Source organism: Nycticebus coucang, chromosome 11 (assembly GCF_027406575.1).
Source record: "Nycticebus coucang isolate mNycCou1 chromosome 11, mNycCou1.pri, whole genome shotgun sequence".
NCBI lineage: Eukaryota > Metazoa > Chordata > Mammalia > Primates > Lorisidae > Nycticebus > Nycticebus coucang.
Genome location: NC_069790.1, coordinates 53,333,618 through 53,405,706, shown reverse-complemented (window position 1 = coordinate 53,405,706; position 72,089 = coordinate 53,333,618). Strand labels below are relative to the sequence as shown.

The 72,089-nt window shown below is 39.9% G+C and overlaps 1 protein-coding gene across 4 annotated transcripts; it reads right to left on the bottom strand.

The window, feature by feature from the left end:
- Positions 1-30,512: 30,512 nt before the first annotated feature.
- Positions 30,513-51,427, bottom strand: ASNS (asparagine synthetase (glutamine-hydrolyzing)). 4 transcript variants are annotated; one of them, XM_053553640.1, is made up of 13 exons: positions 51,301-51,375; positions 50,240-50,979; positions 47,784-48,053; positions 42,763-43,000; positions 38,548-38,733; positions 38,199-38,300; positions 37,505-37,632; positions 36,251-36,377; positions 34,925-35,031; positions 34,312-34,412; positions 32,180-32,261; positions 31,935-32,090; positions 30,513-30,851 (listed from the first exon to the last, which is right to left on the bottom strand). In XM_053553640.1, the coding sequence occupies exons 3-13, from the start codon at positions 48,030-48,032 to the stop codon at positions 30,642-30,644; spliced, it is 1,686 nt and encodes a 561-aa protein (XP_053409615.1). In that variant the 5' UTR covers positions 48,033-48,053; positions 50,240-50,979; positions 51,301-51,375; the 3' UTR covers positions 30,513-30,641. The 4 variants fall into 4 exon arrangements, with proteins under 4 accessions (XP_053409615.1, XP_053409614.1, XP_053409617.1 ...); XM_053553639.1 differs by lacking the exon at positions 50,240-50,979 and having other exon boundaries at positions 51,301-51,427; XM_053553642.1 differs by lacking the exons at positions 50,240-50,979; positions 51,301-51,375 and adding an exon at positions 51,019-51,188.
- Between the last annotated feature and the right edge of the window lie 20,662 nt (positions 51,428-72,089).

Genomic DNA, 72,089 nt, shown 5'->3' with positions numbered 1-72,089 from the left:
ATAGCTGAAGATGTTAACAAATGGAAAAATATACCATGCTCATGGCTGGGAAGAATCAACATTGTTAAAATGTCTATACTACGTAAAACAATCTTCAGCTTTAATGCCATCCTTATTAAAGCACCTCTGTCATACTTTAAAGACCTGGAAAAATTAGTACTTTATTTTATATGGAAACAGAAAAAACCTCAAATAGCCAAGACATTACTCAGAAATAAAAACAATTCAGGAAGAATCACACTTCCAGACATTAGACCATACTATAAATCAATAGTGAACAAAACAGCATGGTACTGGCACAAAAATAGAGAGGTAGATTAGATGTATGAAACAGAATTGAAGACAAAGAGGTGAAACCAGACACTTATCATCATTTGATCTTTGATAAGCCTATCAAAAATATAAATTGGGGTAAAGATTTCAAATTTAACAAATTGGCTGGCAACCTATAGAAGACTGAAACTGGACCCACACCTTTCTCCTCTAACAAAAATTGACTCTCACTGGTTAAAGGACTTAAACTTAAGACAAGAAACAATAAAAATTCTTGGAGACAGTGCAGGGGAAACTGGAAATAATTGGCCTGGGAGAATACTTTGTGAGGAGGACACCCTGGGCAATTGAAGCAACATCAAAAATACATTACTGGGATCTGATCAAATTAGTAAACTTCTGCATTGCCAAGCAGACACTAAGTAAAGCAAATAGACAGCCTGAAGAATGGGAGAGGATTTTTGCAAGTTATATTTCCAACAAAGGTCTAATAACCAGAATCCACAAGGAACCCAAACTTATTAATAAGAAAAAAACTAGTGATCCCATTTCATTGTGGGCAAAAGACATGAACAGAAGCTTCTCTGAAGAAGACAGGTGCATGATCTACAGACACATGAAAAAATGCTCATCATCTTTAACCATCAGAGAAATGCAACCAAAACACTCTGAGATATCATCTAATTCCAGTAAGAGTTGCCCACATCACAAAATCCCAAAACAACAGATGTTGACATGGATGTGGAGAAAAGGGAATACTTCTGCACTTTCTGGTGAGAATGTAAGCTAGTGCATCCCTTTGGGAAGGAAGGGATTGAAACATAGACCTACCATTTGATCCTGCAATTCCTCTTCTAGATGTATATCCAAATGACCAAAAATCATTTGGCAACAAAGATATTTGCACCAGATTGTTCGCTGCAGCTCAATTCATAATTGACAAGTCATGGAAGAAGCCCGAGTGCCCACTGACCCATGAATGGATAAATAAATTGTGGTATATGTATACCATGGAATACTATGCCACATTAAAAAAATGGAGACTTTACCTCTTTTATGTTTACATGGATGGAGCTGCAAAATATTCTTCTTAGTAAAGTATCTCAGGAATGGAAAAAAAAATATCCAATGTGCTCAGTACTACTATGAAACCAATTTATAATCACTCACATTTTCATATGAAAGATGAATCACAACTATAGCCTAGGATGAAGGAGGGAAGGGAAGGGGAAGGAGGTGGGTCACTAGAGGGAGTGAGAATATTACAAGTACAATTGGATCTATCAGGTGTAGAACACAAATGTCTTAACACTGTAATTGGGTAAATGAGGTGAAGGCTATGTTAATTAGTAGGATGTAAGTACTCCAATTTGTACAAATAATCAACACATTGAATCCCATAATGGCATAAATGTAGGCATGATTTATGTACAAATGACTTAATAAAAAAATCAAAAAGGCAATCCCATTTACAATAGCTATAAAAAATCTGGGAATAAATTTAAAGAAAGTAAAACACTTCTACAAAGAAAACTACATAAAATTGATGAAAGAAATTGAAGAGAGTATAAACCAATGGAAAGAACACCCATGCTTCATGGATCAGAAGAATTAACATTGTTAAAATGACAATGCTACTCAAAGCAATTTATAGTTTCAATCCTATTTCCATCAAAATACCAATGATATTCTTCACAGAAATAAAAAAATCCTAAAATTTGTATAAAACCAAAAAAGAGCCTTAATAGCTAAAGCAATCTCGACTAAAAACAAATAAGCTGGAGGCATTATATTACCTCTTCAAAATATACTACAAAGCTTTAGCAACCAAACCAGTATGGTTTTAGTATAAAAACAGACACATAAACCAGTGGAACAAAATCCCATGCATTCATCATGAAGACCAAAATGGAAGCTGAAAAATATCAAGGCAAGAGCAATAATGATGACAAATAAAAGATTTTTGACCAGTGCAATGAAAATGTCAACTAGCTAGCCAAGAATCAGGCTGCTAAGAAGGAACATGTGTTTCCAAAAACTGAGTAGGAAGGCCAGGTGCAGTGCTCACACCTGTAATCCTAGCATCTGGGAGCTTCAAGAGCAGCCTAAGCAAGAGTTAGACCCTCATCTCTACTAAAAATAGAAGAATTAGCCACATGTTTGGGGGGGTGCCTATAGTCCCAGCTACTCAGGAGGCTGAGGCAAGAGGATGGCACTCAGCCCAGGAGTTTGAGGTTTCTGGGAGCTATAATGATGCCATGGCATTCTATCCTGGGGCAACAGAGTGAGGCTGTGCCTCAAAAATTAAAAAAAGAGAGAGAGAGAGTAGGAGAGGGTCTAAAGCCCCATCTTTCTCAATTGTACTAGACTATAATCAGCCTACCAGAAGGAGTGTCTGGAAGTATCTTCAGAGTAGAGCTTTTCATCTATACAGTGAGTAGAGATCCCACTTTGCCCTAGACACTCTTGGTATACACCTGTTATCCTGAACTAAATATTAACAGTGTCTCTTTCACTTTAAGAGTCCCATTTGGAGGATAATTTACATGATCGCTCAATTCATCTTGACCCTACACTGAAGAGGGTATCCAGACCAGAGAGTAGAGTGTAAATTCTATTTAATCACAAAAATTTCAATTTTTAATAAGAAAGTGGTGGTCATTCCTCAAAAAAATATGTATGTGAACTTCAACATAAATACATGAGTGGGCACTGTGAATACTAAAATATGGGAGAACAGAAAAACTGAATACATTGCACTTAATGGCCCTGAAAACAAGTGGAAAATGCAATTTATGTCCTGAAGAACAATGCTCTTTTTAAACAAAGCAGCATATAAAATAAAAATGTTTCATAACAAATGTTTTTTTTAAAGAACAGAAAAACAACTACATGAAATACAATATAACACCAATAGTTGTCCTTGGAATTGAGAATTATTTCTTCTTTATACTTTCTGCAGTTCCCAGTTGTTTTACAGTGAGCACATATTACTTTTATCATCAAAAACCTACCTTTTTAAATATTCAGACTGACTCACAAAACAGCAAACTATAACTGCAGAATATAAGACATACTTAAAGTGACTCAGAAAGGCTGACAATAAAGAAATAAAGATATGCTAGAAAGGTACAAACAAATCCTGGAAATCAGGCAGTGTAGAATTCAGACCAAAAAGCATTAAACAAAATGAAAATTCTTAATGTTACGGCTGCAATTTACAAAAAGTCCTAATATCTTATGCAACCAAATAACATAACAACAACCTTCAAAACTCAGAAGCTACAAGAGAATCAAGAACAGACAAAAACTTAGATAATATTACTTTGTTTTTCAAGTAAACCTGGCATGCTAATAAAAACTGGCCTTATATTGACTCATACAAAATCTTCATAAATCTCATCAATGTAAAGATAAGCAAAAATATTCTCTAATCACAGTGTAACAAACTAGAAGTTCATAATAGAAATTTTGAAGACCCTTCTATGTGGAACTTTAAAAACACAATTCTTGGGTCAGACAAAAATCATACAAACAGAAATTTCAGAATTTCTAAAAAATACATTGATATAAATACGACATATCAGAGTCTTGAAGGCATAATTTAATCAGTTATCAGAGGAAAATGAATAACATTAAAAATATCAATAAAATGAATAATGAGAATCAATTAATTAAACATTCAGTCAGGGGTGTCCAACCGTTTTTCTTTTCTGCTTCATATTGGAAAATAAGAGTTGTCTTGGGCCACACATTAAATACGCAAACACTAACAAAAGCTGATAAGCAAAAGAAAAGGTCCATGCATACTTTTCACAATATTCAACATCACAGATAAGCAAAACGATCCTCAAGTAATCTGCATGTGACCCACAGACTGCAAGTTGGACACCCCTGAAAGTAGTTGCCTAAAAAAAGCAAAAAGAATAAATTATTAAAAGCCTAACTTAGTAAGAATAATTTTTTTTTTTTTGGCCAGGGCTGGTGCCACCTCCAGCATATGGGGCTGGTGTCCTACTCCTCTGAGCCACAGGCACCACCCTAGTAAGAATAATTTTAAGTTGAAGAAGTTATTTTAAGGGATTAAAAAAAAAGACAAACCAATAGCTGACCTCATCAAGAGAAAAAAAAAGACTCTAAGCACAGGCACCCAGAGTAAAATGAGGAAGTAACCATCAAATAGGGAAAACTAAAAAGCATAACAGATTCCTTGCAGGCATGCCAAAAAATGAACAAGCACATTCAAAACCCCAATGAAAGGGGTAATTTTCTAGCAAAGTTTAATACACCTAAACTAACCTCAACACAAAAATTTTTAAGATATGTTTAAACATATATCACTCCTTGGAGAAGAAATAGCAAAAATAATTAGGGCTACTCCTACCACCATGAAAGCACTAGGCCTACAAACCATTATCAAGGAAATACACCAACCTTCAAAACATGAAAATAACCAAATGCAAGCAGTGTAGCCTGGTTCTTTGTATCCTCAATGCATCCCCAACAATAAACAAAAAAATGGATAATATCAAGCAGGTGGGTCCAACCTGCAGCCTGCAGGCCACATGCAGATTATTGGAGGACTGTTTTGCTTATTTGTGGTGTCAGATGTCCTGAAAAGTCTGCACAGATCTTTTTTTCTGCTCATCAGCTTTCTTTAGTGTTTGTATATTTAACATGTAGCCTAAGACAACTCTTATTCTTCCAATATGAGGCAAAAAAGAAAAAAGTTGGACACTCCTGTGGGAAAAAATAAACTCCAAGAGTTTAAGTGAGCATAACATTTGTTATTAAACATTTCTATTTCATATGCTGCTTTGTTTAAAATGAGCATTATTCGTCAGGATATGAACTGCATTTTCCACCTGTTTTCAGAGCCATCAAGTGCAATGTATTCAGTTTTTCTGTCCTCCCATATTTTAGTATTCCGAATGCCCACCCACGTATTTATATTGAAGTTCACATACATACTTTTTAAGAAATGACCATCGCTTTCTTACTAAAAATTGAGTACTACAAATTTTGTAATTAAGTAGAATTTACTCTCTATTCTCTGGTCTGGATACCCTCTTTAGTGATGGGTCAAGATGAGTTGAACGATTATATAACTTATGCTCCAAACTGGGACTCTTTTAAAGTGAAAGAGACACTGTTAATATCTAGCTCAGGATAACAGGTATACGCTTTTGCCCCAGGCTAAAGTGCCATTGCATCATAGCTCATAGCAACCTCAAACTCCTGGGCTCAAGCAAGCCATCCTCTTGCCTCAACCTCCTGAGTAGCTGGGACTACTACTATTAGGTGTCAACCCAAACCTAATAAATATTGCACACCTGCACACACATGAGAACACAGAGAGAAGAAAACTGTGGACCACCCACCTATAACGATGAAAAAATCTTCAATAGAATAGTAGCAAGTAAATTCCAGCATTAATCTTCTAAAAATATATCATGACCAAGTGGGGTTTATTCAAGAAATTAAAGTAAAGGTTAATACTGAAAAATCCATCTAATAGAACATTCATTACATTAAAAGGTCAGAGGAGGAAAATCACTTAATCTTCTCCATAGATGCTAAAATTTATTCAACAAAACATCAAACCCTCTTTTAATGCTAGAATGTGAAACATGCTTCCTTAACATGAATTTGTGTTTTTATGTATAAATATATAACTTTGTATTTTACATACCCATAGACCCCAAATAAAGTGCATGTTTCCTACCCTGTTTCCCCAAAAATAAGACATCCTCCGAAAATAAGACCTACTTACGGGAAAGATAAGACGTCCCCTGAAAATAAGACCTAGCACATCTTTGGGAGCACACCTTAAAATAAGACACTGTCTTATTTTCAGGGAAACAGGGTAGTTAAATATGCCTTGAATAAAAGGGAGCTATAAAATCAGTCTGGAAATAATATTTAAATTTGAATATGTATAAGATATCAGTAGAGAACAGGAAAGTATTGCTCGTTTTCTTAGTTCTGAAAATAATACTGTAGTTATTTAGGAGACTGTCCTTATTCTTAGGATATTTAGGGACTGAATATTATACCTGAAACTTAGTTCCAAATTGTCATACAGATTAAAATTATATAAAAAATATTTAAATTGTTGAATTTAGGTGGTAGATACAGTGATATCCATTGTACTATTCTTCCAACTTTTCCATCTGTTTGAAGGTTTTCATAATAAATTGTTGGAAATTTAACAAAATTTATAAAAATAGAAATTTTCAATATAGTTTCTCTAAATACTCTACTAAGACTCTTTTAGTTCTAAGGATCAGGACCTTACTCAAGTTACCTCAAGAAAATTTTATTTTTTAAGGATACAGGTAGACTGGACCTCGATACTCACAGGGCACTTAGGTGGCTCTAGGATCCACGTGCTTTCTCTGGGGCCCTCTGAGGGACCACTTCATTGCCCTCTTTGTGTCTCCACTCTGGTGTTTCTATTGCCTTCTCAGCTCTCCCAACAGACTTCAATTTCAGCTGACCACACACGTAGCAGAGATACATATGCATGGACATCTTCACCCATCAACCTCATCTTGGAAATCTAGTTCTGACATGCTGGCAAAACCCCAAATCATTTCAGCATCATTTGTATAAGCACAAAGCTGAAGACAGCCAGATTCCATCAATAGAGAACTGATTGAATAGTTTAAAAAGCAATGTATAATATAGTACTTATAATATTTTACATTTTGTGAAAATAAATAACAAATAGGAATATATAAATATATACATATTTACATTTTCATAATGAAACAATAAAAGGATAAATCAAAAATTAATAACAAAAAAAAAAGACTTCACAACAAAGGAAGGGAGAAAACAGGATGGAAGAGCCAGAGACCAAGTGAGATTATTCAAGTGGGATTTAGCAAGACTCCCTAAATGTAGATTTGGCCAGGTTTCCAGGAGTCTGGGCTGGAACTGGCAGCGTACCATTCTACTGGCCAAGCAGGGCACAATAGTTAAGCAAGATTGGTGTGGGAGAACTGAGCTCCCACACTGTGGGAGGTGCAATAATCAGTATGTGGCCAGCTTTCATCTGCTACTACATTTCTGAAAACAGGACAATCAGATATTATATACTTCATAAATTACTATGTACTAAAAAGTATACAATAGCAGCCATAAATACTCTCGCCTAAAAAATTATACCCAAATATAAATAAAGCCTCTAACTCTCTGTTTCTAAGCATTATAAAGGTTAGGGGGACACTTTTAACCTTCCCAATATGAAGGAAGAAGTCAGCCAAACCTAGAAATTCTACAGGGCAAACAACCATAGTAGACTGTTGGCAGAATAACTAAATGCAATATAAAGCTTTTGCTTGGACTCTGACTCTAACTATAAAAAAGACATTTTTGAGACAACTGGGGTATCAGACAATATTTAAAAATTACTATCACTTCTGCAAAATTATTTTTTTAAAGCTTTATGTGTTAGAAGTACATAATGAAGTATTTAGAAATGAAATAACATGATATCTGGATTTAAAAAAAAAACACAAGAGAAGAAGGTAGAGGAAGTGGTTGAAAGAAAATGAGTAAAATATTGATGAAGTTGAACTTTAAAATATTATCTTTTTTCTCCTTGTTTTTCTTTTCTTTGCAACCTTCAGCAACTACCACTTATTGGCTAGGCCTCATGATTGACTCAGCCAACTTGTAGCCCACTGGCTCGGGTCTGTGGGTTTTTGCGGCAACCAATTGTTCTGTGAGTTGGTGTTACCATCTGCTATGAACTGAATGTTTATTTTCCTCCAAAATGTGTACGTTGAAACCTAATCCTTGATGTGATGGCATTCATTAATTGGGACTTTTGTGGGTGATTAGATTATGCAGTTAGAGCCATCAGAAATGGAATTAATGCCCTTATTAGGGGCTGCAAACACCAGAGTTGTTGCCTTCCTTCTACCATGTGAGAACGTAGCTATCAGGATGATGAACCAGAAAGCAGCCCCAGATCAGACACCAAAATCTGATGACACCTTGATCTTGAACTTCCAGCTTCCAGAATTGTGAGAAATAAATTTCCGTTGTTTATAAGCCACTCAGTCAATGGTATTTTGTTATAGCAGCCTAAATAAACTAAGATACACTGCCCAGTCATGGTAGATCCAAAGAAGTTATAAAGTAAAAAAATATTATCACCTGAGCCTGCCCCTTCAGCCAGGGTTGAAGACTGGGGCACTTCCATAGAGTAGAAAAAGCTGGGGGGCAGAGATGTTCTAATTAGCATCTCTAGGGTTGTCTTCCTGAGGGTGAGAAGAGCTGATTCTTTAATGAATCAGCTTTGCATGCATTGCAAAAACAGCAAGAACAGATTTTTGATTCATAATCTTGATATGAGCCTCACATCTATTTGTCTGCCATGTCTGTTGATTGTTCACTGTTACAAAGAATAACTGGGGGTCAGGAGTTAATTACAATCATTCCCTTATGCTTAGTTGAGGCAAGTGATTTACTCAAGTCATGGAATGATTGATTCTAGGGAAAACAAATGAATTTTATTTTTTCAAATCAACTAGACTGCATCTTCAGGGAATTGTGCTACATCAAAAGGAACTTTCAAGATAACTAATAATCACCTTTAAGCACCACTGCTCCCTTTTCAAAATTTCCTTTCAAGGCATTCCTATAGGCTCAGTGCAGTAGCTCACTGGTTAGGGCACCGGCCACATACACCAAGGCAGGCAGGTTGGAACCCGGCCAGGGTCCGCTAAATGACAATGACAACTGCAACAACAACAACAAAATAGCTGGTGTTGTGGAGGGTGCCAGTAGTCCCAGCTACTGGGGAGGCTGAGGCAAAAGAATCACTTAGGCCCAAGAGTTGGAGATTGCTGTGAGCTGTGATGCCACAGCATTCTACTAAGGGGGACAATGTGAGACTCTGTCTCAAGAAAAAAATAAAAAAAAGACATTCCCATAGAAATGTCTATTTTGCCAGCATAGGTGGCTGTTGGAATATCAGGAAATAAGTTGAAGAGTCAGAGAAGATCCTGAAAGGTTTCAAGAAGCAGGCCCAGGAGTTTGGAATTTGTGGCATTGCTGAAAGTATTAGAAGTATTATGAAGGTAAAAATTCATAGAAAAGCAGGGTTAATTAAAAAGAGAGAGACTGATAAAGGCTGGGATGCCAGCGAGGAAGTTCAGTAATAAAGGTTTACTCTACAAAAAGTGGCAGTTGAAACGTAGAGGATATGAAACATCTGAAAGATATTCCGAAGTGAGAAACAATTTATTTTGGTAGCTCTGGAGTTTGGGGATGGAGCAGAATAAAAAGTCAAAGATGACTTGAAAGTTTTGGATGGAAAAGACTGGAATGCATTGATACTCCAGACAGATATGGAATGATACAAGTGGAAACAGTAGAAAGAAGGCAATCACTCAACCAGATCCCTGTTAGTGGGAGTTAGAAGGAGTAGGGGTAAGAAAGACTTCTTGAAGCCAATAGTCTGTACACTTCACATACATAGAAAATCCCCCAATTCCTTTATAAATATCTATTGGGTTGTGGAGAAGGTAGAATTCAGATACTTTTCACTGTTTTGGGATGATAACTCTGAGCCCAGAGAATTAATGTTAAAATTAATTTATTAAGACCTTATAAAATTATACACTAGGTGGGCTGAGAGTTTAGAACATGTGTAAAGTTATTTTAATCACTTTTGCATTTCCTTCAACTCACTGATTCAAAAAGCTTTACCAGCAGTCCAATAATCTCAGCCATGAAAAATTTAGTAAAATTTCCTTTACTTTAAATTATATTTATTGTGAAATGCTTTAATTACTCCTAGGTAAAATTCAAGTGATGGGGGAGCCATTTCCAAGTTTGAAACATACAAATTTGATAGCCGAACTATTACCATGGTTGATGCTATTACTTGTGACAAAAATATAGCAATCTAATTCCACTTCCATGTGGAAGCCAATACAACATATCCCAGTGTCAGCATCTATAAACAATGGTAATCCAAGAGAATTGCAGGCTATTTCCCAAGAGAAATGGTTGTAAAAGTATACCTACCTCTATATTTTTGAAAACACATGCATCTTGTTGCAATTTAACCATAATCTAAAAGTTAACTTCTTTAAATTGAGGTTGGATTGCTCACTAATCTAGTAGCTTTCAATCTTGGCTGCACATTGGAATCATATGAAAAACTTTCAAAAACATATTGATATCTAGCTCCTATCCCTCCCTCATTCTAATCTAATTGGTCTGTTGTGTGGGCTGACAATCAAGATTTTTAGAAGCTCCCATGATGATCCTAATATGTGCACAATGTTGAGAGTGTGTGCTCTATTTTCCTAATGATTCTTTGAAAGCTTAGATTTCCTTCAGTTTTCAAATAATTTCCTAAAGTTATACAGGCTTATTAGAATATACCATTAGTGTAAGGAGAAAAAAATGTCCCAAGGAATAAAAAAAAACGAATAAATACAGTGGAAAAAGTAGTTCTTCTAAGAAGCAAGATTGTGTTATAGGGAGAAAACTGTTATTTGAGGAAATTCCTTTTTAGGTAGACAAAATGGGGACAAAAGACTACTTTGCAAGGGAAATACTGAGTCTTAAATTGAAATTTTCAGCAGAATTAGGTAAAAGATGTTTCCCTTTGGTAGAAAATCTCTTTCCTATAAATTTTGTTGTTTGGTTGGTTGGTTGGCGAAAAGGTTTCTGTTTTTCTAAGCGAGCATTTTGCTGATTTCTTAAGGCAGCTAACAGATTTTTTGTTGTTGTTGTTTAGGGACGGGCTCTGGGAAAAGATAAAGTAGAAATTAAGCAATGCAGGATGCCTTAAAATGGAATCCAAATTTATGCCAACAGGTCAGATTGTAAGATCTAGAAAGAAACACCCAGTGAGAAGCTTCTATGCTAGGGTTTGGTTGCAGGAACTTTGAAACAGCAATGTCAATTTTCTTTTCTTTCCACGTTGGACTTGCCCCCTTGATTGGCCTTTTGGAGTTTTGATGATAATCATTTCTGCTCATTATCTATCGTGTTTAAGTGTGTTCTTGATGAAAGAGAGCTGTTCATGTCTATAGTGAATGGGACAAACTGAAGTAGCAGGCACGAGACATCAAAAACCAGGAAAAGAGACTGGGTGGCAGGTGATGAGCAGCAGACCTCTAAGAACTTCACTGCAATTTTCTGCAGTGTTACAGGAAGAAAGTGCAAGAGGTTTTATTTAGAGAAGAAAGTAACCAATAATTTCAGAAAGTTTTTTTAAAAAATCAAGAAATATGTCTTTATCTAACAGCCTTGCTCTAGATAATTCTAGACTTGCAACAGCTGAGAATGCCGGGAGTCCTCAATATCCATCTTTATCTTCTGTTCCTGAGAACTCCTGAAATACTTTCTGCATATCTAAGCATGAGATTGGGCCCAGCTAATGGAAAGTGAGCAGAAGTGATTTAAATCACTCTAAGAACTGACTCCTAGAACTGACATCATCTCTTCCCGGTTCTTTCTCTTCACTCATTAGGCAGCTAAATGAAAAGTTTCCAGTGTAGAAATGTGAAGAGAATGTAGTGGATGATGGAGTCACTAAATGAATCAGCTTGATAACCTAGAAAAAGTTGCTACCACTAAAATACTGGGTTCAGCATTGAGATTTGTGGGTTGTTGCAGGAGCTAGCAGCTAGTTTTACTAAACCTGATGATATACTAAGTGACAACCCAAATCCAAACAGTCCCATCTGTAATCATTTAAAAACACACACAATAAATTTAAAAGGATCCAAATCATAAAAAGTATGCTTTCTCACCATAAAAGAATTAAAATAAGAAATCAAACACAGAAAGAAATTCTGGAAAAATCCCCCAATACTTGAAACTAAATACTACATAGCACACTTTTAAGAAACCCATGGTTCAAAAAAGTAATCAAGAAAATTAGCAAGTATTTTGAGCAGATAAAAATGAAAGAATAGCATTTCAAAATTTGTAGGTGGTGTTTAAATAGTACTTAGGAAATGTATGGCACATTATATTATGGTTAATTCTTTAGTAGAACTATATCCCATCTTTTCAACTCTGTTCCTCTCCTCCTCATTACTTTCTTTCTGCTCAAATGGGGAGGGAAACTATGGTTTGATCTTCCTTGTCTTACGACTAATTATCATAATTTTCCCACTAACTTAACATGTATTGAGCGACTACTATTGGCCTATCATGCTTGCTCAGAATAGGACCTTGGAGCTTGATAATATCTACTGAATGAGGGAACATTAAATTGGAAAGAGGGAAATAAAGGAAATGAGGAAAGTTGGCAGCTTCATTGTCTATTGCCAGATCATAGCATTTTATATTGAGGTTCATCCCATCTATAATCTTGATCCTCATTTTCCTCTCTTACCAGCCATTTCAAAAAATAAATCATAGAATCACAAATTGAATCTGGCTACATCTAATGCATAAATCTCCTCTTCCATTTCCAGCAAGATCTGTCCAGCCTCCTCTGGCCCCCCTCTAATAAGACTAGCCAATATACCTGTGAATTGTCTATATTCATGGTAGTACAATGCTTTGGATTTACCTTTCCAAACTAATTTGTAATTCTGATAAAAATAGGAACATAACCATTAGTACCAAGTTTGTCTTCAAGTCCTTCCAGCTCAAGTGCTCTGTCTCTATAATGCAGGGTGGTTTGTGGAAAGGCAGAGCTGTCTTCACTCTGTTACTTCAGCCTCAGAAGACCAGGGATGCATCTCTAAAACTTTCCAATTTACTCTATTTGAAAATTATTAGAAAACACCATACTTAGGTGCATCACTTCCAACATATTTGTGTTTTTGTCTCCTACACACTCTTGATTCAGTGAAAGAATACATCTGAATAAAGCAACAACCATGAAAAAATGATTCTGATCCCATTCCTACGCCCCCTTTCTTGTTTTGATGAAGACTCTTTTTGAGTCTGCCCTCAAGTAATTCCTGTTCTTTTCCCTTGAGCATTTCAGTGTATTCCTCCCAGACTTCTTCAGTGCCACTCTGTCTTCCTGGTGACTTCAGAATTGTATACATTATCCAAGCGCTTGCACAAGAGGAAGATGGTGTTTGTAGTTCGATTTCCAACACCTTTCTGACGACTCCTTCCATTTGAACTGTCGTCCACATTCCAGAGTGTATCTTGCCAGTGTCTTTGGGGGAACAATCAACCATTATTGTGACATCCTGTTCTGAAGCTAAAACTTAGAAAACAAAGTTTTTGTACCCTAAGTGTATCTTGGAATCTAATTTTCCTAAGACACATTATTTGAGTTTGACCACAATGATCAAATCCTGTTCTTAAACTCTTTTATCCCTATTCAATATTTTACATAATCAGGTAAAATGTTTAATTTAATAAGCCTTTTGTGTGCCATTTCTAGCTAACTAATACCTTAAATGACATCATAATAAGCACACATATTCAGCTCTCTCCTGTGAAGATGGTGTGTGAATCTCACTAACTTTTATTAGAACACAATAAACCATGCTATTAATATAGCACTTTACAATTCCTGGGTGAAACCAACACCTTCCATTTAGAATGACAAGTTAATAATCACTGACACCTACAGGCAACAATAAAACCTCTGGTTTATACCAATTTGTTGTTTGATTAAAGGCAATTTCATGTGAACAAAATAATTATATTTCCAAGGGACAAAGCACTGACAGAAAAAAACAGACCCCGTTATTTCCTGCCCTCCACATTTGCATTGGAACAAGCAGCACCCTGAGAAATCAGAAGAGGAACGCTGAGCAAAGCAGTTGCAGCAGCAACCCCAAGGTCACAAGCTTTACTAGAGAACATGGAAAGGAAAGCATCTTGAAATAGGAAATAGATGTGTCCCTGGTAGAATTTTTTGGAAGCATCAATAAGACTATAACTATTCTCAATCGACAAATCCAATTAATTTAATCTAACTCATTCTGCAACTTTTTCTGAGCAAATCAGAAATTTAGCTTACCCAATAAGTCAAATTGAAACCAGTCACAGGCTTAGTATCTGTCTAGAGTCTTTATTCAACTCAAACCTATGTTATGTTATTAAAGCAAAGAAGGTTCGACATGTTCCAATCCATTAAGTTTGCATATATCAAAATACAGTGTGGAAAAAAATATGACCATATATCAACTCAGAAAGTGTTTTGACATAATGTTTTTAAGAAATGGTATTTTCTAAGGTGTCTTTGGATGATAGCCTAACAGTGTTTCTCATTGGGAGCTGCTATTGCATTTAGAAGAAATAATTCCCTTAAATGTACCTTATGGTACACTGAGGGATCTTTAGCTTTCCTGGACTCCACCTACTAAGTAGATTGTCCCAGTGGTATGACAATCAAAAACATTCCTATATATTTCAAAGTGGTTCCTAGGGGAAAAGGGCTTCTCTCTTTCTCAATTAAGAGCCTTTGGTAAGGTTTCCCAGTACGAGTTGAAGGATTTAGTAAGCAATTTCCTTAGAGTATGGTCAAGGATTCTTTAGAAAAATTCTAAACCAAAGATACAAAGGAGAGTTAATTCTAGAGAATAATTTATAATGAACCATAATAAATGCTCATTCTTTCTTCTACCTCTTGCTAAATGATGCCTAACAAAGGATCTAAATGTAGAAAACTTAAAGAAAAAAAGCTTTGATTGCATTATATGTTGAATTCTATATGACCAAACAAATATACCCAATAAAAACTAAGGCAAGTAACAAACTATAAACATAATTGCAGCAGTTAATACTTTAAACATATAGCAAATTCCTACATATCTATAAGAAAAAATCTAATGTCTAATAAAAAACTGGACTGAGGCAATCAGCAAGCCATTCCAAAAACAAAAAAAATGGTTAATAACTTAGGAAAATATATTTATCTTCAATAGTAATTAAATAGAAATAGTATAGATTTGAACAATGAAATGTCAATATATTTGTATATAGTTTACCTAAAGTAAAAGTATATTTAAATGAAAATACTATTGGTGAGTATTCAAAGAAGTGAGAGAATAGACACAAAAAATGAATGTAGCTCTTGTGGAGGAAACCTAGCTATGGCTATCAAAACCTAAAAATCTTGCAACTTATTTAATCCATTAACCCACTTTTGAGAATTTAAACTAGGAATATAATTATGGTCATGATCAAAGAATTGGCTACAACATTGTTCATTGAATCTTCATTTTTTGTAGTGAAAAAGTAGACATAATTTACATTTTTAAGAATCAGAAAATTATATGTATTCATGGCATATCTAGAAAATAAAATATCCTGAATTTAAAATGATGCTTTTGACAATATTTAATGACGTGGGGAAATATTAGTACTGTATCACTCGGGGAGGGAGGGGGGAAGCAAGATACAAAGCAGGCTACAAAACAGTACTCATTTTGTGTCCACCAGGGTTGGTTCCAGGACTCCAGAGGATACCAAAATCCCAGATGCTCAAGTCCCTAATGTAAAATGATGTAGTATTTGCATATAACCTAAACATATCCAACCATGTACTTTAAATCATCCCTGGATTATGCATACTACCTAATAAAATGCAAATGCTATGCAAACAGTTGTTACACTGTAGTATTTTCATTTGTATTCTTTTCTACTGTATGAGGGTTTTTTTAATATTTTCCAAATATTTTTCATCTACAATTGGTTGAAACTGCTGATGCAGAACTTTCTGGCCCCAAGCTATCCTCCTGCCTCAGCCTTTCAGGTAGCTGATACTACAGGTAGATGAGACTAGAGGCGAACACCACCACCGCACCCAGCTAGACCAATGTTACATTTCAAATTTGAGGGAGCGTTCAGTAGCTTTAAGAGTTGTAACATTTCCAGCTCCTTTACACTTGGTCCCCTTGATAGAAGCAAGCCGTGGTCCACTGTGATAAACGAGCGAGGGCACCACCTCGTGGCAGTTTACTTACTGCGCACATGGTTCCTGGGCACTGGAAGGAACCTAAGACTTGATACCATAGACATTCGCCCAGGGGCCTAACATGCCTCAACAGTTTCACTGCCCTGAATTGCAAAAATTCCCTCCTACTAGGACTTTGTGATAGTCTCACTTTGTCACCCCAGGTAGAGTGCCATGGCGTCATCATAGTTCACAGCAACCTCAAACTCCTGGGCTCAAGTCATCCTTCTGCGTTAGCCTCCCAAGTAACTGGGACTACAGGCACCTACCATAGTGCCTGGCTGGTTTTTCTATTTTTAGCAGAGACCAGGTCGCTGCTCTTGCTCAGGGTGGTCTAGAACTTCTGAACTCAAGCAAGCCCCCCACCTTGGCCTCCCAGAGTGCTAGGATTACAGACATAAGCCACCATACCCGGCCTACCTAGGACTTTAGACTTCAGAAACACGACAGTTTGGGTGAGCATGAGAAAGATATCATACTGAATTACCATCATCTTTACCATAAATTACCATCTACAAGCACCTTCCAGAGATTAACAGGCAATCTCTGATAACATCATTTATCACATAATCAAAATTACCTGTCCTCTCCTTATTCACTTATTCAGTCTTTTTTTTTTTTTTTTTTTTTTTTTTTGAGACAAGAGTCTCATTCTTTTGCCCAGGTTTGAGTGTTCTGTTTTCATAGCTCACAGTAACCTTGAATACTGAACTCAAGAGATCCTCTTTCCTCAGCCTCCCAAGTAGCTGGGACTATAGGTATGTGTCACCACACCCTGCTAATTTTTCTTTTCTTCTTTTAGTAGATTTGGGGTCTCACTCTTGCTCAGGGTGGTCTTGAACTCCTGAGCTCAAGCAATTCGCCCTGTCTTGACCTCCCAGAGTGCTAGGATTATAGGCATGAGGCACCGCACCCAGCCTGTTCAGTCATTTGATGAACATTAGTGAGCACCTCTATTTCCCAGGAACTTCACTTGACACTGGGAACATAAAAGGTGAATGAAATACATTTTCTCACTGGTGAAAAGCCCATAATCTATGTTAAATAAAATTTATAGGAGGCAATTTTTTGGACTCAACACCTGACATAGAACCAAACCAAAATGAAGTCAACTCGTGCTAAAGTTTGACATCACCTTATCAAAACTCCGTAGTTTATCTGGCCTTCTGAGGTATCAGGAGAGAGAGATGAATAGCGAAATCCCTGAACAGGCACGTTTTAGCCAATATGATCAGGAAGTCCCCTCTGCTTTAACTCTATGGAAAGCAACCTGAAGTAACCTGATGTTAACCTATCTGCTTTTTGTATTATGCTGTTTTCCCTTTCTTGCTCAAACTACCTTCTAAAAACCTACCGTCTCATCATGCCTGAAGGCATACTTTCTCTATTTTTAGATCAGATGCTACCTAACATGTGAATCACAAAAGCCAATTCATGGATTTAAATTTGTGGAAGTTGTGCCTTTTGATATCTATCATGCTGTGGTCTGCTTTTCTTTTCCTCTGGTTATCCCTCAGAATCTGAAAAAGACAAGGTATCCTGACCCAGACTTCTCTTGGGTCACACACATTCTCAGAGGCTCCCACTCCATTTGTGAATCTATCCCAGCCATCCTCACTCCTCTGCTCATTTCTTCCACTAAGCAGAGGGGTGTGGGAAGCCTTTGGGCCTCAGAGGAAGCAGAGAGGATGGGTAAGGAAAAGGATTTTTTAGTTCCCTACAAGTACCTTTATTCTCTACTGAGTAATGCAATGATTGGCACAAGAAGGCATTTGACACAGGCTTGTTGAAGGGATGACTGAGAATGAGTGAAATGAAATCACATAAAAAATCCTTCTTATAGTTAACAATATACTGGCTGTATAGTAAGAAGTCAGGAAAGGCTACTGATATTTGTGTTGAGTTACTTTATATTGATTATATGGAGATTAATGTTAGCACATGGGACATGTTGTGTTTGGTCTGAAAATTCTTAAACATTTTAGCCAATTTTTAAAAATCAAAAGACTTTTTAATAAAAACCTGGATTTCTGGCTTCTCTTACAAAGAACACCTACATTGACACTCAGCATCAAAGAGCTGGATCTGAGGAGCAGACTGTGCCAGGGCTTGCTTTGCCACTGGCACAGCTCCCCACCCTTCCCAGGGAGGCCTCACCATGTACCCCTCTGCGTGGCCCCGCTCAGCAACTGAGTGTGCAATGCCTGGTTGGGTGACAATATATGACATTACATATCACATGGTCCACATGAATCCCAAAGCAGTACTCACCTTCCCCTATCCCTCTTCCTCCTACTCCCATCTTAGTTGGAGAGACCCCCTTCCCCCACCCCACAAGCCAAGGTAAGTCACAGAGAGGAAGGAGCACCAGGTGTGGTGATAGAAGAAAGCTGGCTTTGAAATACAGTCCAAGGTCTGTGGTACAAAAAATTGCATGATACAGTATGATAAGATGTTTGCAAGGTCATTACCTGGGGTTTTAGTGTAATCTATGACCACAAACATGAACATGCACAAGATTCAGATGTTAAAATAGAGAGAAAAATTTTCCCCAAAAATCTTTTGGAACGTAGTTGAATATCATCTTGCCCCACCTTGTGGTCATTTGAGAGCTACACACCCTATCCCTGGTGCCAATACAGCAGGCTGTGGCTTGGTCAGGGGTTAATGTAATAGGATGGATGAAATGCGGAAGTGGGTGTGTTTTCACAAAGATCCCAAGTTCATAGGATTTGGTCTGGTCCACTGATGCTTAGCTCCAGAAATGCTGCCACTTTATCCAGTAATAAATCATTTTTTTCAACTGTTTTTCTCACTCCCTGAAATACACTAACACACACACTCAGTTATTCCCTGCCCCTCCACTTTCAAACCTCCTGCTTCATAAATTCAGCATTTCCACTGAAACTACGGCCTGTGAGTTCAACCCTGTAAAATGTAAAGTTAATAGACGTTATGGCTTCGTTGGTAGGAACAACAGACTTGCACAGAATGATGTCATTGCCACGAGGCTCACCAAGGTTCTCGGATCATCTGTCCACAAGGGAAAATCACCTTGCTGACACAGAAGTCTTTCCTGTGGTATCCATAACAATGCAGGGACAATGCTATTGGCCACAAGTTAACCATCTTCTCTTTCAATGCTGGGGCTGCCTGCACATTCCTTTTCTTCAACCATAAAATGGGGACAGCACCAATAATGGGGCACCTCCCAGGACTGTCCTAGAGACCGAGTGTGGCCTTAGACCAGTGTCAAGTGCACAGTGAGTCCCCAGAACATCTTCACTGGTATTATGTGTAAACATGGTGCTCAGTGCAAATTTTATCTTTTAGCTACATTGGAATAAACTAAGATAAGTCAGGGTTAGGTAGAGTGTATGATTGTGAGAGTTCACAGAGATTACTTTGCTATAGTCAAAAAGCAAATAAAAACAGATTTGAGGTTGTATCTTTTCTTACCTTCCAGAGTAAAAAGGATCTAACCTTTTGTTTTGAAACAGAGTCTCACTCTTTTGGCCCAGGCTTGAGTGTCATAGCCTCAGCCTAGCTCATAGCAACCTCAAACTCCTGAGTTCAAGCAATCCACCTGCTTCAGCCTTCTGAGTAGCTGGAAGGATCTTACTTTTATGTGTATAAGGAACACATTGTACAGGTATGTTTAAGGTGGTGGACCAAAGGAAAGGGAGATAAGATGTTCAGAAAGCAGTTCACACTGTACAACAGTCACATGATGTTAGCAGGTCAAAACTATGTTCTAATTATCAATAGCAAACTTCTATTCCACAGAACTTAGAACTTCTGTGCTGGGATTTATATTATGAAATGAACATGGCCTCTCTTCAATTAGCATAAAATAGTTTCTCCAACCTTGGAGAAAGGCATAGAATTGCCTGAAGAGAAAAACGTGTTGTGGCTGCCACCTTGTGGTTTGATATTAAATATTACTAGCCCTCTGATTAAAATAAATGTTTTATACTGCTTGCTATGTAGGGCTTTTTTGTCTTATTATTAAAAATCCTCCAAGTTGCAAAAATAACTATGAATTAATTTCTAGGCATCCATTTACTGGCTAGGTAGGGCCTGAAATTGGGTAAAAACACACAGAGATCTAAATCATACAAGGTCTAAATCCTGTGTGTATGTGTATTCATTACAAAAATCATAAAATTAAAAATAATGCTTAAATTTGTAGATTTGCTAAATGAGCTACCTTTAAAATATACACTCTCACTAACAACACAGAATTAAAGAAAAATTATATTTTTCCATGGAAAAAGATTTCAAAGCAATCTATCCCTTTGAAAGGTAACATGGAGTAGGGGTTAAGCATAAAGTCTCTAAAACCCTGAAACCTGAAACCAACCATCCCACACCTATTAGCTATGTGACCCTGGGCATACAACAAAATACCTCTGTACAGCAACTTTCCCATCCACAAAATGACCTCATAGGACATACCTCACAGGGCTCTTGTGAAGACTGAGTATAGCTTTCAGAGCAGTCCTTGGCACTCAGGAAGGGTGATCAAGTCTTGTTAACACTTATTCTGGGTACCAAAATTACGATGGCATGAGCCAAGGTAGCTTTATTGATAGACATTAGCTCTCTCCCTGTTCAAAGTGTTCCCTCCTCAATCCTCCACTGTGCTCAGGACCAGCTTCCCCAGTTCTTTCACTCCTGCCTCCTCCTGCGGACAGTAACCCTTGAAGGACAATTTTCTGCTGGAGATGGAGGCCCTCAAATGTTTGAATATCAAATTTGCTATCAGCAAAGGCTTGCTGTATATGCCCTGATTTCCTCTTCTGAAATGTGTTTTGATGTTGTTGCTGCAGTTATTCTGTTCCTGCTGAATTACATATTGGGCAGGTGGGGAGCAGGTAATTTTTTCTGTTAAATCATGAAGGGCTGAAACAGACTGTTCCAGCCCTGAAACGGACTTCCATGTAAGTGTGTCACCCAGAGATCTGAATCCTGGGTTTGAGGCCATGGCAGAATGGAATTCTTCATTTGTAACCCTAGAGTTAGACAAATATGTTTCTTTTTTCTTTTCTTTCTTTTTTTTTTTTTGAGATTGAGTCTCACACTGCCATCCTGGGAAGGGTGCTGTGGCATCATCACAGCTCACAGCAACCTCAAACTCTTAGGTTCAAGTGATCCTCTTGCCTCAGCTTCCCAAGTAGCTGGAACTACATGTCCTCTCCACCTCCACAATGCCCAGCTAGTTTTTCTATTTGTAGTAGAGATGGGGTATTGCTCTTGTTCAGGCTGATCTCGAACTCCTAAGGTCAAGCAATCCACCTGTCGTGGCCTTCCACAGTGCTAGGATTGCAGATATGAGCCACTGCACCCGGAAAGAGTGGGGAGAACATATTCCTCAGTGTAGGAAAGAGTGAACTGAGTATTTGGTGACTGAAGAGTGGATTTGGGGAGTTGTCAGTGCACTCTCCAAGTGTTTCATTTTCCTTTCTGGTGCATGCCCCCTTGAAGTCAGGCATGGCCACATTACTTGAATGGAATATGAAGAAACGTGACATATCCTTGCTGAGTGCAAGCTTTAGGTTTCAGTGAATGATTCATCGTTTTCTCAACCCCTGCCTTGCTGATGATGGAACTATGGTTCCAGATCGTGTCTTCATCAGCCTGGGTCTTAGGGTATTCAGGACCCTTTCAGCAATTATCAGAGACCCCCTAGACATGAAGTTTGAGCAAAAAATATCTGTTGTGGTGGTAATACACTAAAATTTCTCAACATCACCTAGCCTGTGCCATCAACATCACTGTGATCCTTGGGAGACACCTGCCCACACCCAAACCTCTTGCTTTCAACAAAAACTGCAGGGAGTCCCTGACCCTTAGTCTTTCAAGTCACGGCAGAGACCAAGGCTATCGTTTCATGCTGAACTCCAAGAACAGTCAGGAAAGAACAATCTAAAGGCTCTGGGTGTTGCAGGAAGACAAGACCCAACGGAGAGAAAGAACACCCAAACACCATGTTTATAAGAGCAAGGCTTTATTCACCAGCCGGGAGCTTACAGCATAGAAGAATTCCAAATAGCTGCCCTCCCCAACAGTCTTGGTCTTTCCCTTTTTATTGATAGTCAAAAGTTCCACCCCACAGCTACCCTTCTCATTGGCCAGTTTGAATCAAGCAGGAGATGCTGATCCTGCCCCTATAGGAATAGCGACAGGATTTCACAGAACTTGGAAATTTCCAAGTTTCAGGAAGTTAAGTTTACAAATTCCCAAGAGCTAAGTCACCATGGAGAGGACCCTGCATGTGTATCCTTGTGGTCTCCTTGAGAAGACCTGTTCTTCTAGACCTCACCCTTCTCAGGTATCCTCTCTCATTCCCCACTTTTGAGACTCCCATATATTTTAATTTGGGGTCTCAATATCAGCTTGTTTCTATAGGTGCCAATATTAATTACTTTTCAACACTGATGTTTTAGGGACTGTGACTCTTCTTGGATTCTCTACGCAGGCCTTAATAGTATCATGGTGGTGGGCTAATATACATAACGAGTTTTTACTTTTCCTGTGACATTTCCCCCTTTTTCCCAAAGTTCAAAGTCCAATTAAGACAAGTTCCTCGAGGAGTTTCCTCAGGCTTCAGATGTGTGTTGACCAGCCAGCTCCCAGTATGTGGCTGGAGCAGGGCATGCTGATTGTCTTAAAAGTTACCTTTTCTTTCCAAGGGGCAGTGAAGCCCTATTCAGCCAGCTGTGATGACTCCAGGTGAGGATTCTTTCCATCTTCACTGCTGTGCATGTGGTCAGAATGATGGTGTAAAGTCCTTTCTACTTTGGTTTCAGGGGGACCAGGTTCTGATTCCAGACCTAGACTTGGTTCCCTTGATCTTCCAGACAGAAAAGATGTACAGACAGAAAAGACTACACAGAACACAGTTAATTACCCCAGTGGAGATTTTCCCTGTTATTCTTTCTAGGGTTTTTGTCTATTCAGTTCAGTCTTTTCCAGTTCTTTCAGGAGTTCCTGCTAAATTGCAGAGAATTGACAGAGGCCTCTTTGAACAACACCAGTGGCAAGGCCTGCATCCAGTTAAGCTTTGTGTCCTGGCAGAGTTTACCAATTTCTGCTCTTATGGTCCTGTTCATGCACTTTACCCTGTCTAAGCTTTGAGGCCTATAAATTATTCAAAACTTTAGCTCATTATTTGCACTAGTTCTGTTATGAAGGCTAGCCCATTGTCAAACTTACAACAGAATGACAACCTAAACCATGGGACAATTTCTCTGGGTAATATTTTTACTACTTTAGGAGTCCTTTTTTATCCCAGTGGGGAAGGCTTTTACCTATTCCAAGTCTGATAGACCATCACCAGCCAGTACTTGTTCCCTCTAAACTGGGCATTTCAGTAAAGTCTACCTGGAAGTCCTCGAAGGGCGTTGCTCCATACAACTGGATTCTGGGGGTACCGCTGGTTCTTGGCATGAGTTGAACTGGCTGCAGGTGACAGTTTTGGCCAGGGCTGCCAGGTGGGAGATGTAGAAGTACTGGCCCAGCAACTTCATCAAATACTCCTGTCACCACGGTGGCTCCTAGAATCTGGGGGACTGCTACTCGTCCGTCTGGCATCTTTATTCATCCTCCCTCTGCTTCCCTGCTCCCTTCTGCTGCCAACCATTCCTTCTCCTCCTGGGAGTTGATAGGGGTGAGCTCAGAAACCCAAGGGATGAGGGGAGCCACTCGTGACTCCTGGTACAGCTGAGAGACAGCCCTCTTTGCCTCAGTGTCAGCTCTGGTGTTCCCCTTAGTGATGGTGGAAGCATCGTTTTGATGTCCATGACAGTGCATAACTGCCACTTTCTGGGGTTTCCATATGGCCTCTAGCAATTGAAGTATTTCTTGCTGACACTTAATGTCCTTTCCCCCAGAGTTTAAAAGTCCCTTTTCCTTGTATAATGCCCCGTGCACTTGGAGAGTCAGAAAAGCATACTTAGACCCAGTGTAAATATTTACACTTTTTCCTTAACTTAATTCTAAGGCTCGGGTCAAGGCAATTAACTCAGCCTTCTGAGCAGATGTCCCTTGAGGTAGGGGCTAATCCTCCACAGTCTCTGTTAAGGTGACCACTGCAGACCCAGCCCGCCACTCACCTTGCGCCATCACGTAACTGCTTCCATCTACATAAGTCCCAGTCTGCATCTGTCCAGGGCTGGTCACACAAGTCAGGTCTGCTAGAGTACACATTATCTATGACTTCCGCATGGTCATGCTCAGTTTCTCTTCCACTGACTGGAAGGAGTTTGGCCAGGTTCAGGGTGTTACATACTTCTATTGTTATGCATGGGTTACCACACATTAAACTTTGGTACTTAATCTTGCACTAGAGAGCCAGAAATGTCCCTTTGTATTCATCAAAGTGACCACAGAGTGGGGTACTTTCACTCTGAGATCCTGCCCTAGAATCAGCTTATCGGCTTCTTGCACAAGGAGAGCAGTAGAGGCTAGAGCCCATAAGCAGGGTGGCCATCATTTTGCCACTCCATCCAACTGCTTAGAGAGATAGGCTACAGACCTTGGCCAGGAACCAACCAGCTGGGTTTACACACCCACAGCCATTTTATCTCTCTCTGAGACAAACAGAGTAAAGGGCTTGGCCAAGTCTGGTAGTCCCAATGTAGGTGCAGCCATCAGCCTCATCTTTAGCTGGGAGAAGGCATGTTCCTGTTCTCCTCCCCACTCCAAGGGCTCTCCCTCCTCTCCTTTAGTTGCCTCATACAAGGGCTTAGCTAAGATGGCAAAGTTGGGGATCCAAAAACGACAGAAGCCAACCGGGCCTAAGAATTTCCAGACCTGCTTTTGGCTCATGGGGCTGAGGAGGCAATTAATGACCTGCCTCCATTTCATGCCTAGATACCTCTACCCCTGCTGGATAGTAAATCTTAGATAATGTACTTGCTGCTAGCAAATCTGGGCCTTCCATTTGGATAGTTTATAGCCACATACCTCTAGATGTCATAAAAGACAGTCCATGCCTCAGGTGCAGCTCTTCTGGGTAGAGTGTCCTGAAAGGAGGTCATCAGCCTATCGGAACAGCACACATTCTAATTACTCAGCCGGGAATTTCTGGAGGTTACGAGCCAGCTCTTCTTCAAAAATCATGGGTGTTTTGAACGCCTGTGGCAACCTGATCCCTCTGTACTGTTTCCATGTCTGGTCTCTCCCACTGGAAAGCAAACAGCCTCTGGCTTCCCAGAGCCAACCTTATACTGAAAAAGGCATCTTTTAAGTCTAGACAAGTGGGCCACTTGGCTTCTGCTGCATCAGACTCAGCAGAGTATATGGATTAGGCACAGAAGGATGCAGTGTTACAGTTACACCATTTACTGGGAAATTCTAGATAACATTTAATACTGCACAAGTTTTTCCAGTGTAGCCAACAGGCAACCTTCGTGGAGTCTTAACAACTTCAGAGTAAATATAATTACCATATATAATTCTATAGTTTTTGGACAGTCTATTAATCCCATTTAACAGTTCAATTTAGTAAAACAGTTACATCTCATTTTACGAGTACAGACAAGGCTGGGATCTAAATACAGGTGGACCGCAGCCTCTTTTTCCTCCTTTTAAACTATTTTTCTCTCTCCAATTTCTCTCTGTACTAAGGCAAATTATAGTAGAACTAACTTATTTGCCAAAATAAACTGTACCTTCAGCATATGGGCTCTGATTATTTGCATAAAGTGCAGTAAGAATAATTAATTATTAGCCATCTAGGCTCTTCTTTCCTTTAAAATTGGCTTTGCTGGAACCTTTTATAAGGAATCTCAGGCTGGACTTTTTGAAAGCCTTTCAGAGCCCAGGTTTCAGCTGTGCCATTAGATACCTGTATGCATTGGGTAAATCCCTCTTCTCTTGAGGTCCCCAAGCACATTTCGATTCCCGGACCCACCAGCAAGTGACCTTCATTACTTACCACAGATCAGGAAATGTTACTGATGGGTATCTGGCCAGTTTTCCAAAGAGCATTTTTTATTGGCCTTAATTCCTTAACGCAGTCTGGACACCTCTGGAAATGCCATTCCAGCCAAAGCCTTGGTAAAATAATCAGTGCCTTCATCATGTCCTATAGAACAAAACAGATTCTTATTGAACTTATGCAAATAACTGTATTGTCAGACATTAAGAATACTTACAAATGGCTTTCAAATTCCGGAGAAATCAAGGAGACGGAAAAATACATGTTTCACACTTTGCTCATAAGTACATGCATTGCTTGAAAAGCTACAAATAGCTCAAAAGACAGAAAATTATTTTCTTGACTTCTGGAAAACAGAACACAGAAAGAATCAACAATATTTCGAAAAAAGCCATTACAAACTAGCCCAGTTCCATATAACTAATTTCTGTTCTGTTGAAGTTAGGTTAGCAATACTCATAGACATGTTAACTTTCCAGTGAAAGTTCTAAAAGTCTGCTTTTTTAGTCTGAAGGTATTCAATTTCCAAAGACATCAGGAATTTGAATTTGAGAGAATTCATCAGCCTCTCTTAATATTTCTTTTTCTTTTTAGGATAAACTTTGGACTCAGCCAGTTACATTAAAAATACTTTCTTTTTTAGATGAATTAAAATTATTACCGACAATATATATTAGGACAGACCAACGTCTTATATGTTAGGACAGACCAATGCTTTATAATATTGAAACATATATGTAACCATAACCCACACAAAATTAATCACCATTTCATATTTGACAATGTTTCCTATATATTTTTAATAAATCAAATAAGTTTAATTTGTTTTCCCATGACTTTCAGTGGTCTTAATATTTCAAGAAGACCAAATTTAGAGTTGTGTGTGTGTTTTTTCTTTTTGTTGTTGTTGTTGTTGTTGTTGGCCTGGGCCAAGTTTGAACCCGCCAATCTCAGTGCATGTGGCCAGCATTGCAACCACTGCCTGCGGGCGCCAAGCCCCAGATTTGGAGTTTTTATTTTGGCAGGTTTGTCAAATATCAAAGGCCTAAAACATTTGCTTAAACAAAATTACAAGCCAAAGGATTTTAAAGGAAATACATAGTCAACTGGATCACATGTAAATTCTTTCACAAATTCTCTGGAAAGTGGCAGTTATGCACTGTCATGGACATCAAAGAGATGCTTCCACCATCACTAAGGGGAACACCAGAGCCGATACTGAGGCCAAAAGGGCTGCATCTCAACCCTACCAGGTGTCATGAGTGGCTCTCCTCATCCCATGGGTCCCATAGTTCAACCCTATCTACTCCCGGGAGAAGGAATGGTTGGCAGTGGAGGGGAACCAGGAAGCAGAGGGAGGATGAATAAAGATGCCAGATGGACAAATAGCAGTCCTCAGATTCTAGGAGCCACCATGGTGACAGGAGTATTTGATGAAGGTGATGGGCCAGTACTTCTACATCTCCCACCTGGCAGTCCTGGCCAAAACTGTCAGTCTACAGTTTGTCACCGGCAGCCAGTTCAACGCGTGCCAAGGACCAATGGTACCCCCAGGAATCCAGTCGTATGGAGCAAGGCCCTTCAAGGACTTCCAGTCTTTTGTGTCTGTACATCTTTTCTCTCTGGAAGATCAAGAGGACCAAGTCTAGGTCTGGAGTCAGAACCTGGTCCCCCTGAAATCAAGGTAGAAAGGACTTTACACCATCATTCTGACCACATGCACAGCAGTGAAGATGGAAAAAGAATCCTCACCTGGAGTCATCACAGCTGGCTGAATAGGGAGGGTGTCACTGCCCCTTGGAAAGTAAAGGTAACTTTTAGGACAATCAACATGCCCTGCTCCAGCCACATACTGGAAGCTGGCTGGTCAACGCACATCTGAAGCCTAAGGAAACTCCTCGAGGAACTTGTCTTAATTGGACTTTGAACTTTGGGAAAAAGGAGGAAATGTTACAGGAAAAGTAAAACTCATATGTATATTAGCCCACCACCATGGTACTATTAAGGCCTGAGTAGAGAACCCAAGAAGAGTCACAGTCCCTAAAACCTCAGTGTTGAAAAGTAATTAATATTGGCACCTACAGAAACAAGCTGATATTGAGACCCCAAATTAAAATATATGGGAGTCTCAAAAGGGAGGAATGAGAGAGGATACCCGAGAAGGGTGAGGTCTAGAAGAACAGGTCTTCTCAAGGAGACCACAAGGATACACATGCAGGGTCCTCTCCATGGTGACTTAGCTCTTGGGAATTTGTAGACTTAACTTCCTGAAACTTGGAAATTTCCAAGTTCTGTGAAATCCTGTAGTTCTGTAGGGGCAGGAATAGCATCTCCCGCTTGATTCAAACTGGCCAATGAGAAGGGTACCTTTGGGGTGGAACTTTTTGACTGTCAATAAAAAGGAAAAGACCAAGGCAGTCAGGGAGAGTGGCCATTTGGAATTCTATGCAGTAAGCTCCTGGCTGGTGAATAAAGCCCTTCCTCTTATAAACGTGGTGTTTGGGTGTTCTTTCTCTCCGTTGGGCCTTGTCTTCCTGCAACACTTGCATGACCCATAGTTACCTTCACTCATAAGCCAAAACTTAATGGTTTTTGCTCAACTTCATTAACATAATAAAAGCATTCTTTTTTAATCACTTTCTTTTTTAAGAGACAGGGTCTCACTCTTGACCAAGCTGGAGTGCAATGGCACCATCACAACCACTGCAAGCCAACTCTTGGCCGCAACAATTCTCACTTCAGCTTCCCAAGTAGCTGGGATTACAGTGCAAGCCACCACACCTGGCCCATCAAACACTCTTATATGTATCTGTACTCCAGCAGTTCCCTTTTCAAAAGTCCCTAAAAGTTAGATTCACCTTTATAGTGTATTTTGAAATGTCCCTAAACTACCAATGACATTCAAATGAAAATCTACTTGTTCTTTGACTGTTTCCTTATTACACTTTCTCTTTCAACTAGTTATAAAATTCCTTTTACCAGGCGGCACCTGTGGCTCGAAGGAGTAGGGCGCCGGCCCCATATGCCGGAGGTGGAGGGTTGAAACCCAGCCCTGGCCAAAAACTGCAAAAAAAAAAAAAAAAAAAAAAAAAATTCCTTTTACCACAAATGCTTAGCTCAGGTTCTTCCTCTAGAATAGGAATCAACAAACCATAGCCCATGGACCACATCTAGCCTGCTGGCTATTTTTATAAATAAAATTTTAATAGAACATGCCCCTTTATTTACATATTGTCTATTTAACTCCTTCTGCACTATTATGGCAGAGCTGAACAGCTTAAACAGAGGTCTGCAAAGGCTAAGTATTTGCTGTCCAGTCTTTTATAAAAAAAGCACGACCCTAATAAGTCTCCAGAGAGATACTCGCTCAATATAAAAAAGAAAAAATGGATTACTATTTTACAAAATAGAGTTGTCATGAACTACAAAGAACTCAAGTCTCCAGGGTGTGCCTAGCCAGCTCTTAGGGATATAGGCAGAAATAAGACAGGGATAGGTAATGCAAGGGCCACACTAAGATGAGGCAAGGACTTGACAGAGGCCAGGTGGGCACCAGACCCAAATGTCTTGTGTAGCAGCTCTGCCAGGAGGGCTGCAAGTTCCTGCAAACATCGACTTTCCCTTTTCCTAGCTCACCTCCTGTCACAAACCAGTGTGGCGAAGGAGAGCAAACCAGAATGGAATTGGTGGAGAATGAGGAAAATACAGCACAAAAGAAGACACGGAAAAGAAAGATGGGATCGGGAGGGTCTGACTGAGCTGATGGCTACAGCCAGCCCCAAAGCACAAAATCAGCTTTATTTTATACTATCGTTACAGAGTTGTCCAGGGGGAAGTAACACAGACAAAATGGGGAAGTAGCATAAACAAAAGACATAGTTTTGGTCTTACAGTACAATATGAAAATGTAAATGACTTTAACAAAGACAAACCATCTTGTTAATGTTTTTGCTCAACTTCAATAACATATGACAAGACGTAAGAAGGGCAAGATCACAAGGATCTCAGCATAGTTGACAAAGCAAAGGAAGAGCTATGTGACTTAGTAGTTACTAAACTTTGTTAGCATATGATAAGGAGAAAGAAGGGAGAGATCTCAAGGATCTCTGCCTAGTTAACTACAGAAAGAAAGGGCTATGTGACTTCTGGCAGAGGGAGCATGAAGAAAGGAAAATGGCTGTTTGGGGGATGGAGGAGAAGCAGTTGGGGGCTCATTCTCTGAATGTTCCCAGGCTGTGAGGGCTCTACCCCTCACAGCCCGCTCTCTACACCCTCCAACCTCACCATGATACTGCAAAAGCTGCTCAGTTTCTACTTACCTCTAATGAAGGGACTGTAAAAATATAATAGACTATAGCAGTAATGTTTTACATCTTAGAGTTTTATTTCTTCCACACCCAAGTAAGAGCTTCCACCTGGGGAGCTCTCATTGCCCTCTATCCACCACTGTCCCCTACCGTTCACAACAAGATGAAACATTTGCTTTCACTCTACGGCTTGGCGAGTCTATGCCTTGGCAGCTGACTTATAGTGCGTTAGCGTGCGGGCAGAGGGGTCTGTGGCAGTGATCCACTTGGGCATCCAGTAATGGGACAGCCAGTCGGCCCGGCCTGGGTAGTGGCGTTCAAAGATCTGACGGTAATAATAGCCTTCTTTGGTTTTTGGAGTATTAAAGGGAAATTTCTGAGCTGCATTTGCCATCATTGTATCATCAACCTATAAAATAGCAAAAACGGATTTTTACACGGTGTGGAAATACTTATACTTAATCTGATTTCATAAAGTGAACCAAAAAATTTAAGCTAAGGCATGGTACCAGACCTTTTGAATAACGTATTGCTTAGATTCTAAGAAAATGAGATTCTTAGAAAAGGCTAAATTAGATTCTTAGAAAATGCTAAAATATCCACAACATATGTAGCTACAGTAATTTTTTTCTTTTTTTTTTTTGAGATGACTTCTCACTATTCTGGTCTCAAACTCCTGGCCTCAAGTGACCCTCCCACTTTGGCTTCCAAAAAGTGCTGGGATTATAGGCAGAAGTCACCTTTAAAAACATTCATACGCATATTCTAATACTTGGTGTTAGGTAATTAATTGCCCAAGAGAAAGCCCCTCCCCCAGAAAGCCCTTCCTACTTTCTATAAAGTTACAGCTCCTTTCTAAGCACAGGAAGTTGCCCTCTAAATAACAGGGAATTGCCTCCCAGCCTCAAAACTTATTTCATCTCCCTATCCCAATTACCCACTGAAAATTTCAAACTTATGGCCTGCCCCTACTGGCTCTTCCCATCAGAGCAGTAACTCCTTATTGGCTATTCAGCCATACCATCACCATTCTAAGACTTCCCCTAACCGAATTTATATAAGGGTGCGCCTTTCTAGTCTCTCTCTCTTCCTTCTCTCCTCCCTGGTATTGTTCTGCAGCATCCCTCTCTCACCAATAAAGACCTTTCATACAAGCCTAGATGGTCTGTGAGATCTCTGCCCGTCGAGTGCCGCACTTTCACTTGGTGGCTCTGATGTTTTAATCATTTGTGCCTCTTTATGTATGATACCCAGCAGATGCTCAAAAATGTGTTAAAAGAAGGTCAATGGTGATTAGTCTTCTCTCTTTCAATTCCAGATACTTATTTATAATCCCTCATACTACTTAATTCTTATAAAAGAGGATAGGCCACAGGAACTGTGAATCTCTCTTACAGATAGAAAATATTCAAACTAAATACAAAATGAGTAGCTAAGGAGAGCTCTGCATCCAATTATCCCATCCTGAAAATATTTTTTCAAGACATCCCACCTGATGTTCAACATATTCCTGTAAAATCTTGAACCAGGAATTCTTTATTGAAGTTATTCCATCACTGAACGCTTCTTTTGGTCGCCAGAGAATCTCTTTGGGTATCAGATTGGAGTCCTCAAACGTCTCTCTAAGGAGGTGTTTTTCTATGCCATTCTGACGTGAAAATAAAAGGAACATCAATAAGAGTTGAAAATATAAACTAATAGCAATGGCCAGTTTTTATTTTGAGTTGATTCACCTACCTTTGGAATCCTCATTTCTGGTGGCAGAGACAAATAATAAGAAGAAAACCGATGATCCAGAAACGGGACTCTCAGTTCAAGGCTTAAAGGAGTAAAGAAGAAAATCTAAATCAAAATGGATGTTTAGTGCCTGTCAGTTTAGAGTTTAAAGCAATGCAACCAGATTCTGAGTGATAATAAGATTATGAAGTCAAGTTTACAAGCCTCCGAATGACTGTTCTCCACTAATGAATGAATATAAAAATCTTCATTCAAGGGCAGCATCTGTGGCTCAGCGGGTAGGGCACCAGCCCCATATACGGAGGGTGGCGGGTTCAAACCCGGCCCCAGCCAAACTGCAACAACAAAAAAGAAATAGCCGGGGGTTGTGGCAGGCACCTGTAGTCCCAGCTACTCGGGAGGCTGAGGCAAGAGAATCGCCTAAGCCCAGGCGTTGGAGGTTGCTGTGAGCTGTGTGATGCAACGGCACTCTACCAAGGGTGATAGAGTGAGACTCTGTCTCCATAAAAAAAAAAAGAAAGAAAAGAAAAAATAATCTTCATTCAAAATAACATATCTGTATATTATCTGACATAAGGAGTGGAACTGTTTGAGACTATTTGCTTTCCTTTCTAAAGCCACAGAATGTAGGTAACCAGGCACGGTGGCTCATGCCTGTAATCCTGGCACTCTAGAAGGCTGAGGCAGATGGACTGCCTGAGCTCAGGAGTTTAAGAACAGCATAAGCAAGAGTGAGACCCCATCTCTGCTAAAAATAGAAAAACTAACCAGGCATTATGGTGGATGTCTGTAGTCCCAGCTACTCTGGACACTGAGACAAGAGGATCACTTGAGCCTAAGAGTTAGAGGATGCTATGAGCTCAATCATAGGGTGACCCAGTGAGACTATGTCTCAAGAAAAATAAAATAAAATAAAAAATAAAGAAAACAGTAGAATTCATATCCCAAAAAGCAGAAAAAGTTAAGAAACATGAGTGACCCAATCATTACGAATGTAGCTTGCCTGGACCTTTCTGACTCAGTTTTTTCTAGGTGAGACGATTGTAATGACAATTCAGTATCTTTTTTTATCCAACTGATGAATAATTCACATACAACATGCAATATAAACCAATATTTGATCATCCAATGCCATATATCACCTATCTGTCCCTGACTCCTAGTGACTATGGTTAGGATAAGCAGATAGGTAATGACCAAGATTCAGTTCATTCCCCAAACTTATATAAAATCATTTGCCCATCTAAGTATGATTCAGTAGAAGCAACTAAAACATTTAACACAGGTTGTTTATTATGCACAGTAAAAGTCTTCAATTCCCTGACATGATCAGCTAAAACATGAAAATTTTAGCCAACTAGAAATAATACCCAAAAAACCTGGTGTCTTATAATCTTAACCAAACCTCTTGCATCTTCACTGCCCTATCCCCTCATGGTCCCTATGGCACCACATGGGCATGGCAGGTGTTCAATACTTGTTATGCGGAGTTCATAATCTTTACTTCTTTTAAATAGCTGGAGCAGCCTTCCCTCTTGGTTGTTTAGATGTGAACGGAAGATTGTTACACTTTATTTATTTATTTATTCATTTCTGGTTGTTACGCTTCAAAGATGAAAACCCCACCTAAAACAACCTATAGAAAATCTCTCCGCATTACCAAGATAACGCTTTTAACGTAGCCTAATTCTTTTGGTGCTAAGAGACAAGTTTCATTTTCTCTATAAAAAAACTTAGTAACTTCCATCCAGGTTAATAAGCATCACAAGAATGAAGAAGCATGAATCCTATGTACTCGATTTTGATATGAGGACAATTAATGACAATTAAGGTCATGGGCAGGAAGGAAAAGCAGAGAGAGGGAAGGCAGGAGAGGGGTTGGGGCCTTGGTGTGTGCCACACCTTCTGGGGGCAAGACATGATTGCAAGAGGGACTTTACCTAACAAATGCGATCAGTGTAACCTGGCTTATTGTACCCTCAGTGAATCCCCAACAATAAAAAAAAAAAAAAGAAAAAAAATACTTAGTAGCATACAGCCAACTGAAAAGAAAACACAAATCGGCCAGTGAGCTATTTCTTGTTGAGTATTTTTGTTTTTGTTTGTAATTGCTTCTTAAAATATCACATTACCCGTGGGCAGCAGTAGTGCGATCTGCACGAAGAACATCAAACAGATAGAGTTCCTTCAGAAGCCTCTCGCTCTCCTCCTCGGCTTTTTCAGGAGAAGGAGCCTGTTGTACAAACAAATAGCTCAAGTTCTAAAACACCAAAAGCTCTGGTTTTGGCACCAAAAAAAACCAGTTTTTATTTCTCGCATTTACATATATTTCAGTGGAAATGTGGATAAGGCAAAAAGCTAAACAAGAGGAGGGAAGGGAGTAAATGACAAAACAGAGCCCAGGAATCCTTTATAAAACAACCTCCCTCCCACCAAAACTGGTGGGGTCAGAACAAGCAAAATGAACACTTTGCCTAAGGCCATAATTCCAAGCAGGATTGAGAACCGGCAGAAAGGTGATTCTCATGCTTCCCGGCTTAAAAGAATAAAAGTTATCTAACATTGTTCGGACTTCTTTCGCCCCAAAAGAAATACAAAGCAGACACCATCAGGTTTCCTCAGATTAACTCACAAGACACTCAAAAAAATTACTGTTATACTAAAAGGGCAGAAGATAGAAAACAGCCAAATAATTCATTTCTTTCTTAATACAGCATAAATAGCCTTCTACTTCCGAGTGCTCACCTTGTGAAAATATATGTAACCCTGCGTAAGTTCATCTGATCCCTCTCCAGAGAAGACAACCACGCTGTCTGTGTTCTTCCGAATATACTTGGAAATTAGATACATACCTTAAATGAGAGAAATGAATGTCAATGTCAATATAACCCTCCACCTGAAATGCTTTTTAGTTGGTTTTCAGGAACGGTTACAAACGTCACTACTATACTGGACTTCACATTAAGACAAGGTAGTTTCTAAAACAATGACTTTATGAACCATTTATTTGTATGTAATCCAAACATTATACTGCTGCAATAAAATAGCCCAGAACCATTCTGTAATTATGTAAATAGATTTTAAAATTCTAGTGTTTTTAGACCTAGAGCAGCCATCTCAAAACTTTACTAAACTGAATTATGACCCAGATATCTTAAAATCAGGCCTTTCATACTGGTATTACTACAGAAATAATGATGATGATGATAATGATAGTTTTTGTAGTTTAAATTCTGTTGGCCTTTTTGTCATTTCACAAATAACTGAGGATATGACATAAGTTATTAAAACATGCCCAGTTGGTTCCTGCTCCACGTCCCTCTAAGCCAGGCTTTCTTCTCAACCTTCTTATTATCATCACCACACTGGGTGAGCCTTTTTAGACCTTTCTTTCCCTATCCCACTTGCACCCCATGAATTTCAATACCACGATATCCCGTTTATGTGCTTATTTACTGCGATGCTTTGGAGGGCCATAAATCATTGTAATATCTCAGTTTCTTTTGTCCTCCAAGGTAGTTCTCCTGAAAGAGGAATATCTAAGCTATTAACATGTAAAGGCTCAACAATATTGGCTCAGTCTGATTTGGAGTATGCTTCCAATCTCTGTATGTATCTACAGGATAAAACTTGCTTTGTTGCAAATCAGTAAGTTGTATGATGAAATATTTGCCAAAATACATCTACAGTGAACACTCCTTACTGAAAATGATTATAATGTAGACCTATTTTTCCATTTTATACAGACTTTAGATAGCTCTAGATAATATAGGTAGCCCCAGAAACTTTATACAGAGAAGTGGGGGGACGGGCAGAAAATATGTATCCACTCCTTAGGGAATTACAAACCACGATACCATAAATGTGGAGGCTGACCTATGTATTTATTGTTCTCTTCACTCCAAAGAGATTCAAGAAATTCTTAAATGGTCTTAAACAATTAGTAACATAGGAATGTAATTGACATTCTCTCTTGAATAATGGTTTTTAAACCACTACTTGAAACAATATTTTTCAAACCTTCTATTTCTCAGTATTAAGAAAACTTTTTCATTATCATAAAATACTTACCTACTGAAGCACGAACTGTAGTAATGTCATAAGTTTCCAAGGAGAAGATGACTTCATCCAGAGCCTGAATGCCTTCCTCAGAGTTAAAGAGGACTTCATGATGTTCACTTCCAATATGATTTGCTACCTGATTGGATAAAGAAATATGCACATACTTGTTAAAGAAAAGAACTACCTTTGAAAAAGAGAAAATAAAGCAAAACCGAGTTCAAAAAGCATTAGTAATTAACAACGGAACTAACAAGTCAAAAAAGGGAGAGTGATTTTATGGGCACTACCTACAAGCCCCACCCAGCTAGGTTCCCTTGTCTGCCCCAGGCTCTCTGTCCCTGACTCCACTTGAATTTCCCATCTGCTACCCCATCCCAAGGCTTCAGCCATTCTCCCAATCAGCACTTGTTTTACCCTAACTACTTCATCTATCTCCAGCCCAACATTTAGGGCTAAATGTCTAAAATTGTCTCCTTTGGCCCTTCTGAAATGCCTCATTGATATCCAGACTATTATTCCTATAGAGAATGGTTCCACCCCTCATTCTGCTCCCTTTGGTTATTTGGATTCTCTCAGCATTGATCATGTTGCATTGGTAGTATTCTCTTATCTGTTCTTCAAATAGCACGTTCTTATCTATTCTTCAAAAGTTCTCCAGAGTAGGAATCAGGTCTCCTGCTCACATCTCCTCTGCCCACAGTTCCAAATACAGTACTTTATAAGAAAACAAAAAATAACAACAGCTAACAGACGCTAAGTATTTAGTGTATGCTCAGTCCTACCCTACTTAATATGATTAACATCATTTCTCCTGAAAACTATCCCATAGAAAACTATCCCAAACTATAGTTAAACTATATTTAAACTATATAGTTAAACTATATTCTTGTTAAACTATCTGCACCACTCCCATCACATAAATGAAGATTCTCCTGGTAGAGCTAAGATCTGAAACCTGAAGGCAGGCTGCAGTTGTAAGCACCACACTATGCCTTTACTTTGGAAAGGAAAAAATTATTACCATAAAGGCTTTATGATGATTGCATAGGTCATAAAAGATATTATAAAGTAACTAGAGCACAGGACACAACGCAGTGGATAGTCAACCGGCACATAGTTCCATTCTAATACATTTAATTTAAAACAATTACCTAAGTCAATACAGCAGCAGAGGGAGAATCATCAGTTATTGACTTGATTTGCATTATGATAACAAGTCCATTCTAACTACATACCACAGAACGGGCAGAGACAGCACCTTACCTTTCTAGCTGCCAGTAAATCAGGGCTGTCTTCCATGCCAATTGCAAAAGTCTGAAGAGTGTACTGTACTTGGGTCTCTTTTAGCTGCTGCAACAGTGTGGCAGCTACCAAGCTGGAGTCCAAGCCCCCTAAATGCAAGCAGGCAAGGATACTGGTTTTGTGCCTTGCGTAAGACAGGGAAAGATAGGATATCTTATATATTCTTGTTAAACACCATGATCACAGTTTTATCATTTAAAATCCCCAAGTTTTGTAAACTGAAATGAAGTGTAATAAGAGAAAAATAAAACATATAATCTGTGATAATGGTAGTGGAATTTGTTTTTTTGTTGTTGTTTTTTCCTTTTTTTATTATTAAATCATAGCTGTGTACATTAATGTGATCATGGGGCACCATACACTGGTTTTATAAACAGTTTGACACATTTTCATCACACTGGTTAACATAGATAGTGGTATTTGAATTGGTTAAAATTTACTACACAGAATTCTAAAGAATATGTACTAGTATAGCATCATTTAAAGTTACAGTATTACTATGAATACTAAATGCAGCTTCTAAACAACTTTTTAATCCTACAATGAAGGAAAGATTAATGCAGTAAACAGTTTATAGTCAAAACCAAAGAGATGGCTTCAAATAATTTCATTTAAACACACACTAAATATAATTAAGAGTTTTAACTGACTATACCTGACAAAAGGCAGCCAATCCTTCTGTCCGTCATTAAACGCTTCTTAATAGCATTGTTGAAAAGGATCCGGAGGTTGCTCTTCACAATTTCTATCTCGAAACCTATAAACACAGAAAGTAAATGAAACCGCTCTGAGAAGCGTGGGCTGACTTAGTTATTTAAATGAAATACACATTGATCAACGCCTATAAGGACACCATTTGCTCAACAGGGAAGTCTGCCAAATCTTAATGTGCTACCTCTAAAATGAAGTGAGAAATAGGTCTTAAAACCAAAACCATGCAAATGGTATGAGAGTATACCTAGGGGAGAGGGGTAGAAGAATTACGTTGAGAGGGTGCTAGTTACCTGGGAAGAGCTTCTCCACATTGTCATAAAGGGCATGCAGAGGTTCGTCCCTACAATGATGAAATTTAACCATTTCCACTGATGCAACTTTGCCATTTGGCTTTAAATCCAAAACTTCATAGTGTCCTGGAAGAAAAGGCTCCACTTTTAAAAAAGGAGCCGTGGAGTGCTTCAATGTCACAAGACCTGTGAATTCAGAAAAATACCTTTAGTAGGTAATACTTCACAATAATGTAATTTAGGTAATACTTCACAATAATTTGCACAATTCGTTAATACCCTCTGCATTCTCATTTGTTTTCCCTTTTAAATACAAATGCATGCCTATCATATAATGAAAATAGAGAAAAAATTAAGCCTCCCCAAAGCCTTACCTTCCACGTATAAGAATAGAAGCCACACAGATACATACAGCAAATTATACTGATTTTTAGTTATTCAAAGTAACAGAAACTCTCCAGTATTCAATTTCTTTTGCCTTGCTAGAATTTCTAATCAAGAAAATCTATTTTCTATAATAAGGCAAACAAATGTATTAGGTTGTTAAGTAAGAAATGTCCAAGTTCCTTAACTACTAAGTTTGACAATTGGTATCTCTGACAATTCACTTTGACATTTCTTGTTTTTTTCTTTCAATGGTGACATTTTTTTTTCTTATATTGGGAAAGGTACATCATCATTCTTTTAAAAACACATTGTGGCTCGTGATTATCTTTCCAATTTTTTTTTAGAACAATCTTTGTGAAATCATGGAAAAGTCAAAAATTGGTGTTATTTTTGAATATGAATTCCAGCATAGAACCAATGTAGCACAGACAGCTCAAAGTATCAACCAAGAAAGGATGTGGCTAATGAATGCACAGTACATCAATGGCTTGAGAAGTTCCATTCTGGTGATTTTAAGTTTGAAAATGATCCGTGTGGGCAACCTAAGACCAAGATGGATAACGATGAGTTAAAAATAGTGAAAGTGAATCCATCTCATCTTTTGTTAGCAGTAAGGTTGGAGGTTACTGTTCCACCAATGTTGGACCGTTTAAAACAAATAAGCAAGGTAAAGAAGCTGGATAGATGAGTTCCGCATGAATTAAATGATCATTAGAACATAAATAGATGTCTTGAAGCTTGCCTTTCTTTGCTGTCATGACATAAGGGTGAACCATTTCTTATTTTTTTTTTTGGGGGGGGGTGAACCATTTCTACAGTATATTGTTACATGTGGTAAAAAGTGGATTCCTGGCTCAGTGCCTGTGGCTCAAGCTGCTAAGGCGCCAGCCACATACACCTGAGCTGGTGGGTTCGAATCCAGTCCAGGCCCACTGAACAACAACGATGGCTGCAACCAAAAATAGCCAGGTGTTGTGGCAGGCACCTGTAATCCCAGCTACTTGGGAGGTGGAGGCAGGAGAATCGCTTGAGCCCAGGAGTTGGAGATTGTTGTAAGCTGTGATGTCACAGCACTCTACCCAGGGTGACAGCTTGAGGCTCTGTCTCAAAAAAAAAAAAAAGTGGATTCCTTTCGACAACAGTACTTGGCACAATGGTTGGATGAAGATGAAGTGCTATAACCGGGTCCAAAAGCAAATAATCCATCAAAAAGATCTAATAGTGTCTGTTTGGTAGTCCAGGACTGGTATTATCCACTGCAGCCTCACGAAACCTGTTCAGTCAATTACAGAACATATCTACTGCAACCCACTGGACAAAATGATGAGGATGCTTGCAATTAAGCAGCCAAGATTGGTCAATAGTAGAGGCAGGCCAATCCTCTTGCAAGGTAACATTTGACCACATGGCATACAACCAATGCTGCTCAAACTACAAAGGCTGGACTTGGAAACTCATAGTCATCCACCATATTCAGCAGACCTTGCACCAACTGACTAATGCTTCTTCCAGGCTTTGGACCATTTCTTGCAAGAAAAAATACTCAATTCTCAACAAGCTGTGGAGAATGCCTTTTGTGATTACACCACCACTCACGCTTGAGGTTTCTTCCCTGCTGGCATAAACAAGCTACCGTTAAGATGGCAAAACTGTGTCCATAATATGCAAACTGCATGCTTGGATTAATTGTACTGCTTCTTATTTGAGGTACACAATAAATAAAACTTTTGATTCAAAATCAGACATTTCATATTTAATGACATAATAAAAAGAAAAGATATATCCATGAAGCAAAAAAGATGAAACTGAATCTTAACATTTTATGATAACCTGACAGTCATTTCTTTGCTATCACTGAGGTATTTTATGGTTCCCAGTCCTTAAACAAGAGCAGTGATCCACTCTTAGGTACTTTAAAGTCAGACATTAAGAAATCAGACATCTGTCTTTTAACAAATTGTTATTATACACTGCGTGAATAAAACCATACAAATTTTTTCAGTAAGTTTTCATGGGCAATACCTCATCTGACATCACCATCATCTTTAACATAAAAAAATCAATGATTTGTAAATAGTAACAGCCTGTCTACTCAGAAGACTCGTTATGATTAAGACAGTCAACTGAATGTAGCACTAAATTCAAAGACCAGAAAAGGGATCCATATCCCCTCACTAACTAGCAGAGCTCAAGCAAGCTGCACAAACCAGGTAGGGAATGGGGAATAACTAAAAGGTTTTAATTTTAAGTAAGCCATGATCAGTTGAGTTTTTGATAGGTTATTCTAAAAGCACTGAGGAAGAAAAACTATTCCAGTACTCTAGATGAGATCATTTATTCTGGAAAGGATGATAAACTGGACATGAGATCACAGTTCCATATCAAGTGCTCATCGAGCCTAGAGACAAGTGGAGTGGGCACCTGCTTTTCCCTTGTGTTCTCTGCCTGCTGCCCCAGAAGCACTTGAGGCAACTGACATATACAGTAGAACTTCTGGAAGCTGACCACCCACGGGACTGTAACAAACTGGTCAACACACAGAGGTGGTCAACGTGAGGAACCAGCCCTACCATACTGATATGAACATGTGGGACGTGTCCAGTATATGAAAATTAGTCAACTTAAGGATGTGGTCAACTATGGACAGTCTATTGTATATTTGTTCTTTGCCATTTGATTGCGCTAGAACTGTCTGAAAATAAACCAGGTTATTAGTAGCCACACTGGGACTAGTGTCCCAAGGACCCTTTGACTGATCTCATTATCCTTGCTTTAGCCAATATTAAATCTGCAAACTAAGTGAGAAAGGATTTAAAGAATGGCAAAAAGAAGCAGTGAGGCAGATTTTAGGATATTACTGCTGTGCAGGTAAGAGATAAAAAACAAATGCCTTCCTAAAGTTTACCATCCAAAGTGCTATGTATGACTTGCAAGTATTCTTTCCACTCTGTAGACTGTCTTTTCACTTTCTTGGTGGTGTCCTTTTAAGTACAAAAATACTTAACTTCGATAAAGATCAATTTATCATTTTTTGGTTGTTGTTGTGGGTGTCATATTTAAGAAAGCTTTGCCAAATTCAATTTTGTGAAGATTTACCCCATGTTTGTTTTTAAGATTTGAAAGTTTGAGCTCTTACGCTAGGTCTTCGATCCATTAATTTAATTTTTGTACGTGGCATGAAGGTCTAACTTCATTTTTTACACATGTATTATTTATATCAAGTTGTCCTAGCATGAGTGTTTGAAATTCTTTCCCCACTGAATGGTGCTGGCACCTTTGTTGAACATCAAGTTGACTATAGATATAACGGTTCATTTCTGACTATCAATTCTATTCCAATTTGCAACAAAAAATTAATAATAAATGCACAAGGATTTGCTGCCAAAACCACTTTATTGTATATATTAAATGGGTGAGTTAATGGTATATAAATTATATATCAGTAAAACTTTTTAAAATGCTAATAAATGACTTACGCTGTAACTGTGGCAAGGTAGCATAGTGAAGTAATTAATTGCAGGGCCTAGGCTACCATTACAATATGACACAGGAAAACTTAAAAATACACACAGGATCCAGCTAGATGCAGAGCTTTTCAGCACAACAAAAAATAAGTGACTGTTTTAAAGACTCACACTTCAAGGATTATAGAATTTAAGTGCTTAAGAGGAAAATACAACTCTTCTCTTTTTAAAAAAACAAAAATAAGAACCCATGACTTAGTCACTTGTAAAATTTTGGATTGTCTCCCAAGGAATTTTCAAATATGATTTAGAAGAAAATAAAACCAGGACAAAAACGAAAATCTATAGCAAATCCTAGCATTACCTTTAGCTTCTGAGCACACAGCCAAAAATCCATCTTCTGTCATGGCTTTAAACAAAGGTCTGACTCCATAGGTGTCTCTGCCAAGGAATATCTTCTTATTGGCGGTATCCAGTAAAATAAATGCAAACACACCATCCAACATACAGACTGTTTGCTCAATTCCTCCTTTGTCATAAAGATGAAGGATTATCTCACCATCCACTTTGGTCTGGTATTCAAATTCAAAATGTTGTTGCATCTTGGGGAACAGCAAACAAAAATGTTAGAATCCTTGTGCATTTGCCAATAACTTTTTATTGCAAAGTTGGTTCAAAATTTCTGTGCTCTATAATCATTTCATGCACTTTGGTAATTTAGAATGATAGCATTAGCAAACATTGGCTTGTTTCAACTCATAATTCTGCAAATTTTATACAAAATAAAGCTGAACCCACGAAAATCTGATTTATATTCTCATAACTAGAATAGCAATGTCCCAGATCAGTGATGTGTGGAGGGACAAAAATGCATATTAATACACACTATGTATGCTCTTTAATAATGTAAATATTTACATATCAACAGATTGAGTACTCCTTATCTAAAATGTTCCAGAAGTCTTTCAGACTTCGTATTTTTTGGGGGGGATTTTGGAATATCTGCATGCATATAATGAGTTACTTTGAGGAATGGACACAAATTTAAACACAAAAATCATGTTACATATACACCCTATACACACAAGATAAAGGCAATTTTATACAATATTTTTAATAATTTTATACATGAAACAAACTTTGTGTGCACTGAACCATCAGAAATCAAAGGTGTCACTATGTCATGTGGATAATCTTGGTATCAAGATTGGCTTGGCATCGCCATCATTCCTCACTCTGATGCTACAGATGAGCAATCACTTCCTTGTACTCATTCACTCATAAGTACTTAAAAGTAAAAAACATGACCTACCATTAATACAGTGAGAAAGTGATGTGTTCAGGGCAACTAAGCAGCACAGGAGCATCACCGGAGCACCTACATCAGCTTTTACAACAGCAGGCTTGCAGCCTCCACCTACCATGCTGTGCTTTCTTTAAAAGGTTACTAGAAAACACTGTATTTTATTTTTTAGGTAAGAAGAACATCAGAAGCAGCTGAGGAACTAGGAAGTGGGTCCTCTAGGGATGAGGAGGTTATCTGCCGGGCAGCCTTTTAAAATGTTTCCTCCAGAGTCATCAGCTTCATTAACAATGGTTTTTGCCTTAGAAGCCTTCCTTTGCTTTTATAAACTGACATGATTTCTTACTCTCTCATGCATGCATGCTGCTCTAGCCTTTCAGGAAGCCTGTCACACATTTTCACCCTGTCAGCCATACCCTTACATTGCTGCCTGGTTTCTCCAACACCTGGACTTTCTGTGCTTTAAACATTAATGCTTCCTCTTTTTTCTTACCAGTTATCTGCAGGCCTTTTTGATCTATACACCAAGAACAGAGATAAGCAAAAATTACACAATGAGTACTGCACACAGGTCTTAGCTCCACGGGGTCCAGGCTGCATCCATGCAATGTTTTTACCTACTGTGAGCGTGCTTGTGTGGGGAAATCGGGACACACATGGAAAGATGTTTTACAGCAGAAGGCAGCTAAAAGGGTATTTCTTCCCTTTGGGGACACTGAATAAACTATGTACTGTACACAGGCATCTTGACTGCAACCTGTCACCTGAGGTCAGGTGTGAACTTGCAGTGTCAGGTCAGTGTTCAAAAAGTTTCAGACTTGGAAGCCTTTCAAAGTTTAGATTTTCAGATTAAGAATGCACAACCACTTGTACATGGAAATTAAGGGAACAGGCTGCCTACTTGTTACCACACTAAATGTGTCTTCAGAACTGTAAACTTTTAGTTTGAGAAGATACTATTGGCTGAAGTTCCTCTGGTTTAGCCCCAAAGACCACACCTATTAAAATATAAAGCAAAAGGGCGGACATAATTTGGCACCATTCCCTGAAAAATAAATCATTCTATCAGAATGACAGGTATGTAGTCCAAAACAAAGCTGCTGGTCCCCAACAGTGGACTAAAACTCCCAGGGCTTCACCACTGCAGTGGCTTTAAAGCTACCTCTCACTGACAGGAAAGATGACAGCGGAGCTTTATTAATCTACATACCCCAAAGGAACACCAAAGAGAATGTCAATGCCACCAACCACATGCAGCTACTCCCCAGTTTGCTGGCTTGATCAGCACCCCTGGCAAATGGTAAGGGCAAATTTAAAACATGTTGTTTTAAATTTCAAAAAGTAAACCTGTATGTATATGTATGGCCTGTAAATTCGCTTCTCAGTCCAGCTCACGCCATAATGTGGGAAGCTTTTATCTCTAAGCACTCACAGAACCATCAAAAAATGGGCTGTGGCTGCCTTCAATTACTAGCAACAGCTTCCCAAATCTACCTCACCCCCGCAACCACCTCTCCTTGAGCTAAACCTTGCAGGTGATTTATTCAAAAAGGAAGCCCTGGCCTGAGCATTTACCCCTTTCCTGCTCTCCCCTATTCAGTCTCCCTCGGCTCTCAGCTCACCTCTGGCTGCACTTTACTAGTAGTGGCAAATTTTATTTTTGTCTAAAAAGGGGGGAGGGCCTTTGGAGTTTATATTGCAGAATACTTTATATAAAATTAAAATGCATGGCAGGCATATTTCAAAAGTTTCAGACTTGGTGCCCATAGCATAGTGGTTACAGCAGGTAACTACTGCTGGCAGGTTGGCACCCAGCCTGGGCCAGCTAAACAATAATGACAACTGCAACCAAAAAATATCCAGGCATGTGGCGGATGCCTGTAGTCCCAGCTACTTGGGAGACTGAGGCAAGAGAATGGCTTAAGCCCAAGAGTTTGAGTCTGCTGTGAGCACTCTATTATAGAGGGTGGCATTGTGAGACTCTGTCTCCAAAAAAAAAAAGTTTCAGAAGACATCAAAAAAAACATTACAACCAAATTCTTGAACCTTAGCTGAAATCTGGCTCAAAACAAAGCAACAACTAAAAGAGAAACAGCTATAAAAATATTCTTGGTAGCACTCTGGGAGGCCAAGGTGCTTGAGCTCAAGCGTTCGAGACCAGCCTGTGCCAGAGCAAGACCCCATCTCTAAAAATAGTCGGTGTTGTGGTGGGCGCCTATAGTCTCAGCCACTTAGGAGGCTGAGGCAGAAGATCACTTAAGCTCAAGAGTTTGAGGTTGGTTGCTGTGAGCTATCTCCACAGCACTCTACTGAGGGAGACAAAGTGAGATTCTGTCTCCAAAAAAAAAAAAATTCTTGGAACACTTAGGGAAATTTAAACATGACTATTTATTAGGTGGGATTATAGATTCTTCAGCTTAATTATGGTATTGGTGTTATGTAAAAGAGTGTCCCTATTCTTAGGAGACAAATGCTTCCATATTTAGTATAAATGTCATAATAACTGCACTCTCAAATGACTCAACCCAAGTATGGCAAAACATTATTCAATCTAGGTGCTCACTGCTCTGTTCTTTTCAGTAATCTGGGAAGGAAGGTGACAAAAAAGAACTTGCAAATTTTAGATTAAAAAGTTTCTGGGCGGCGCCTGTGGCTCAAGGAGTAGGGTGCTAGCCCCATATACTAGAGGTGGCGGGTTCATACCTGGCCCCGGCCAGAAACTGCATAAAAAAAAAAAAAAAAAGGTTCTTATGAAACACTAGGATTGGAAGGTTTTTAACTTCCCAGGGTCAGAATTTCTATCTCTTCACCCACTCTTAACCTAACAGTAAGTTTTCACCAGATTAGAAAGTTGTTCCCATTTAAATGTTGCAAAAGGTCTTAATTCTTTTTGCATCCAGCCAGTTTTCCACCCTTTTATCTCTGATTAAGTATATAATCACAACAACAATCTCGGTGGCAGAATTACAGGCAGTCCCAGAGCTACAAACATCTAACTTACAAACAGAGGCAATTACACATACTAAATATACCTGCTCCCACTTACATACAAATTCATGTTAAGAACAAACCTATAGAACCTAGTCTGTAACCTGGGGACGGCCTATATACAAAAGCTATTAACTATGATCACCTCCCAATTATTAAATCCTATCCCTGCCTTAAAATCCTCAAGTGTTGCCGCTCTTAGAATGGTATTCCACCTCCTCACCAAGGCTACCCAGTCCTGCTTGATCTGGTCGCAGCTGCCTTCCCAGCCCTCACCTTGCCCACCTGCCCCTTTCACTTACAATCCCGGGGCTAATTCCCACCTCTGAGTTTCCATGCATGCTATTCCCCCTACATGAAATACTCTTCCCAGCCTTGCTAGTTGATCCTTATCCATTACATCTCAGTCTGAATGTTACTTACTCAAGAGGTCTTCTCTGACCACCATTCCTGAGAGTGGATCTCTCCCATTCACCTGATCCATACTACTTCTCGCAGAACACCATTTATATGTACATTGATTTTCTGTCTGTTCCCTAATAGAATTTAAAATGCAGATTCTATGCCCTGGGTAGAATGCCATGGCAGCTTGGGATTAAGTTATCTTCTTGTCTTGCCTCAGCCTCCTGAGTTGCTGGGACTATAAGCATGTACCGCAACACCCACCTAGTTGTTTCTGTTTTCAGGTCTCGCTCTTACTCAGGCTGATCTCAAATTCCTGGCTCAAGCAATCCACCCACCACTGGCTCCCAGAGTGCCAAGATAACATGTGAGCCACCACACCTGGCCTGAGTGCAGACCTTTTATTTCCCTAGCACTACCATAGGCTCTAATAGGTAGAGGGAGAGAAAACATTCTAAGAGTCAAAAAAATCTGAATTGTAATCCCCATTTTTATCACCTTCTTTTGTTGGCCAATTCACTTCACTCACCTCTTTGTGCATTGATGCCCTGTCTATCTGTATTACTAAAGCAAACAAGATGACGAACATGGAAAATGCTCTAAAAATAAAAAGCATTATATAAAACATGTAATATTATCATAACCAACAAGCTCTGAAGCTTAATCACATCTTCTAGTTTTACTTTGCTTACCTTCTTGTGGTTATAGATTTCACCATTGTAACAGAGCCACAAATAAGGATATTTCTTCACTCGAATTGGCTGCATTCCAAACAGCTGATCAACCACCGCCAACCGGTGAAATCCAAAGCAACAGTTGGTGTATCCGTTGACATTCTCAAAACGAAACGCATCTGGACCCCTGTGTGCAATCTTCATAGCACTCAGACACTGAACAGAAAGGCAGTCATCACTGCCAAAGAGGGCCCAAATACCACACATGGTGCAATGCAGCTATAAGCTCTGTGGAGAGAAAAACAGACCATTCAAATACACAATATCCAATCCAAGTTTGCATCAAATGTTGATTTCAGAAACTTGCATAAACCATTTCAAAGGTTGAAAAATAAGCGATCTTATCTATAGTGATTTTCCATTAGGTTGGCAGGTACACAGGAGTAGAAAGTGATATAATGCACTAGCACTCTGGGAGGCCAAGGTGGGAGGAATGCTTGAGCTCAGCAGTTCAAAGCCAGCCTGAGAAAGAGTTCCTAACTCTAATAAAAACAGAAAAATTAGCTGAATGTGTACCCCTATAGTCCCAGCTACTCAGGAAGCTAAGGCAAAAGAATTGTTTGAGGCCAGGAGTTTGAAGTTGCAGTGAGCTACAATGATGTCACTACACTCTAGCCCAGGTGACAGAGTGAGACTTTGAGGAAAGGGAAAGGGAAGGGAAGGGAAGGGAAGGGAAGGGAAGGGAAGGGAAGGAAAAGCAGTGTGCAGTGGCTCACGCCTGTAATCCTAGCACTCTGGGAGGCTGAGACAGGTAGATTGCCTGAGCTCAGGATTTCGAGACCTGCCTAAGCAAGGGCAAGACCAGTCTCTAAAAACAGCTGGGCACTGTGGCTGGCGCCTATAGTCCTAGCTACTTGGGAGGCTGAAGTAAGACAATGACTTGAGCCCAAGAGTTTGAGATTGCTGTGAGCTATGACACCAGAGCACTCTACTGAGAGTGACAAAGTGAGACTCTGTCTCAAAAAAAAAAGTCCCAAATGACAAAAATGTTCTCAAATTATTTCTGTCTCAAAGCTGTGTTCATCAATAAGAAAACAAAGTAGGCGAGACATATACCATAACATCCTAGAAAAACAATTAGATTTATCCCTGTAGGCCAGGAAGTAAATAAAATAAGCCTACATTTGTTAATTACTTTCCAATTTCAAATTCTCAACTGTGAATAAAGGTTTGTGTGGCTGCTGCGAGTTCAAAACAGCTATTTTTTCCAAGTATCTGTCAAAGTATCTGTAACTTGGAAAAAAACTATTTTGGATTTTTTTTTTTTTTTTTTTTTTTTTGTGCAGTTTTTGGCCAGTAACCTACCACCTCTGGTATATGGGGCCGGTGCCCTACTCCTCTGAGCCACAGGCACCGCCCATGGTATTTCTTTTTAATTCAAATGTGCAGCAAATGTGCAGCAGATTATTTAGGACAAACACTCAAAAGAAATAATATATGTTCAAGTTACATCCATCCCTTTGAGCAACCAGTTGAGGATATTTCATTTACATCTAAATGAACGAAAACTTTGCTTGGTCTTTAAAAACACCAACAACGTAATGAAAAATGCCATCAACTCAATTTAAAAATGAAGTTGTAAAATGAGTTAGTAAAGTGCTCTCTGAAAATCAAGTGTGAGCATCAGGGAATCATTTACCTAAGCCTTCTTAAGGCTGCCTTAGCAAATCCCAGCATCAAGCCTGCTATAGGAAACGCACACTACCCACTGAACTGAAGAGGAAAGGAGAAGTGTGAAACACATTTATTTCTCCAGCAGGAAAAAGCAAATTAAAAGGAGTAGGGCCCCGGCCCCATATGCTGGTGGTAGTGGGTTCAAACCCGGCCCCGGCCAAAAACTGCAAAAAAAAAAAAAAAAACTATAACCTAATATTTTTATTGGAATCAGTCTTAAAAGAGGGCAACGGTCTTATTTGTCATGCTTTTGCCTACTGCTGCTGCCTGTGCCCAATAATGTTCAGATTTCTTCATAAATTTCTACAGCAGTGCTGTCCAATGTGAGCCACATATGTAACTTTAAATATATTAGTAATCTCATTAAGAAATAACAAGTTGAAACTAACTTTAAGTATATTTTAGTTAACATTATATGGCTAAAATAGTATCAACATACAACCAATATTAAAAATTATTCAAAAGATACTTTACATTGCTTTTCTTATTCAATTGTCAAAATCTATTGTATTTTACATTCAAAGCACATCTTAATTCAGACTAGCCAGTATTTCAAGTGTTCAACCATTACACGTGGTTAGCAGTTATCGAACTGGACTGAGGTCATGTCACTTAGATTTAGATGAGGTGACTACTTATAAGCCATCTATCTTTTACTGCCAAATAGTAATATGCATGTACGTTAAAATGGGTTAGGAAAGTGCTTTGAAAAGAAGTGTGGTCATCAGAGAATCATTTACCTAAGTAATGCTGCTTAGAGAATCCCAGTATTAAGCTAGCAGTAGGAAAACACACCAACCACTGAATTAGAGGGGAAAGAGGAAGAACAAGTGTGTGAAGTGCATTTAATTTCTATTCCACTTACAAATTACTTAAACCTCATCATACCATCTTACTTTCGAGTTAAGATTTGGTAACCGACTCCTGGGCAAGTTCAAGCCCTACTTTACTGCTAATTAATCTTAGGGCAATGCAAATGATTTTACTTTTTAAGTTAGTGCTTTTAAATTATGAATCAACCACCCACTGCAATGTACAGTTAAACAGTAATGCTGGCCATGGACTGAAACGAAAACTATCCCTTTATTTACAGCAGTAACTAATCTGAAGCCGGCTCTCCAGAAAAAGGTCAAGCCAGTTCTTTCCCTTTTATTGTATTTGCCCGCATGTCTCCCTATGCAGGGCTCTTCTTGGTAGGGATTGCTCAGCAAGTCACTTGTTGAGTCTTGCAGTCTACAGGAAGGAGTGCAGGTAGGGGAAGGAGGCAAGGTGAACAGGAGCCAGATAAAGTGGAAAGTATTGACAGCGAAGCTGACGGGGTAACTAACAACGCAGAGACCCTCCCTTCTAGACCTGGCCTAAGAGAATAAATGCACCACAGCCCATGACACCCGACTGCGCCCCAGCCACATGCACGCTCCGCAGCCGGTCCGCAGCAGGGCCTCCAGATTGCGAAAATTCCCACAGGCTTAGACGCCATCTGGTAAAAAAAAAATAAATAACATTTACAGGGGCTAACTTAGGCCTTCTCTCCAGAACGTTCCGGCCTCCCGGCCGCGGTTCACCGCACCTCTCAGGAGCCCAGGGCACAGGCCTTTCCTCGCCAGCTTGCTCCCAGGTGCGCAACAATCACTAGGCACCCGCCCCGCCCTGACTGTAGGAGGCAGGAGCCGCGGCATCCGCAGGCGCCCCGGAACCGCGTCTGCCGGTGCCAGGTTGCAGCGCATCCTCCGTCCGCTCCCGGGGCAGTCCGGGGCACGCACGAAGGCGCGCTGCGCGGGGCGGCGGAGCCCCAGCTTACCTGAGCAAGAGCGGGTCAGGCTGGCGACGACGGCCTGGAAGGCTGCAGACCTCAGGCGGGCAACCTCCGCTCACTTTATGCTCCTCCGGCTCCTGTAATACGTGCGGGAAGTTTCATCATGCCTGCGAGGACCAACCAGCGCGCGAGGGCGTGGCCCGCGGTGTGGCGGCGGGCAGGGGCGGGGCGGGGCTGAGGCGGGGGCTGGGGTTGGGGCTGAGGCCGGGCGGGACAGAGGAGGGAGGAGGGCAGGGATGCGGAGCAAGGAGCCCCTCTTCTTTTTCCACTTCCTTGAAGTGTGAGTGGACCCCAGTTTAAGGGTAGCCTCAGAGATCTGGCCAGGCGCTCCATTATAACCTAAGGTTACCTTTACCTTACCTGCATTTCTAACAATTAGGGAGTCTTCTGCACTTGGGTTGCTCTAAGAGAAGTCTTTACCAGTTTTTGTTTCATGGTCTCACGCTTATTACGCGGTACAGGGAGAGGCTTGTCCTAAGAAACTGATGTGTAAGGCCTAAAATTTTTTATAAAATGTAAATCAAGTTTATACACGAAGCCAACATACATGAGTAGTCCTTAAACGTGTTAAATACCCTTGCCTTTTAGAATCTCAAAACAGGTTTTCTCAACCTGCCTCCACCAGAAGATAATGCCTTTGTAGTATCCTTTTGATAAAGAAAATACATCATAATAAAAAAATTATGATTTCATAACAAGTTAATTTTTACTAAGCACATCAGCACCATTATAAGTTTAGAAATAGTAAAATTATATGTGCAAGACCTACTAAAATCAGACTACAATCTATGCTTGACAAGCATACATTGATATGCCCATACAACGCATGCCCAACTAATTCAAAAATTGCCAGGAATAGAAAATCCCTAAGCACAGAACACGTAGTAGACACATAGTAGTTGACAGGCAAGAGCAAAGATAAATGATTACATTTCTAAGGTTGTACCTCACCCCAAAGTTTTCAGCTTCAAACATACTCAAACATTATGTCAATCAATATATGGTAATTGACATAGTATCTTTTAAACTTGAGAGCAACATGGGAAAGTAGATCTTCTATCTACATTTTACAAAGGAAAAAATAAGACTCAGAGAATTTGGGGGATTTATGCAAACACACACTGGTTCACAACAGTAAAGAACTGAGTCATAATCTGTGTACAGCAGAGCCTATTCCTCCCTCCCCATGTAGTGGAAGACAGGTTCCTGTACTTGACACGTTATCTAGCATGGCTGGTTGTGCTGAGTATCTCCTGCTTGTCCTTCCAGAGCCACTTTCCACCCTTTTGTGTCTCCCTTTGTGCCCTGGCTTCCTTGCCGCCTCTTACAGGGAGATTGTGCAAAGAGAGACACTTCAAGGAGATGGAGAGAGTGGGATGGAGTAGTCTTGGGATATTTATTTCCTTGGCTCCCTATGTGGAAGCTCCTCTCCTCAGGGCCTCAGGTCCTATTGGCTGACCCTTCCCAAGCCTCTTTCTCTTCACATTCCAAGAATTGCTCCCTTCCCTGCCCCTTCAGGCATCTTGCTTATCCTAAACCCTACTCACATTTCTGTAATTAATCTCAATAAAGGTATGCCATCTACTTCCTATCAGACCCTATCTGATACATTAGTATAAGATGTAATAACTGAGGATGCACTGTATTTAACTAGAGTGGAAAACAATTCATTTAATTGTTAGACACAAATGAAAACTAAATTATGTTGGCCTGTTTCCCACGTCACTCCATCTTCATATTGAAATCTTATCCCCAAAGCACCTAGTAGCATTTAAAATTCTTTGACCTGAGTCACTGAGGAATCAGAATAAAATCTTCCACTGTCTAGTTTCCCATCTCAAAATGTAATCAACAACATAAGATTACACTTGTTCAGTCATGAGACGATTAGTTGAAGTCTAAAGTCCTTTTAAATATCAAGTAAATCAGGCTGGGCAAGGTGGCTCATACCTGTAATCCTGGCACTGTGGAAAGCAGAGATGAGAGAATCATTCATGAACTCAGAAGTTCAAGACCAGCCTGAGCAAAAGATTGAGACCCTGTCTCTACTGAAAATAAAGAAAATTAGCTAGGCATCATGGTGGGCTTCTGTAGTCCCAACTACTTGGGACACTGAGGATCGTTTGAGCCCAAAAGTTTCAAGTTGCTATGAGATAGGTTGATATCCCAGCACTCTAGCCTGGGCAACAGAATGAGACTTGTCTCAAAAATATAAATATCAATCAAATCAGTTTTTTTCAGCAGTTTTTTTCTGGGGGTGGGTGGTGGGTGGTTAGGTAGATCTATTTTCTAAATTGAAAAAAATACATAGTAATTACACAGCCAAGTGGGGTAGCTATCCTTTGGTATTCTTCTGGTATGTATGTGCATAATACTGATTATAATACAAAGCTTCATCAAGGTTAATAACATCTTAAAGTAATATTTTATTCAACATAGTCCGCCTTTGTAAAATTAGTATTTGTTGATGAGTAAGACACATTTATTGAGTCTATAGAAAATTATATGAAAGCATTCAAATTTGCTAATCCCTTACAATCACTCCAAAGCTACCCAAGAGCTCATGACTTACATGTTAGATAACCCTGAACTAGAGTCCCAACTAGTTTACAAAAGTAGCCCACTAGCCCACTCACCCCTCCTCCCCATAAAAAAAAATACAAAAAATGCTTTCAGAGCAGGGAGCATGGTTAGCACTTTCCCAAATACTAGGTTGATTATGACTCAATAAGAGTATCACCTTTGCCTCCCTGAAACCAGAGGTCTTGCTGTGGACTACACTTGTGTTTTCTTCAGACCATCAATTTGCTCACCCAGGGAGGAATTCCAATGACACTCACAGAGATGAGCTCTCAAGATAAAGGATGGAGCCAGAGCGGGATGAAATGGAGTTGGAGCCTTCATCTGAACTCTCACCCCATCCTACAAATGTTAGATGTATGCTTCAGCAGACTTTGATCTTGTATTTATGGTCCTTTTTACCAAATATTTAAATGCAGTTTAAAATGGGACTACTGATCTTTACTTCAGTATCTCCTGTTTTTCCTTCAATTTTATAGAATTTCTTCCTGATGCCTATGTTTAAATCGTCAGATTAAACAACACTATGGAAAACACAAGGAGTTCAAAATTCAAGAAAGATTATCATGACTCTACTTGCTTTGGCCCCCAACAATCTGATATTTAGCCTTGGTACAATAAAAAGTGAAACATTAACAGGGATTGTGGAACACATTTATTTTGAAGACCTACACATCTCATGGAACTGAGAACTACTTACTCTTCCAAAAAAGAAAATTATTTGGTCCCAAATAAAAGAAGACCAGTGACTTAGCCTGTGAATAAAAGAAGAAATAAGGAAACACTGGTAAGATTGAGGAGGGGGAGGACAGAGATGTTGATCTAAAAGATTAAAAATTTACTGGGAAGAACCACTAATTAGAATCAGATTAATTACTGTTTTTAAACATTTAAAATAGAGCTCTATTAATACAGAAAACTGCTAAGTATGATTCAGAGTAGATCTCAGAGCATATGACATCTGAGCAGAGACTGACATAACATTAATAATGACATAGGCTGCCATTTACTGAGTACCTCCTAACTGCAATGCATTTTGTATAAGTTATTTCTACTCTTCATATCAAGAATGGAAAGTAGGCCAGGCAGGGTGGTTCTTGCCTATAATCCTAGCACTTTGGGAGGCTGAGGTGGGTGGATCACTTGCGCTCAGGAGTTCTAGACCAGCCTGAGCCAGAGAAAGAACTTGTCTTTAGCCAGGCCTTGTGGTGAGCACCTGTAGTCCCAGCTACTCAGGAGGCTGAGGCAAGAGGATCACTTGAACCCAAGAGTTTGAGGTTGCTGTGAGCTATGATGCCATGGCACTGTATGGAGGGTGACAAAGTGAGACTCTGTCTCAAAAATAAAAATAAAAAATGGAAAGTGATAATTATCCCATTATCCTTCTTTGTTGACAGTTAAGGAAATGGCAAATGATTATGAAGACAAATGAACATGCCAACCCCCAAACAGGTAAGTGGCAGAGTTGAGGGCTCCAAACCTAATGTGGTAACTCAAGACTGCCTGGGTCTTCCCAAGAAGCTGTTCAGCAGGCAAAACAGGTAGAGAACATACTTCCAAGAAATAGCAGTGGGACATGAAAGGTCTCAGTGTGTTCCTGAGGACAGCAGAAGCCAGTATGGAGAGAAAGCAGAAAGAGCCAGTGAGGAGGAAGGGACTTGCTATTAAGAAAGCAGGAGAGTTGAATGGAGCAGGGCTAAGAGGAAAGCCATGGGGAATGGGCAGAATGCAGTGCATTTGGAGAGAAAAAACTACTTTTACTTTAGCACAGAAAAAAGGGAAGTCCTGCTGGTGGCAAACCTAGAGGAAGAGGAAGGGGAAGCAGAGAGAAACACACTAGATACATCAGTTAAGTATATCAATTTTGATACATAAGTGCTGTGGGAAAAAAACAAAAGAGAGGAGAAAAGGAATGGAAGGGATTACAATTTTTAGAAGACTTTGTAATTATAGACCACTGTTTTCTGTAAAATATAGAAGGCTCATCATCTGTAGGTATTGAAGGATTTGGGATATTGTGAGGGTAGACTTTGAAATAACAGAAAAATGTCAAAAAAAGTTGATGAAGGAAAAAAGAAAAGATGGCTGGGCCACATGGCAGTCCAGCAAGGAATGTGGACTGGGCGATCAGAGAGGGCATATCCTCCAATAACTCAGCATAGTCAGAGAGCTGAAGTCAAGACGTGGAGGGAATGCATTCAGGCTCTGGATTTGACAGTGTGTGGGAGAAAAATACAAGGGCTTGGGCATGTAGGTGCAGCTAGTGTGCCTTGGCAAGGACAGTACTTATGGTAGATTTTATTATTGCTCAGAAATATCCAGCTCCTCCTCTTGCCCGGACCTCCATAAGAGCTGCACCACCCGGACCTCCATAAGAGCTGCACCACAACCAGGATTGGCACCTGAGCAGAACTCAGTAACAGCTGCGCCACGACCCATGACCCATGACCTGTGCCTGCCGGGACTCCACACACCCTGACCAGGAACTGTGGGAGCTGCATAACCCAGCGTCCTCCCTCCTGTACTCTCCCTGCCTCCACACCGGCCCGCTCGTCTGGCCAAGGACTCTGGAATCCACGTGCCTTCCAGAGCCCTCCCTGCCTCTGCGTGGAGCCCTTCTCCTGGCCAGAGACTGCTGGAGCCTTGGGCTCTGTGTGCCAAAGTCAATGGGTGCCAGGCACTCCCAGAACTGTGTGCACCATCCCCCGCCCTGTTGCTGGATCTGGGTGTGTCACACTCCAGAGCTGCTTCCACAACCAAAACTCCCTGGCTGATGCAGCCCCAGAGGAACTACACAGGGTCACTCCCTACAAAGATCCAGAAAAAGTAGAGTGATCCCACTGGGGTCTAATCTTGGAGAGACACCTCCCCAACTCTGAGAACAGCCAGAGGCAATGGCGAAAAACAATCAGGAGGCGAAATCAACAGAAAAACTCTGGCAATATGAATAATCAGAGTAGATCAACTCCCCCAAGGATCAATGGGGCAGACACAGTACAAGATCCCATGCACAAACAAATAGCTGAGATGTCAGAAATTGAATTCAGAATCTGGATAGCAAATAACATCGAATTAGAATTCCAAGCAGTAACTCAAAAGATATGTCAAGAATTCAATGAATTCAAAGACCAAATGACCAAAGATTTTGACACATTGAGACAAGAAGTTGCATCCCTCCCTCAAAGATCTGAAAAACACAGTAGAATTCCTCAGTAACAGAATGGAGCAAGCAGAAGAAAGGATTTCCGACATTGAAGACAAAGCTTTCGAACGGTCCCAAACTCTCAAAGAGGAAGGGAAATGGAGGGCAAAAATAGATCACACTCTCAGAGAGTTCTGGGATAATTTGAAGAAAACCAATATTTGTCGTATAGGGATCCCTGAAAGCAATGAAGTGGCTTCACAAGGCACAGAGTCTCTTCTCCATGAGATTATGAAGAAGAACTTTCCAGACATGCCAAGAGATTCTGAAATTCAGATAGCAGACAGTTTCAAAACTCCAGCATGACTTAACCCAAACAAGACATCCCCCAGACACATCATAATCAATTTCATATTAACTAAAGTTAATATGAAGGAGAAAATTATGAAAGCAGCCAGACGAAAGAAAACCATCACCTACAAGGGGAAGAATATTAGAATAACTGCAAATCTCTCTGCTGAAACCTTTCAAGCTAGAAGAGGATGGTCATCGACTTTTAATCTCCTAAAACAAAATAACTTTCAACCCAGGATCCTGTACCCAGCTAAACTGAGTTTCATTTATGACAGAGAAATTAAATACTTCAATGACATTCACATGTGGAAGAAATTTGCCATAACTACACCAGCTCTCCAGGATATTCCCAGACCTATTCTTCATAAAGACCATAGTAACCCTCCACCACAAAAGTAAACCCACCCAGAAAATTTTGATCAAATTCCAACTTCCACAGTTGCAAAAGGATTAAACATGTCCACCGGACTCTCGAAAGGCTTATCAATATTCTCCATTAATGTGAATGGTTTAAATTGTCCTCTAAAGAGGCACAGTTTGGCTGACTGGATACAAAAACTCAAGCCATATATATGCTGCATACAAGAATCTCATCTTACATTAAAAGACAAATATAAACTCAAGGTGAAGGGATGCTCTTCTATACTCCAGGCAAATGAAAAGCAGAAAAAAGCAGGCATTGCAATCCTATTCGCAGATGCAATAGGCTTTAAATCAACCAAAATAAGGAAGGATAAGGATGGACACTTCATATTTGTTAAATGTAATACTCAATATGATGAGATTTCAATTATTAATATTTATGCACCCAACCAGAACACACCTCAATTTATAAGAGAAACTGTAACAGACGTGAGCAACTTGATTTCCTCCAGCTCCATAGTAGTGGGAGATTTTAACACCCCTTTAGCAGTGCTGGATAGATCCTCCAAAAAGAAGCTAAGCAAAGAAATCATAGATTTAAACTTAACCATTCAACATCTGAACTTAACAGACATCTACAGAACATTTCATCCCAACAAAACTGAATACACATTCTTCTCATCAGCCCATGGAACATACTCCAAAACCGACCACGTCCTGGGCCACAAAACTAACCTCAGCAAATTTTAAAAAATAGAAATTATCCTTTGCATCTTCTCAGACCATCATGGAATAAAAGTTGAACTCAATAACAACAGGAACCTGCATACCCATACAAAAACATGGAAGCTAAACAACCTTATGCTGGAGGATAGATGGGTTATAGACAACATTAAGAAGGAAATCACCAAATTTTTGGAACAAAACAACAATGTAGACATGAATTATCAGATCCTCTGGGATACTGCAAAGGCAGTTCTAAGAGGGAAATTTATAGCACTGCAAGCCTTCCTCAAGAAAATGGAATGAGAAGAAGTTAATAACTTAATGGGACATCTCGAGCAACTAGAAGGAAGAACACTCCAACCCCAAACCCAGCAGAAGAAAAGAAATAACCAAAATCAGAGCAGAATTAAATGAAATTGAAAACAAAAGAATTATACAACAGATCAATAAATCCAAAAGTTGGTTTTTTAAAAAGATCAACAAAATAGATAAACCTTTGGCCAACCTAACCAGGAAGAAAAGAGTAAAATCCCTAATTCCGGGAGGCACCTGTGGCTCAAGGAGTAGGGCACCGGTCCCATATGCCGGAGGTGGTGGGTTCAAACCCAGCCCCGGCCAAAAGTCACAAAAAAAAAAAAAAAAAAAAATCCCTAATTCCATCAATCAGAAATGGTAATGATGAAATAACAACAGACCCCTCAGAAATTCAAAAAATCCTTAACTAATACTACAAAAAACTCTACTCTCAGAAATATGAAAATCTGAAAGAAATCCACCAATACCTGGAAGTATGCCACCTACCAAGACTTAGCCAGAACGTAGTGGAAATGTTGAACAGGCCTATATCAAGTTCTGAAATAGCATCAACTATACAAAATCTCCCTAAAAAGAAAAGCCCAGGACCAGATGGCTTTATGTCAGAATTCTACCAAACCTTTAAAGAAGAACTAGTACCTATATTACTAAACCTCTTCCAAAATATGGAACAAGAAGGAATATTACCCAATATTCTATGAAGCAAACATCACCTTGATCCCCAAACCAGGGAAAGACCCAACAAGAAAAGAAAATTATAGACCAATGTCACTAATGAATATTGATGCAAAAATACTCAATAAGATCCTAATGAACAGAATCCAACAACACATCAAAAAAATTATACACCATGACCAAGTGGGATTTATCCCAGGGTCTCAAAGCTGGTTCAATATACGTAAATCTATAAATGTAATTCAGCACATAAACAAACTAAAAAATAAAGACCATATGATTTTCTCAATTGACACAGAAAAAGCTTTTGATAATATCCAGCATCCCTTCATGATCAGAGCACTTAAGAAAATTGGTATAGAAGGGGCATTGCTTAAACTAATAGAGGCCATCTACAGCAAACCCACAGCCGTTAAATTGAAAGCATTTTCACTTAGATCAGGAACCAGGCAAGGTTGCCCATTGTCTCCATTGCTCTTTAACATTGTAATGGAAGTTTTAGCCATTGCAATTAGGGAAGAAAAGGCCATCAAGGGTATCCACATAGGGTCAGAAGAGATCAAACTTTTACTCTTTGCAGATGACATAATCATATATCTGGAAAACACTAGGGATTCTACTACAAAACTTTTAGAAGTGACCAAGGAATACAGCAATGTCTCAGGCTACAAAATCAACATCCATACATCTGTAGCCTTTATATGTATACTAACAATAACCAAGCCAAAAAAACAGTCAAGGATTCTATTCCTTTCACAGTAGTGCCAAAGAAGATGAAATATTTGGGAGTATACCTAACAAAGGACATGAAAGATCTCTACAAAGAGAACAATGAAACTTTAAGAAAAGAAATAGATGAAGACGTTAACAAATGGAAAAACATACCATGCTCATGGCTGGGAAGTATCAACATTGTTAAAATGTCTATACTACCCAAAGCATTATATAATTTTAATGCAATTCCTATTAAAGCTCCATTGTTATATTTTAAAGATCTTGAAAAAATAATACTTCATTTTATATGGAATCAGAAAAAACCTCAAATAGCCAAAACATTACTCAGCAATAAAAACAAAGCAGGAGGAATCATGCTACCAGAACTGAGACTGTACTATAAATCGATAGTGATCAAAACAGCATGCTACTGGCACAAAAACAGAGAAGTAGATGTCTGGAACAGAATAGAGAACCAAGAAATGAATCCAGCTACTTACCGTTATTTGATCTTTGACAAGCCATTTAAAAACATTCAGTGGGGAAAAAATTCCCTATTTAACAAATGGTGCTGGGTGAACTGGCTGGTGATCTGTAAAAGACTGAAACTGGACCCACACCTTTCAGCATTAACTAAGATAGACTCTCACTGGATAAAGATTTAAACTTACAACATGAGACTATAAAAATACCTGTAGAAAGTGCAGGGAAATCTCTTGAAGGAGTCGGCCTGGGTGAATATTTTATGAGGAGGACTCCCCAGGCAATTGAAGCAGTATCAAAAATACATTACGGGACCTGATCAAACTAAAAAGCTTCTGCACAGCCCAGAACATAGTAAGTAAAGCAAGCAGACAGCCCTCAGAATGGGAGAAAATATTGTAGGTTATACCTCCGATATAGGTTTAATAACCAGAATCCACAGAGAACTCAAACTTATTAGCAAGAAAAGAACAAGTGATCTCATCTCAGGGTGGGCAAGGGACTTGAAGAGAAATTTCTCTAAAGAAGACAGACGCACAATCTACAAACACATGGAAAAAAGCTCATCATCCTTAATCATCAGAAAAATGCAAATCAAAATTACTTTGAGATATCACCTAACCCCAGTAAGAGTAGCCCACATAACAAAATCCCAAAACCAGAGATGTTGGTGTGGATGTGGAGGAAAGGGCACACTTCTACACTGCTGGTGGGAATGCACATTTATACGTTCCTTCTGGAAGGATGTTTGGAGAATACTTAGGGACCTAAAAATAGACCTGCCATTGGATCCTATAATTCCTTTACTAGGTTTATACCCAGAAGACCAAAAAACACAATATAACGAAAACATCTGTACCAGAATGTTTATTGCAGCCCAATTCACAATTGCTAAGTCATGGAAGAAGCCGAAGTGCCCATCAACCCATGAATGGACTAGCTAATTGTGGTACATATATACCATGGAATATTATGCAGCCTTAAAGAAAGATGGAGACTTTACCTCTTTCATGTTTATATGGATGCAGCTGGAACATATTCTTCTTAGCAAAGTATCTCAGGAATGGAAGAAAAAGTATCCAATGTACTCAGCTCTACTATGAAGCTAATTTATAGCTTTCACATGAAGGCTATAACCCAACTATAGCACAGGAATATAGGGAAAGGGCCAAGGAAGGGGAAGGGAGGGGGGAGGTTAGTGAGGAAGGAGGGTAATGGGTGGGGCCACACCTACGGTGCATCTTAGAATGGGTACAGACAAAACTTACTAAATGTAGAATACAAATGTCTACATACAATAACTAAGAAAATGCCAGGAAGGCTACGTTGAACAGTTTGATGAGAATATTTCAGATTGTATATGAAACCAGCACATTCTACCCCTTGATTGCACTAATGTACACAGCTATGATTTAACAATAAAAAAAAGGAGAGCAGCTCCTGTAGATCAGCGGGTAGGGCACCGGTCCCATATGCCGAGGGTGGCGGGTTCAAACCCAGCCCCGGCCAAACTGCAACAAAAAAATAGCTGGGCATTGTGGCTGATGCCTGTAGTCCCAGCTACTTGGGAGGCTGAGTCAAGAGAATCGCCTGAGCCCAAGGATTTGAAGGTTGCTGTGAGCTGTGTGACGCCACAGCACTCTACCGAGGGTGATCAGGTGAGACTCTGTCTCTACAAAAAAAAAAGAAAGAAATATTCAGCTCCTCTTGTTGGAGTAGGAACGATTATCCCTAGCCCATTGATACCAGTTTAGTCAAGTGACTTGCTGTTGCCAGTAAAGTGTGAGCAGAAGGGACAGGTGTCACCTGTAAATAGAAAGTTAATTTAAGAGTCATAGCATGGCCTACCACCTCTTCCTTTCCCCTCTGCCAAAGTTCCAGATAAGGAAACTCCACGAGCCCAGGGCCCAGAGTAAAAATTATGTGAAGAAAGGCCAGAAGTCTACCCATGATCAACAGGTACCTTGAGTGAACAAAGGAACCTTTTTTGTTGTAAGTGTCTGAAATGTGGGAGTTGTAACTACAGCATAACCCAGTCTAACCTAATATAGCTTGCTTGTTTTAAGTTGGAAAGCAAAGAAGTAAAGCCAGAAGCAAGTTGATTTCTTAAGATATAATGGGGACTGAGGATTACATGTGTGGTTATAAGCTAGACAAGTATGGAAGTAGGATTAACAGATGAATGGGGTATTTTCATTGGAGAAGAATGTATAATTTTACAGTAGTAAATAAAACAGTGAATGTAAGAATATCTAGCCCAGGCCCCAGAACACACTGGGCATTAAGTAAACAAAGGTCCTCCTCAAACAGAATTCCCCAGAGCATTTCTGGGCTCTGTCTTAAACATGAGAGACGTTTATACATCCTGGACTAGGAATCAGCAGCCTTGGGATAAAAGGCCCCCAGAAAATTCATCTTACCCTCATTCTTTTCCAACAGTATCCCCAAGTTCATTGCATCCTAAATGAACCACAAACCTTTGTCGTTCTTGAACACAAGAGGTAGAGGTGAACAGGCTTTTAGCTGCTGAAAGTGGTGCTGTGGTTAGAGACCAGAGGAAGGAATGCCTTTCTCTTCGTGTGGACCTTATGGTTGGGGTTGTTAGAGCAGAAAGTTAAGGTTTGATTTCTTCATGAAACAGTATATTTTGGCCATCTACTGTATTCTAGGACATGGAGCTTATTATATTCGTGGTACAGGGGGCAAAGACAAGGGGAATCAACAAGATATATAAATTTGCCCGGGTGCAGTGGCTCACACCTGTAATCCCAGCACTCTGGTAGGCCAAGGTGGGAGGATTGAGACCAGCCTGGGAAAGAGTGGGACTCCATCTCTAGTCTCTAATAAAATGAGAAAAATTAACCAGGCATGGTGGTTGGTGTCTTATAGTCCCTGCTATTCAGGAGGCTGAGGCAGGACGATCCTTTGAACCCAGAAGTTGGAGGTTGCAGTGAGCTATTCTATAGCCCAGGGTGAGTAGAGCAAGACTCTAAAAAAAGAAGAAGAAGAAGAAAAATAAAAGGAAAAATCCCAAGATGTATAAGTCAAATATATAAATCTGGATAGTGCTACAGAGAAATATAGAGCAGAGGAGGAAATATTACAACGTGGCCCTGGTATTGCATTATATAATATCATTCTCTAACTTAAGTCTGCTACTCGGTTTTCACATTTACTTCAATGTTATGAACATGAAACTGTCTGCACTGTAGTATTGAAAGGTCCTCAGAAGAGAGTCATCTAGTAGTTCCTGTGGCTTGTCAGACGTGACCAACCCATCCACAACGTCTTGGTCCTAACTGCTCTAAACAGTTCCCACAAAAGGGGAACGGGTTGCCAGAATCCAAGCATCAGTCCATCTTTGCAATTGAAAACTCACTTTATTTTTACCCAATTGTGCTGTGATGACAGGACCCAGCCCAACACTTCAAAGCAAGGTTTTTAACACCACAGTGAGGACTAGTTTTTCTCTAAAGGATGTAGGTACAAATGATGCTCACTGCTGCATTTATAGCACAGAAAGCTGTGAGCAACAATGATTAGCTGTCAAGGCTGCCTCTATGGCCTGGATTCTTCCTGTTAGAAACTGGCACTCAGTAAAGGCCATAATCAGACTATTCAGAGTCAGTGCAGTAGACCTTGAGATAACAATAATAGCTACTGTGTATTGAGGGCATTTGCGTCAACTTTTCAAAGTGAGTCCTTTTAATCTGCTGTTAAACAACTGCCCAACTTAGAAGCTAGACTCCCAGGGTGTAGCAGGGTCAGCCTTATCTGCAGGAAATCTTTCAGACCAGGAATATCTTAGAAAAACACATCTTCCCATGGTGTCTAGTGGTGCTCTAGAACACCTGGTGACAGGACAGAGGTGAGGAAGGCTGAGAAAGAGTTCTTAGAGCACGCATGTAACAACCTGAAACACAGGCTTATTTGTGAGACCACCTCTGTCCATTTGTGTCTCGGAATACAAATGCAGAGGACTTGGTATGTAGTTGAACGGTTGTCCCCAGATATATGCCCAAGTCCCAGAACCTGTGAATATGACCTGACCTGGGAAAGGGTTTTTGCAAATTTAATTAACTTAAGCATCTCAGGATGAAATCACCCCACATAACCAGGGGGCCTTAACTTCCGTGACAAGTGTTTTTAAAAGAGACACACAGAGGAACTGAGAAGATGGTCACCTGAAGACAGGCAGAGATAGGAATCATGCAGCCACAAGCCAAGGAGCACAGGCAGTGGGAGCCACTGGGCCCGGCCCCCAGGACTTTTTTTTTTTTTAAGAGATGGAGTCTTACTCTATCACTCAGGCTGGAGTCCAGCAGGGTGATTCACAGCTAACTGCAACCTCTAACTCCTGGGCTCAAGCGATCCTTCCACCTCAGCCTCCTGAGTAGCTGGGAGTACTGGTGTATGCCACCATGTCCTGCTAATTATTTTCTTTTAGAGACAGAGTCTCACTGTGTTGCCCAGTCTTGTGAACTCCTCAAGTGATCTCCCACCTCAGCCTCCTCTGCATGAGCCACTGCACCTGGCCAAGTCCTAGGAAATTAATAGCTGGGACGCTGACACACTTGATGACTTTCTTTAGCTTGATGCCCACCACCAAGGCAAAGAGAGCTTAGGCAGAAGCACCATTATCATTTTTAAATGCCTCTGCAATAATCAGGGCCTCCATTTTAGACATCCTCCTGTCATATTCAAAGTAAGATGTCTCCTCCTCTCCACCTACCCTGCAGTCACCCAAGTTGGGGCAAATTACCTGATCATTAAAGAGATGCTCCATTTTCATGGACTATTCAGCCAATTGGCCTGCAACCTTCCATACCAATGGATGCTCCCACTTTGCAAGATACCCTTCAAAACTGCAATGATGTTATCAGTTGTCCTCGTGATTCAGCCCCTCCAAACACCGTGGTTCTTCTTCGTGCTCGGACTGCATAGAAATGGGCTGTAGTGAATTGCTGTCCTGCTCTTACAGAACAACCACTCCCCCTAAAGATTATTATTTCCTCATCTGTCTTTTCTCAGATATCTGCTCCTCTTAACACAGTCCAGAGCTAACCAAGCACATAGGAGGCACTCAATAAATGCTTGCTAACTGAACAAGTTGGGGTGGCGGAAATTCTAGACGCCCACTAATGCATCAGGAAGTGCTCTAAATGCATTCACCCTAGCACTGCTACCACTTGCTCCTAATACACCCGACCACTCCATTTTTCATTTATTTTTTATTTTTATTTTTATTTTATTTTATTTTATTTTGTTTATTTATTTATTTATTTATTTATTTTTGAGACAGAGTCTCAAGCCATTGCCCTGAGTAGAGTGCTGTGGCGTCACAGCTCACAGCAACCTCAAACTCTTGGGCTTAAGCGATTCTCTTGCCTCAGCCTCCCAAGTAGCTGGGACCATAGGCACCTACCCACCACAATGCCCAGCTATTTTTGTTGTTGTTGTTGCAGTTGTCATTGTTGTTTTAGCTGGCCCTGGCAGGGTTCGAACCCACCAGCCTCAGTGTATGTGGCCGGCGCCCCGAGCTATGGGCACCTCCCTATTTTATTTATTTATTTATTTTTTGAGACAGGGTCTCACTCCATTGCCCTGGGTAGAGTGCCATGGTGTCATAACTCACAGCAACCTCATACTCCTGGATTCAAGCGATCCTCGTACCTCAGCCTCCCGAGTAGCTGGGATACAGGTACTTGCCACAACGCCCACCTAGTTTTTCTATTTTTAGTACTTGTTCTTGTTCAGGCTGGTCTCAAACTCCTGAGCTTGGGCAATCCACTGGTCTTGGCCTCCCAGAGTGCTAGGATTTTAGGCTTGAGCCACCACACCCCACCTGACCACTCTTCTTTGGATTGACCCTGGATGTCTGTCACCCAGTGACAACAGAAGGCTGCTCTGGCCTTCTGGCAGTGGGTACACAGGAGGACCTTGGAGCTTGCTTCCAGCACACCCTTCCTGCTAAGAAGAAAGGAGTCTGTGAGGTGAACAAGCAAAGCTTCAAGCACAGCCCCGACCTTCTGGCTAACATTCTGCCTCCACCTCTTCTCCCCACTTGGCCTCCCTAGGTCCATACATTCTCAGAATGCTTAGCTCTTAATGTTAAAATCAGCTTCTTCACCAAGTGTTGCTTCACAAGCTCTTACACTGTGTTTTGGGAATCTGATGGCAAGAAATATGTATTTGGTCTTTGCTTCTGGTTCCTGGCACAGAGCTTCTAAAACCCTTGGAATTTCCTGAGTGATAAGGATGTGGGGGAATCTGCTGCTCGCTACAGGACCCAAGTTTATGCTAATAAAGAGACTCTGGGAGGACAAGGTCTAGTGGACTTAGGAACCAACTACACAGTTAGAGGGTTGAAACCTCTTGGCTGGAGGGGCTGGAGTAAATCAATAATAGCCAATGACTTAATTAATTGTACCTTTGCAGTGAAACCTCATAAAACCCCTAAATATTGGGTTCAGAAAACTTTTGGGTTATAGAACACAGCCATGTGCTGGGAAGGTGGTACACCCAGAGAGGGCAAGGAAGTTCCAGAAACCCCCATACCTCACCCAGTGTGTCTTTTCTGTTTAATTCTTCCTGAGTTGTATCCTTTATAATAAATTGCCAATGGCAAGTAAAGTGCCTTCCTGAGTTCTATGAGCTGTTCTAACCAATTATCAAACATGAGGAGAGAATCCCAGGAACCCCCAATTCATAACTAATATGTCACAAGTATAGGAGGCCTAAGACATGAGATTGGTCTCCAAAGTGAGGTCAGCCATGTGGGAGTGAGCCCTTAGTGTGTGGGATCTGCTTTTACTCCAAGAAGATGGTATCAGAATTCTTTTATCTTTTTTTTTTTTTTTTTTTGTAGAGACAGAGTCTCACTGTACTGCCCTCGGGTAGAGTGCCGTGGTGTCACACAGCTCACAGCAACCTCTAACTCTTGGGCTTACGCGATTCTCTTGCCTCAGCCTCCCGAGCAGCTGGGACTACAGGCACCTGCCACAACGCCTGGCTATTTTTTTGTTGCAGTTTGGCAGGGGCTGAGTTTGAACCCGCCACCCTCGGCATATGGGGCCGGCGCCCTACTCACTGAGCCACAGGCGCCGCCCAGAATTCTTTTATCTTTAATCATGTCTATTATTGGGATGTTGATCTAAAAGGAAGACACTGAGATAACATTAATATAAGTAAATGAAGTGAGTCTGGCTGCCTGTCACTGTCAGCCAAATGCAGAGACAATGATTAGGTCCAATAAACTTTATTGTTAGAGTCCAGTAATTCTGGAAAACAGTGAGAGTAACCTGTCTAAAACTGTTGTGCCCTTCCCTCTCTAAAACCACAGTTTTACACATAAAAGTTTAAGGTAAAAAAACATATTAACCCTTATCGTAAACAATAATAATCAACATAACCATAATTAATAATAATTGGCATAACCTATGACCCAAAACATTTCTAATTCGAAAGTTAATTTCCTAAATCAATTGCCCTAAACTCCTCAAATTATACTTTTAGGTTAAAGCTGAATTTACAAAACAATAAGGATGGAAGAAAGGAGGGGAAGGTCAGGTAGGACCTAAACCAACCAGCACAGCTGTGCCATGTTGGCCCTAGGCTGACTGACTCCATCATATTCTCACTACATGTGCTCTGAAAGAGAGTCCTTTTGGGCCAAACTTGATGATTGCAACCAAGGAGCGAAGATTCAAATTGCCCTGAATGTATGCTCTGATTAGCTATGGTTACAAGTGGATCTTTTTTTTTTTTTTTCATTGTCTTGCTGTGTCTCCCAGGCTAGAGTGCAGTCATGTCTCATATAGTCAGAGCCTGTCTCTGCCTAGTCCTTGGTCTCAGAAACTTGAAGAATGACTCTATAGACCACTATGAGTAAATTTAAGGATAGATTTTATTGATAGATAAGGGGAGAAAAAAGAGTTTTTCTCACAACAAAGAGGGGTCCCTGAAGGGGGGGTTCCTGAGCAAGTAGCTCATATCCATCTAGGGGGTTATTTACAGCTTTTCTGACCTTGCAGTCAGAGAGGTTTGAGGAGATGGAATGTCACAATCATTTGGCTCCAGAGACCTGTAGGCAGAATTTAAAGCTACCCTTGTGTAGAAATATGGTCTTGTTTTGTTTAGGGTGTGCTCTCTGCTCCCAAAGTGGCAGGACTAGCAGCTTAGGTGGGATGTTGATCTTGTTTAGAGTGTGTTCTCTGCTCCAGGAGAGACAGCGTAGGTGGGACACTGGTCAGATTGACTCTTGGAACTGCTTGGGCCCAGAGAACATGGTTGAGCTTACTTAGGCCTAGAAAATGGGGTTCATGTCCAGCACTTAGCAGTGGGGAAACCTTGTCCATCAAAGCTCACTTCAACTTGAAAGTCCTAAGCTCAACCAATCCTTCTATCTCAGCCTCCCCAGTAACTGGGACTACAGGCACCTGCCACCATGTCCAGCTAACTTTTCTTATCGTCTTTCTTTCCTTCTTTTTTGGTAGAGATGAGGTCTTACTATGTTGCTTAAACTGCTCTCAAATTCCTGGGCTCAAGCAATCCTTCTGCCTCAGCATCCCAAAGTGCTAGGATTATAGGTGTTAGCCACCAAGTTGGGTCCAAGTAGATCATTGAAGGCAAAAAAAGAAAGGACAGGCAGTGAACCTGATACAAAGTTTTTGCCAGCAATTCCCATTGGTTTACAGAAACAATACCACTAATCACGATTAGTGATTAGCTGTATACTCTTAAGCTATAAAGTGTGAATTATAGTGTCTGCTGTGGCATTATTGGGGTAATTCATACCTACTTGTGGCAATAGGAAGCAGTTTAAAGAGACAAACATACAGCTCAAAGTGGGGAGTATGACTTGACTGCTGTTTCATCTTGTTAGAGTGAAAAGCTCAGGAGGGGCTCCATGCTGGATGAGAAAATAATTTCTCTAGATCAAGATTAGGATATAAAAGTATAAGTTTATTTTCTTTTAGAAGGAGAGAGGGAGTGAGAGAGGGAAAGAGAATGGGAAAAAAGAGAGAGAAGGGAGAGAGAATGTGTGGCATCCCAAATAGAGAAAGAAAGAAGACCCACCACCTATATCAAGCAGTTGCTGAATTTAAGGGGGAGGGGTAAAGAGAAAAAAAGGTAATTATAGCCAAATTTATAAGGTATCACATATGTGAAGGTTATATCCATTTTTCCTCCAGCAAGGATAAAGACAGACTTTTTACAGGTGTTTCTAATTCCATTTATAAGCATTTACATCCCATTGTCTGTCCTAGGGATTTTCAGAAACCACTTGAAGCTATGGGAACAAATTCTAAAAAACAAGGGAACTAGTGAGTGTTAAGAGAAGAATATACATTTCCTTTTGGTCTTCTGGGCTCCTCCAGGGTTTTGTGAAAAGGGAACTGGGGGGAGGGGTTGTGCTAACTGCTGGGCAGAGAAAGAAACCAGGTAGAGAGAAAGACTGATTTTTGTCTTTACTGCAAAACTCTTAAGTTTATAATTTTTCGATCATTTCACTTTTCATATGAGAAGAGCAGGAGAGGAGAGTGAGCCCACTCTTACAAGCTCTGTTTATAGCGGCTTTGATCCATTTTGAGAGAGGAGCCTTCATGACCTAAACACCTGTCATTAGGCTCCCCTCCCAATACTGTTGCATTGGAGATTAAATTTCCCACACATAAATTTTGGGAGCCACGTTCAAACCATAGAACTGTCCATTGGAGAGCTGAACACAGTTTTGGGGGAACTTTGGTGACACACATATTTTAATTAGTCTCTCTAGCTGGATGTTAACTTTGACATCTACCCCCAGGAAAAGGACAAGCCGAGGTAGCCAGAGTCTATTTTACCCTCCCAATTGTAAACATCTTTGGTAAACCCAACTGTTGCCTTCATTTTAGACCCATTTCCTGCCACGTTCAACCTACACTGTGTCCCTGAAAATTCTCCCCCAAATAAGAACCATTTCTTACAAGCTCATTTATTAAAGAACATTTTTTATTCATGTACTATTTGATTGTTTATACTACAATCTTCGATTCAATTAATATTGTTGGAGGCATTTTTTTCTGCAGTAGGTCCTTGGTTTTAGAGATTTGAAGAACGAATCCACAGACCACAGATCATTGGTAAGATAGGATTTATTAGACAGAAAAGAGTACAGGAGGAATAAAAAGCACCAGAGCTTCTGGCAGAAGGAAAGACTCAAGTGGAAAATCTCTTAGTGGGTCTTTTGTTTAGGGATATAAGGTCTTGAGAATTACACTTGGCCAGAACTTTATAGATGGAAGCCATCTTTGCTGTTGATGAGTGTATTAACAAATGAATTCAGTCCCTCCAGCCAGGGGCAAAATGGCAGGGCATCCACTTCAGAAGAGGCCCCACTTACATGAAATTGTCCAGGCCTAGGAAATTTATATGAAATTATTCAGGCCTAAGAAACTGCATCCCTGTCCAGCCCTAAATGAGGGAACCCTGTAACAATATGCCCATTCTATGTAGGAAGGGATTATTCAAAGTAACCTAACCCTGTTTTACAATGCCTGAAATAATTAGAGTATCTCAGAAGGTACTCTTTCTTTATATGGACTAGCCTCACTCAGCTTTCCCACCTACCCAAGCCAGGTTGCATTTTCCTATGGCAATCACTATCTTTGTTATAGATTGTGTTCCCCTAGAAGCAGACTTTGAGAAAGCTTGTAGCATGAAGGAGTTTTATTTGAAAATACTTCGCAGATCAACATCTGTGAAGGAAAAGGACCAGGATAGGGCAGAGGGAGCAGTTGGATTATGATAAATGTCAATGAAGTTGTCATCCCAACCCACGGAAGCTCTGAAAATAGAACAGCCTATAAAGTTGTCCCAAGAGCAGGGTTTTTATAACCCTGCATCAACTAGTTATTGGTTATACAGTATATCCACGAACAAGGAAAATCCTCAGCTGAAAGCAATGCCTGGAGAGCTCTGAACCAGCAGCACTTTCAGCAGAAAGGGGATGTGGCTGGTACATCACATCACCCTATTCTACACAAAACACCTTATTTCCCCCAAATAGTTTCTGTTATAACATCTATTCCTGGAGTCTCTGACAAATGACAGCAATAAGATATCAAGAGAAATAGAACACCAAATGGCAGGAACACCTGAGGACAACATCCCTATAATTCTTGAGATCCATCGATCACTTCTCTAATTACAAATTATTTCAAAATTGTGCAAAACAAAGAATAGGAAGAAAGAGTAATAAACTGCATGGTTATATGACAATAGTTGATTTGTTAAGATAGGAGTATTTTTATATGAATTCCCCATTACTGTTGTTACAATATTATTTGTGCAATAAACAAGGTCATAGAAATAACTGCTTTCTTTGGGCTCTCTGCTATTTGTTTACATAAAGAAATCTCTATTTAGAGGCCTGTGAGGC

Coding starts and splice junctions, on each gene's coding strand:
- ASNS (XM_053553639.1), bottom strand. CDS start 48,032: ATGTGTGGTATTTGGGCCCTCTTTGGCAGTGATGACTGCCTTTCTGTT. Junction 38,734..42,762: donor TGTGTGCTCAGAAGCTAAAG/GTAATGCTAGGA, acceptor CTGAATTCACAG/GTCTTGTGACATTGAAGCAC. Junction 30,852..31,934: donor AGGAATATGTTGAACATCAG/GTGGGATGTCTT, acceptor GCTATTTTATAG/GTTGATGATACAATGATGGC.